The 72,089-nt window shown below is 43.6% G+C and overlaps 1 protein-coding gene across 2 annotated transcripts; it reads left to right on the top strand.

Moving 5' to 3' along the window:
* The first annotated feature begins 33,364 nt into the window (after positions 1-33,364).
* TRIM63 (tripartite motif containing 63) lies at positions 33,365-50,116 on the top strand. Of its 2 annotated transcripts, none has more exons than XM_073542573.1 (9): positions 33,365-33,802; positions 34,120-34,283; positions 34,394-34,562; positions 37,616-37,711; positions 40,342-40,575; positions 44,785-44,807; positions 48,709-48,833; positions 48,917-48,985; positions 49,754-50,116. In XM_073542573.1, exons 1-9 carry the CDS (start codon positions 33,644-33,646, stop codon positions 49,762-49,764), a joined length of 1,050 nt encoding a protein of 349 aa, XP_073398674.1. In that variant the 5' UTR covers positions 33,365-33,643; the 3' UTR covers positions 49,765-50,116. The 2 variants fall into 2 exon arrangements, with proteins under 2 accessions (XP_073398674.1, XP_073398673.1); XM_073542572.1 differs by having other exon boundaries at positions 34,391-34,562.
* Positions 50,117-72,089: the final 21,973 nt, after the last annotated feature.

Raw genomic sequence — 72,089 nt, 5'->3', positions numbered from 1 at the left:
CTGGCTACATAAGGCCTCGAACGCTTAGTTTTCTAGGAGTTGGCAAACCGCTTTTAAAGGCAGAGCATCAGGAAAAAGTTTTGTCTTACATTGCTGACTCAGCCTCCAGCTCTATCGCCTCCTCTTCTTCAGTTGTAAAAAGTAAAAGCACTGAGTCGTCATTGGAGGCTCATGTTCATGAACCACACCTTTCCTTGTGTCCTTCACCCCAACCAAGATTGAAGGATGACGCAGGCCATACTACTGATTACTCCATGGAGCTGTTTTCACATACCATGCCTGGATTATCAAGTGAAATGGTGAATTACCCAGGCCAAGATGAATCTGACATGGAGTGCACTGATGCACAGCCGCTGATGGATGATTCTGCTGGTACATTCACTCAGAGCACTACATTGTCCTCGCAGTGTACAGAGCCAGATTTTGACCCTGATGAGACTCAGGTGCCCCTTCCCGCACACTATACCACCATACACGGTGACACAGAGAAAGGTGCACATGACATAGAAGAGGAGGTGATGGATGACCCAGTTGTTGACCCAGATTGGCATCCATTGGGGGAAGAGGGTGCTGCTTCCAATAGCTCAGATGAGGAGCATCCACAGCAGACATCGACATCGCAACAGCTGTTATCTGGCAGGCCCGGAGCACTCCAAAGACAGGTTCCAAACATCAAAAGAGTTGCTGGACAGCTTGTCCAGAGGGTCAAAAGATCACAGCGTGCTAGGCCGCAAAATGTCTGCCAAAGTAGGAAGAGTGCAGTGTGGCACTTTTTTGAACAAAATCCTCATGATCAGGCCAAGGTTATCTGTAAGAAGTGCGCAAAGACCTTTAGCCGAGGGAAAAATCTGAAAAATTTGAATACCAGTTGCATGCTTAGACATTTAACCAGCATGCACTTGCAAGCGTGGACACAACACCAAACCTCAAGTGCCACATGTGCAACTGATCACAACGAAGGTAGTCAGCAACGCTACATTGTTTCCCCCACTGTAAGCCCACCGGTTAGCACAGCAGCAAATGTTGAGGTGTCGTTGCAAGGCCACAGCAGTCAGGGAATCCCACTGTTATATCAACGAAAGACTGATTCTAGGCCATCAGAAAGAACACCAACTCCATCACCATCGTCAACCCTCTCTCAGTCCGCCCTGTCCACCGCTACTTCCACCATATGCAGCTCTCAAGTCCAGCTCACCCTCCCAGACACTATGAGTAGGTCAAGAAAGTACTCAGTCTCTCATCCGCGTACACTGGGTTTGAACGCCCACATTGCCAAACTAATCTCGTTTGAGATGATGCCCTTTCGGTTGGTGGAAAGCACAGCTTTCTGCGAACTCATGGCCTATGCAGTACCATGCTATGACCTACCCAGTCACCACTTCTTCTCTCGCAAAGCCATCCCAGCCCTCCACCATCATGTGAAAGACCGCATTGTCCATGCACTCAAGCAGTCAGTGAGCGGAAAGGTGCACCTCACAACTGATGCATGGTCCAGTCGGCATGGCCAGGGCCGTTACGTGTCCATCACTGCGCACTGGGTTAATGTGGTGGATGCAGGGTCCACAGGGGACAGCAGTGGTGGGACAGTGCTGCCTAGCCCACGGTATAGGAAACGGTTGGCTGTAGGTGTTCGACCCTCCTCCTCCTCCTCCAGAAGCGACAGCTCGTCCACAGAGCGCAGTCGTACGAGCACTCCATCTGCAGCTGCCACTGTTGCACACGATGTGTCCCCCTATCGAGCAGCTAGTGGAAAGCGTCAGCAGGCTGTGTTGCAGATGATGTGTTTGGGCGACAGACACACCGCCGAGGTGCTGGCTGAGTACTTGAAGCGACAAACTGAGTCATGGCTGGGCAGTGTACATCTTGAGGCAGGCAAGGTAGTTAGTGATAACGGCCGTAATTTTGTGGCAGCCATAGCCCTTTCAAAACTCAGCCACATACCTTGCTTGGCTCACACCTTGAACCTGGTGGTGCAGTGCTTCCTCAAAAATTATCCGGAGTTAACAGCCCTGCTCCAGAAGGTGCGAAGACTGTGCGCGCACATCCGCCGGTCGCCTGTACACTCCGTTCGTATGCAGAAGCTGCAGCGATTGCTCCACCTTCCCAACCACCGCCTCATTATCGACATTGCAACAAGGTGGAACTCCACCCTGCACATGGTGGAGCGGCTGTGCGAGCAGAGGCAGGCCATAATGCATTTGTGGGAGGATACATGGCCAGGCACTTTGAGAGCAGACATGGAGTTGACAGGCGTGCAGTGGTCGAAGCTGAAAGACCTTTGTAAAGTCCTTCAGTGTTTTGAGGAATGCACACGGCTGGTAAGCGCAGACGACGCCATCCTAAGCATGAGCATCCCACTTATGCGTCTGCTCATGCAAACTTTGACGCACCTTAAGGAGCAGGCGTCTGCAGCCAATGTTGATGAGGAGGAAGAGGAGGAGGGAATCCTTGATGACATTCAGCCATTGTCTGCTCAGGGACCTCTCCTGGACGAGGTGGAGTTAGAAGAGGAGGAGGAGGATGATGGGGATGATTACTTAGGGGAGGAGGATGCATCTCGTGGGGCAAGTGAAAATGTTGGCGTGGCAAGGTCTGGTACAGGGTTTGTGCGTGACTGGAGGGATGTGGATTTGCCAGAAAGTGCTCCTCCACCCAGCACTCGCAGTGCATCATTGACACCGGGAACATTGGCCCACATGTCAGATTATGCCTTGCGGATCCTAAAAAGGGACCCCCGCATTGCCAAAATGATGAACGATGACGACTACTGGTTGGCCAGCATCCTGGATCCACGCTATAAAGGCAAATTACAAAACATCATGCCACAGGAGAACCTTGACCTAATATTCGCTAATAAACAAGCAACTCTGGTAAATCGGTTGCTTGAGGCATTCCCAGCACACAGCAGCGGTGATGGTTCTCACACGAGCCGTACGGGCCGGGGGCAGCTTGGCAGAGGTGTTCGTGGTGCACACAGCAGAAGTGGCGTTGGAGACAGGGGTTTCATGACAATGTTGTGGACTGATTCTTCAAATACCGCTCACACAACTGGTAATACTGCATCGATGGAAAGTGACAGGAGACAGCAGTTGTCAACTATGGTTACAAACTACTTTTCCTCCCATATCGATGTTCTCCCACACAGGTCATTCCCCTTTGACTATTGGGCCGCTAAACTGGACACCTGGCCTGAATTGGCCCAATATGCCTTACAGGAGCTCGCTTGCCCAGCTGCAAGTGTGCTATCGGAAAGAGTCTTCAGTGCAGCTGGATCAATCCTGACAGAAAAAAGGACTCGTCTGTCAACCCAAAATGTGGATGATCTAACCTTCATTAAAATGAACCACGCATGGGTTTCCAAGGATTTTGTCCCACCTTCCCCTGATGACACATAGGGTGACAGAAAAATGGCTTGCTTTGGTCCACCTCTTCCTGGTACTTCACCTATTTTGCCTTTTGCATCAGTTGAATGTCCAACATCAACATATGCCACTTTCTAAAACTCCCTAACTGTGCTGCCTCCCCCCCCATGGCTGGGGTCACCACCTAGCGCACGACACCGTGCGAGTGCCGTTGCCCTGGACAGGTGGGTAGGCCGACTCTTGGGCGCGGGCACTGGCACAGGGTCCCTCATAGTGCAATCAAGTGTCTCTGACGGTGGTGGTGCACACCCGCCGTCAGACACACCGCTGTACTATGAGGGGCCCAGTGCCAGTACCGACGCCCACGAGTGGGCCCCCCTTGCTTGGCCAGGGCCCCAGCATTTGCAATCTTTACCTCTCCCTGCTCCTCCGCTGTGTAATCTGGGCCGTCAAATCCATACTGTGCCTGACACCGTCTGAGCCTGCCTCCTGAGACATATATTTTGAATGTGTACGCTATCCATACATGTTATCCGGGGATACGGTACCCTTTCTAACCTTTGTGCAATGACGTGCAATCCATACTGGGCCTAACACCGTCTGAGCCTGCCTCATGCTGTATAGACATATATTTTGAATGTGTACGCTATCCATACATGTTATCCGGGGATACGGTACCCCTTCTAACCTTTGTGCAATCACGTGCAATCCATACTGGGCCTAACACCGTCTGAGCCTGCCTCATGCTGTATAGACATATATTTTGAATGTGTACGCTATCCATACATGTTATCCGGGGATACGGTACCCCTTCTAACCTTTGTGCAATGACGTGCAATCCATACTGGGCCTAACACCGTCTGAGCCTGCCTCATGCTGTATAGACATATATTTTGAATGTGTACGCTATCCATACATGTTATCCGGGGATACGGTACCCCTTCTAACCTTTGTGCAATGACGTGCAATCCATACTGGGCCTAACACCGTCTGAGCCTGCCTCATGCTGTATAGACATATATTTTGAATGTGTACGCTATCCATACATGTTATCCGGGGATACGGTACCCCTTCTAACCTTTGTGCAATGACGTGCAATCCATACTGGGCCTAACACCGTCTGAGCCTGCCTCATGCTGTATAGACATATATTTTGAATGTGTACGCTATCCATACATGTTATCCGGGGATACGGTACCCCTTCTAACCTTTGTGCAATGACGTGCAATCCATACTGGGCCTAACACCGTCTGAGCCTGCCTCATGCTGTATAGACAAATATTTTGAATGTGTACGCTATCCATACATGTTATCCGGGGATACGGTACCCCTTCTAACCTTTGTGCAATGACGTGCAATCCATACTGGGCCTAACACCGTCTGAGCCTGCCTCATGCTGTATAGACATATATTTTGAATGTGTACGCTATCCATACATGTTATCCGGGGATACGGTACCCCTTCTAACCTTTGTGCAATGACGTGCAATCCATACTGGGCCTAACACCGTCTGAGCCTGCCTCATGCTGTATAGACATATATTTTGAATGTGTACGCTATCCATACATGTTATCCGGGGATACGGTACCCCTTCTAACCTTTGTGCAATCACGTGCAATCCATACTGGGCCTAACACCGTCTGAGCCTGCCTCATGCTGTATAGACATATATTTTGAATGTGTACGCTATCCATACATGTTATCCGGGGATACGGTACCCCTTCTAACCTTTGTGCAATGACGTGCAATCCATACTGGGCCTAACACCGTCTGAGCCTGCCTCATGCTGTATAGACATATATTTTGAATGTGTACGCTATCCATACATGTTATCCGGGGATACGGTACCCCTTCTAACCTTTGTGCAATCACGTGCAATCCATACTGGGCCTAACACCGTCTGAGCCTGCCTCATGCTGTATAGACATATATTTTGAATGTGTACGCTATCCATACATGTTATCCGGGGATACGGTACCCCTTCTAACCTTTGTGCAATCACGTGCAATCCATTCTGGGCCTAACACCGTCTGAGCCTGCCTCATGCTGTATAGACATATATTTTGAATGTGTACGCTATCCATACATGTTATCCGGGGATACGGTACCCCTTCTAACCTTTGTGCAATGACGTGCAATCCATACTGGGCCTAACACCGTCTGAGCCTGCCTCATGCTGTATAGACATATATTTTGAATGTGTACGCTATCCATACATGTTATCCGGGGATACGGTACCCCTTCTAACCTTTGTGCAATGACGTGCAATCCATACTGGGCCTAACACCGTCTGAGCCTGCCTCATGCTGTATAGACATATATTTTGAATGTGTACGCTATCCATACATGTTATCCGGGGATACGGTACCCCTTCTAACCTTTGTGCAATCACGTGCAATCCATACTGGGCCTAACACCGTCTGAGCCTGCCTCATGCTGTATAGACATATATTTTGAATGTGTACGCTATCCATACATGTTATCCGGGGATACGGTACCCCTTCTAACCTTTGTGCAATCACGTGCAATCCATACTGGGCCTAACACCGTCTGAGCCTGCCTCATGCTGTATAGACATATATTTTGAATGTGTACGCTATCCATACATGTTATCCGGGGATACGGTACCCCTTCTAACCTTTGTGCAATGACGTGCAATCCATACTGGGCCTAACACCGTCTGAGCCTGCCTCATGCTGTATAGACATATATTTTGAATGTGTACGCTATCCATACATGTTATCCGGGGATACGGTACCCCTTCTAACCTTTGTGCAATGACGTGCAATCCATACTGGGCCTAACACCGTCTGAGCCTGCCTCATGCTGTATAGACATATATTTTGAATGTGTACGCTATCCATACATGTTATCCGGGGATACGGTACCCCTTCTAACCTTTGTGCAATGACGTGCAATCCATACTGGGCCTAACACCGTCTGAGCCTGCCTCATGCTGTATAGACATATATTTTGAATGTGTACGCTATCCATACATGTTATCCAGGGATACGGTACCCTTTCTAACCTTTGTGCAATCACGTGCAATCCATACTGGGCGTGACAACGGCTGGCGAGCTGTTAAGCAAGCTACAGCACCTGTCCAGACAAGTACAGGGATTCCCTAGCGAGGAGACTTATTTGATTGTTTTCTATTTTGGGACAGCAATTTTTGGGGAGCACTATACTCTGGAGAATGATAGATGGGGCCCACCATACACTGGAACATTCCAAAGGTGGACATCATACACTGGAGCAGCATTTACAGGGCCCATTATACACTAGAGCAGTAGAAATGGGGCCCATTATGTTTGGAGCATTATTTGGGCCCATAAGACAGTGGAGCTTCATCCATGGGGACCAACATATACTGTAGCATTATGTGGAGCTCATCATATACTGTTTCAAACATTATATGGGACCAATGATTTTGTATGGAGAAATAGATGGGCCTCGTCATGAGATGTAAAAAGTGAGGTATTTTTCATTGTACTATACCGCTATTTCTCTGCCGTATCGGAGCATGATGAGTTGTGGTATGTGTTAAAGGGGCGCTCTTTCGCCCAGAGCACATGAAAACCTGCAGCCAGCCCTCCCCCCCCACAAATTTAGCCAAATAACCCCCATTTTTCAGTGCGTGACTTGTATTATGAAGTTAATTAAGGTTGACAAGCTTAAGTAAGAAGAATTGATGCTTTTGGCATTCAAATGGGCACTGTAGGTGTGTTTCCTGTCCTCCTCTCACTGCCGACTTTTATTCCCCATTGACTTACATTGGGTTTCGTGTTTCGGGACGACCCCGACTTTTCCCTATAATCGGACGATCTTGCTCGACCCGACTTTTGGAAAAGTCGGGTTTCACGAAACGAAACGCGACCCTAAAAAAGCAAAAGTCGCTCAACTCTACTCCTGAGTACACCAATGCCCCATGTGTGGAGGAAGACCAATATTTAGGCGCACGGCAGTGCTCAGAAGGGAAGGAGCATCATTTGAGATTTTGAATGTCAAATTGGCTGGAATCGATAGCGGACGCCATGTCGGGTTTGGAGAGCCCCTGATGTACCTAAACAGTGGAAACCCCCCACAAGTGACCCCATTTTGGAAACTAGACCCCCAAGGAACTTATCTAAATGTGTGGTGAGCACTTTGAACCCCCAAGGGCTTAACAGAAGATTATAACGTAGAGACATAAAATTAAAAAAAATCATATTATTTCCACAAAAATGATCTTTTCACCCCATTTTTATTTTCCCATGGGTAACAGGACCCCAAAAGTTATTGTGCAATTTGCCCTGAGTACGCTGATACCCCATATGCGGGGGCAAACCACTATTTGGGCGCATGGCAGAGCTCGGAAGGGAAGTAGCGCCATGTGGCTTTTTTGGCTGGAATTGAGATTGGACGCCATGTTGCATTTGGAGAGCCCCTGATGTGCCTAAACAGTGCCTAAACAGTGCCTAAATCAGGGGATCACAGATGGTGAGGGAGATCCAGTTAGCCTGGAAGCAGTTCAGGATCCACTGAGCCAGATGGATATGGAGGCCTCCCTACTGCGCTATCCTCTGAGGTTGTTCTGTCTCCAACATCTGCTTTATTATCTGCTTGTTAATTTTTTCAGTGTTTTTGGCTCCATCTAGTGACCAGAGTCATAACCGCTTTGTTATTGTGTGTTTTATTTTCACTTTGCTATTTCCCTCCGTTTGCAGTGCATTCTGGTAATGTTGCAATGCATCCTGGCAGCCCTTGCAAAGGATTATGGTTAGTTCAGCTCCATTTTCTCTCCAGTTCTCCATTTTCATTCTGCCTGCATTCAGGAAGCATTTCATTTCTCTTCTCCCCTTGTGATAGCATCGCTGGTATGTATTTATGCTTCCCACATCTAATTCCTGTCTCATATTAGCCTGCTTTGTTAGTTCTCTCCTGGATAGCTATTAGTGCAGGGGATGTATTATGTATATATGAATCCCTGATGAACCCAGTATTGATTGTATGCATAGATGTTTTTGTTTGTAGTTTCACCGCGCCAATATACCATCACGTTCAATAAAGCACAGATTCAACCTACAGTCTCCTTATTGGACCCCAAAATAGCGGTTTAGCTGCCTGTATAAGCTACATGAATTCTGCTTCATTTAGTGAGGACAGAACAGTGAAACAGCAGCCATCCAGCTAGTGGGAATTCAAAGAGAAGAGTCTTCCATCGTGCAGGGGACAGTGAAACAGTGGCCATCCAGCTAATGGGAATTCAGAGAGAAGAGTCTTCCATCCTGCAGGGGCCAGTGAAACAGCAGCCATCCAGCTAGTGGGAATTCAGAGAAAGGACAGCCTTCCATCCTGCAGGGGCCAGGGAAACAGCAGCCATCCAGCTAATGGAATTCAGGGAAAAGATAGACTTCCATCCAGCTTGCAGGAACTAGTGAAACTGCACCCACACACCTAGTGAGATTCAAGTCATCGGCTACACAGAGACTAATACAGCTACAGCAATCTCTGCACAGCCAAGCATTCCTCCAAGACACCATGTCCCACAAATGACACAGGACAAAATCTGTTACATGTGTCTCCTCAAATACTATGTCCATCAGCAACACGGTCGCCATTGCCCGCGCAAAAGCTGAAGCCGCCAAAATACGAGCAAGCTATGCTGAAGAAGCGATGCAACTTAAATTAGAGAAAGCACGCCTAGAAGACCAAGAGAGAAGGTCATGCTTAAAGAGAGGTCACTCTTAGAAAGAGATGAGCAAGAGAGAAAGATGCAGTTAGAGAAGGCACATGTGGATGCCGCCTTAGAGAGCCTAGCAGTAAAAAGAGGAGCTGCTGCAGCCCTAGCAGAAGCAAAATCACTAGAAGCCGCGCACAACCCTGAGCTGCATAGCCGAAGCAGTACGTCAAGTCTGACGTTGCCACTGCAAAATTCGCCACAACGCACATCTCAGTATGTTAATAAACTTCCTGATCCAAACTATAACCAAGAACACGACACATCCAGTGAAGCGAGTGAGAGTCATCATGAGGTTCAGCTCCAGGAAAACGTGGAGCAAAACAATTCTACTAATGACTACCTTGCCCTTCACCAGGTAACCAACGTGAATCACCTTGCTGACACCCTGCACGTCAGACCGAAGCAATATGACACCGGCTGGCGTCACCCTGAGGATACTAACAGGTATGAACGCACCTCACATCACTATCAGGGTAACCCATCACCAGTATACTCTGCTGACAACCGGTTCACAAAAGAATTTGCGAAGTTCTTCACATGACATGATCTGGTTGCCAAGGGACTCATGAAATTCACTGACCACGCTGAAGGTTACAAGCTTGGAAAGCTTCCTCCCAAAATGTCACTAGAAACTTGGGGCTACAACAAAAGGGAAGAGATAGACCTCTTAGTCAAATACCTAGGAGAAGAATCAGTCAAACACGCAGTAAAGGTACTGTCACACTTAGCGATGTACCAGCGATCCCGACCAGCGATATGACGCGGTCAGGATCGCTGGTACATCGCTAAGTGGTCGCTAGTGAGCTGCCACATAGGCAGATCTCACTAGCGACATCGCTGGGGACGGGGATCGCTACTTACCTGTCACACCAGGCGATCCTGCGTCCTCCCGCCCGGCTCCATGCGTCGCTTGTCCTCACAGCAGGAAGCGCCACAGGAAGCTGACGACAAGAAACAGTCCAGCCTGTTCTCGCGCGATCAGCGATAACCAGCGGGGGAGCCGGTCGTAGGTAAGTATCAGACACAGCGATATCGCTAGCAATATCGCTATAACGTCACTAGTTATAGCGATATTGCTAGCGATATCTCTTAGTGTGACATGCCCTTAAGGATCAGAGACAGTAATATAAACCACCCTTAAATTGGCCTCAAAGAGATCGGGAAGAGGCTGGATGAGTGTTATGGCTCAGCAGAGGTAATAGAGAGAGCCTTGTTCAAAAGAAACGATGACTTTCCTAAAATATCTAACAAAGGTATCCAGAAACTTAGAGAACTAAGTGACCTACTAAAGGAAGTCCTACTTACCAAATCTGAAGGTGACCTGCAAGGACTTGCATTCCTTGACACAGCCAAAAGGTGTTAACCCTATAGTCCTAAAGTTTCCCTACACTCTACAGGAGAGGTGGCCCACACATGGTTCCACGTACAAATACAATCCATTCCCTCCCTTCTCCATTTTTGTAGACTTTATACACGAACAAGCGACAATCAGAAATGATTCCAGCTTTGATTTTGCAAAGTGATATGCCGCACCGTCACCAGCTGCAAACCCACGCAGAACATCTGTGGCAGTGCACAAGACTTATGTTTCTTCTCCAATTTCCAATTACAGGTCTGCTGGCCGCTCTCAATCAGAGACAAAGGTACAGGACCCTGAGAAGCAGTGCCCGCTCCATCAGAAGCCTCATCCTCACCTGAAATGCAGTCTTCAGTGGAAAATCTATGCCAGGTCACAGAAGCTTCCTGAAAGAGAATGGTATCTGCTACAAGTGCTACTCATCCACCACTCATCTCGCCAAGGATTGTAAGGTCAGTATAAAATGCACAGAATGTGGCACCACAGATCATAAAACTGCTCTACATCCTGGCCCAGCTCCATGGAGTGCACAAAACACGCCAGGTAACAGTGAGCATGGCAGGGAGGAAAGGAGCACTGATTCAGCTATGCCAGAGATCACTTCACAATGTACTGAGGTCGGTAAAGGGACAATAGACAGTAGGTCCTGTTCAAAAATATGCCTTGTCAGAGTTTACCAAAAGGGCCATAGAGACAAAGCTGTAAGACTGTATGCTATCTTGGATGATCAAAGTAATCGATCCTTGGCTAGATCAACATTCTTTGACCTATTCAACATCAAAGGGCCTAGCACCCCCTACTCATTAAAGACATGTGCAGGTACTGCGACAACAGCAGGTAGGAAAGCTACTGACTACCAAATTGAGTCCTTAGATGGACAATTCTGCCTACCACTACCTACAATCATCGAGTGTAATCAGATCCCAGACAACACATCTGAAATCCCTACACCAGAAGTGGCAATCCATCACGCTCACTTGAAAAGCATAGCACACCTTATACCTGAACTCGACAATCAGGCACAGATAATACTGCTGTTGGGAAGAGATATCCTACAGGTCCATAAAGTGAGATGTCGTATCAATGGACTCCACAATGCTCCCTATGCCCAAAGGCTAGACCTAGGATGGGTCAAGTATGCTAACAAATACATTGGAGAAAGGATGCCTATCTCTGTTTCAACCTTGCAACAATGAGTTCCATGTCAAGGAACTACCACACAGCATCCAACTGCCCAAGCATTCAATAGACTTTACTCATGACAGCGGTATGGTGTCAGAAAGCTATGAGGATCAGTTGGGGTGCACAGTCTTCCAGAGAACTAAGCAAGACAACCAAATAGCAATGTCGGTAGAGGACAAGTTGTTCTTAGAGGTAATGGACAAGGGACTTGTAAAAGATGAGACCAACAGCTGGGTCGCACCTCTTCCCTTCAGAACCCACACACCACGTCTACCTAACAACAGAAATCAAGCATTAAAATGTTTCTCCTCGCTCAAACATAATCTGCAAAAGAAACCAGAGATGAAATATCACTTTTTCTCCCTCATATCAAAGATTTTTGAGAACTGCCATGCAGAACTAGCTCCCACGCTCAAAGACTCTGAAGAATGCTGGTTCCTACCCATGTTTGGAGTATACCACCCTAAGAAACCGGGCCGGATTAGAGTGGTGTTTGACTCCAGTGCTAAGTTTGATGATGTCTCCCTGAATGATGTCCTACTGACAGGACCAGACCTCATTAACAAACTGCTGAGAGTACTTATGCGCTTCGTAAGGATTCCATTGCCTTCATCGCTGACATCCAGCAAATGTTCCATTGTGAGAGAGAGAGAGACAGGAGCTTCCTATGATTCTTCTGGTACAGAGACAATGATCCTACTTGTTAGGAGTCAGGTTTCTGCGTTTGCTCTGCAGGAATCCAGACCCTTACATTCTGCGGTGTCTTGCTGTTTATCTACCGCAGAGGAGATTGCCTTGCAGCAAATCTCTCCAGGGGCCAAGTCCCTCTGTCCACCTACTGAGCATGCTCATGAGGCGATTTCCCATTGGAGATCGGGAGTCATGTGCTCAGGTCCTGCTCCAGATCTCATTGGTCCATCTCGGAGATCTGGAAGCTTCCTGAAGGTCCCGGCTGCTATAAAAAGCACGCCTGGCCGTTCCACCATGCGCTAGTATAGTCTCTAGTTGCTACTGTGTGAATGATGATGGATGTATGATTCTGGTGAATGACTCCTTTGAAACCCCTTCCCTCTGATATTACGTATGTGGACAGGGACTAAGCTTAGAGTCAGCGCCAGCATGCCATTACTACATCATCCACAGTTGCTAGCGTCCAACATTGCGCTTGCGTACTAGCTTTGTCATCTAGCGGCAGTGTCCTACGCCGCGCTGCAGTTGCAGTCCTCCTTGGCGTTCGCAGTTGCGACGTCGCACGCACGGTAGGTCTAGACGGACGCAGTTCCACTGTCTTTGGCTCTGCTCCTGTGACCAGATACCGTGTGTGCATTTACTCTGAGTACTTTGACTCCAACAGGCTCAGCTTTATTGTATTTGTCTTTGTTGGCACCTCTGTGACTTAACAGAGATTGCTCTGTGCACCTGGGTGACGTTTAACCCATGTGCGCATTTCCGCCATATTGCTTGCCTGCCACCACTTAGCAGCAGTCATATCATCTACTGCACGGTGGACCCGGAGCGGCGAACGCACTTTATTATTATTTTTATTTAGTGCGTTCCGCTATTCCTAACACTACTAAAGAGGTCACAGAGTACTGCATGAGAGTGCACATCTTTGGCAATAGTCCTTCACCTGCAGTCACCATTTATGGACTCAAATGGTCTGCTCAAGAAAGGAGAAAAATAATACGGATCAGATTTCAGACAATTCGTAGAAAAAGACTTTTATGTTGATGACTGTCTGAGAGCCATGCCTTCAAATGAGACTGCCATCAGTCTTCTCAGGAGAGCCCAAGAGATGCTTGCTTTCTCTAACCTCAAGCTTCACAAAATAGCATCAAACAGCCAAGAACTCATTAAAGCAATCCCTTCACAAGACTTGTGTAATGGTCTCAGAGACCTGGACCTGGGGTCAGACCCCACACCAATGCAACGCAGCCTCGGGCTTCTCTGGAATCTACAGTCAGACACTTTCACCTTTCAGGTCAGCCAGGAAGAAAAGCTTTTTACACGTAGAGGTGTCCTGTCTACCATCAACAGCCTGTATAATCCCTTGGGTTTTGCAGCTCCTGTTACTATACAAGGCAAAGCCTTACTGAGAGACTTAACTAAGGAGACATCTGACTGGGATGCACCTCTACCAACTTATAAGAGAATCCAGTGGGAAGTATGGAAGAACTATTTAGCAGCCCTCTCCAACCCGAATGTTCCAAGACCATACACCCCTATGCTGTCTACAGAGATACAAAGCCAAAGACTGTATGTATTTGCAGATGCTTCTGTCAAAGCAATTGCTGCTGTTGCCTATCTCAAAACTGTGGACTCCAAATGTCAGAGCCACATTGGATTCGTTATTTGGAAGGCCAAACTTGCTCCACAACCAGAGCACACTATACCAAGGTTAGAGCATTGTGCTGCAGTCTTAGCTGTCGAATTAGCAGAGTTTATCGCATCCGAGATGGACATCGACCTGACGCAAGCCAAGTTCTACTCAGACAGCAAAGTAGTCCTTGGATACATCCAAAATGAATCTAGACGATTCTATGTTTATGTCAACAGCAGAGTGCCATGAATTAGGAGATCAGTTCATCCAAAACAGTGGCATTACATTCCCACGGACCAAAACCCTGCAGATCACGCAACTAGAGCAGCTGATGCAAGTCGACTAGGGAGCACAACACGGCTCTCAGGACCAAAACTATTGTACACTGAGGACCGTTTTCCAGACACCTTTAAACTAGTGAGAGAGGACTCTGATGCTGAATTCCTTCCTCAGTTGTCTACATTTCATACATCGGCTCCAGCTACTCTCCTCACCCAGAAAACAGGATTATCCTGGATTCGACGCTAAGGACCTCTACAAGCGCCAAAGGAGATGGGTATAAAGTCTTGCAAATACTTTCTGTGACAGGTGGCGCAAGCAATTTTTGTCTACCCTGCAGCCACCGACGAAGTGGCAATCTACCAGGCCTAATCTGAGGATTGGTGACATCGTCCTTGTGAAAGACTATCAAACCTATTGGAACGAGTGGCCACTTGGTCTAGTGACCGCAACATTCCCGAGTAAGGATGGCAATGTCCGCAAAGTTGAACTGAGGATGGCCAAAGGGAATGAACTTAAGACATTCTCCAGACCAGTAACTGAGCTGGTCCTATTGTTGTCTTCGAAGAAAAAGAATAGTGACATCCGTTTGATGCCAGACGGGGAGTGTTCTGTGTCCAACAACTGATTTATTATCTGCTTGTTAAAGTTTTCAGTGTTTTTGGCTCCATCTAGTGACCAGAGTCATAACTGCAGTGTTATTGTGTTTTTCTTTCACTTTGCTATTTCACTCAGTTTGCAGTGCATTCTGGTAAGGTTGCAATGCATCCTGGTAGCCCTTGCAAAGGATTATGGTTAGTTCAGCCCCCATTTTCCCTCCAGTTCTCGATTTTCCTTCTGCCTGCATTCAGGAAGCATCTCATTTCTCTACTCCCCTTGTGATAGCATCCCTGGTATGTATTTATGCTTCCCACATCTAATTCCTGTCTCATATAATTATAATAATAATAATTTTTATTTATATAGCGCCAACATATTCCACAGCACTTTACAATTAAGCGGGGACATGTACAGACAATAAATTCAATACAAGTTAAGACAATTCAAACAGTGACATTAGGAGTGAGGTCCCTGCTCGCAAGCTTACAATCTACAAGGAAATGGGGGGACACAGTAGGTGAGAAGTGCTTGTTAATTCAGGTCTGGCAATTATTATAAATAGGGATTTTCATATAAAGCTGCATGATCCGGTCATCAGCCCGTGTGTTTAAGTGCAATAGACAAGTATCAAGTGCAGTTATCGTGTGCATGGAGGGTGTGGAGACAGATGAATAGTAGGGAGCAGATTCAGAATAATATTTGGAAGGAGGGAACAGGGCAAAGTTAGTTTGCTGAGTAGTTGATGTGGTAGGCTTGTTTGAAGAGATGGGTTTTCAAGGCGCGCTTGAATAGGTCAGGGCTAGGTATCAGTCTGATCGTCTGGGGAAGTGCATTCCAGAGAGCTGGAGCAGCACGAGAGAAGTCTTGGAGACGGAGGTGCGAGGTTCGGATTACGGGGGATGTTAGTCTTAGGTCATTTGTAGAACGGAGGGCACGTGTAGGCCGATAGACAGAGATGAGAGAGGAGATATAAGGCGGTGCAGAACAGTGGAGAGCTTTGTGGGTGAGAGAGATGAGTTTATACTGGACCCTGTAGCGAATAGGTAGCCAGTGTAATGACTGGCACAAGATGGAGGCATCGGTGAAGCGGCTGGACAGAAATATGACCCTGGCTGCCGCGTTCAAGATGGATTGGAGAGGAGAAAGTTTGGTAAGAGGGAGACCGATCAGAAGAGAGTTGCAGTAGTCCAGACGAGAATGAATAAGAGCGACAGTAAGAGTCTTAGCAGTTTCAAAGGTGAGAAAAGGTCGGATTCTGGAGATGTTTTTAAGATGCAGGTGACAAGAGCGACTAAGTTATCGGATGTAGGGAGTAAAGGAAAGTTCAGTGTCGAATATGACCCCAAGACAGCGGGCATGCTGCTTGGGAATTATGGTTGAACCCTCCAGGGTTATTTCGATGTTAGGTAGAGTGAGGTTAGTAGAGGGGAGAAACACAAGAAGTTAAGTTTTGGAGAGATTTAGTTTCAGATAGAGGGAGGACATGATGCTAGAGACAGCAGACAGACAATCCTTGGTATTTTGAATTAGGGTAGGGGTGATGTCAGGGGAAGAAGTGTATAATTGGGTGTCATCGGCATAGAGATGATACTGGAACCCAAATCTGCTGATTGTTTGTCCAGTAGGGGCAGTGTATAAAGAGAAGAGGAGGGGGCCTAGGACTGAGCCCTGCGGGACCCCGATAGTAAGGGGACGAAGAGAGGAAGAGGAGCCGGAAAAAGATACAGTGAAGGAGCGGTCAGAGAGGTAGGAGGAGAACCAGGAGAGGGCTGTGTCCTTGAAGCCTATAGAGCGGGGCATAGTGAGGAGGAGCTGGTGATCCACAGTGTCAAATGCGGCAGAGAGATCCAGGAGAATCAGCAGGGAGCAATGACCTTTTGATTTAGCTGTTATTAGATCATTAGAAACTTTAGTGAGGGCAGTTTCAGTAGAGTGTAAAGAGCGGAAACCAGATTGTAAGGGGTCGAGAAGAGAGTTATCCGAGAGATAGCGGATTAGACGGGAGTGAACCAAGCGTTCCAGGAGTTTAGAGATGAAGGAAAGGTTAGAGACAGGTCTGTAGTTAGCAGTTAATATTAGCCTGCTTAGTTAGTTCTCTCCTGGTTAGCTATTAGTGCAGAATATGTATTATGTATATGAATCACTGATGAACCCAGTATTGATTGTATGCACATGTTTTTGTTTGTAGTTTCACTGTGCCAATATACCATCACGTTCAATAAAGCACAGATTCAACCTACAGTCTCCTTATTGGACCGTGGTATAGCAGTTTAGCTGCCTGTATAAGCTACATGAATTATGCTTCATTTAGTGAGGACAGAACAGAGGTCCTTGCTGCCTAAAGCTGTGCTGTGCTTGGGCCTCTATTCCTGCTTTTCTTTAAGCACTTGTTCGTATGGCAGGCAGCTTGAGCCTTTTCTACAGGTGTCGCTCCTTCGTGGCGGCTCCCGGGCTCTCTTATGCTGCTGTGCCGCCGAGTGTTTTACGGGGCCCAGAGGCCTGCAGTCCCCTGCCCTCCGGATTTAGCTGTCGGGCTCTCTTTACCCACGCAGGCACGGAATCTGGCGTCCACTTTCAAGTGCTCAGCTCTGGGGTGAGCTTACTCTCAGCTCCACTCCCCAGATTCCCCAAATTTCTCCTTTCCTCCCCAGCTCTCCTCAGCCTCTGTCAGCCCTCACTCCTTCTCTCACTCCCCTCTGACTGACTGACTGGCTCCTTCCAGAACAATCTCCTCAGCACTAACTCCTCCCACCAACTATCACTCCTTTAAGCTCCGCCTCTTTTGGTCTGGAGTTAGAACAAGTGTTGGATGCTGGTTCTACCTGGTCAGGGGATCTCTCATTGCTTCCAGGCATGATATTACCTCCTGTGAGGGAAGCAATGCCACTGTGGCAACCAGACTCCTGGGGTGCCACATTTTTCTATTGTATGAAATACTTATTTAATGCAATAAAATGCAAATTAATTATATAAAAATCATGCAATGTGATTTTCTGGATTTATTTTCAAGACTCTTTCTCACACAGTTAAAGTGTACCTGATAAAATTGCATGATAAAAATTAAAGACTTCTCCATTCTTTGTTGGTAGGAAAACTTGCAAAACAGCAGGGATTCAAATGCTTATTTTCCCCACTGTATATAGACAGCTCAAAAAAGTAAAGTGGTCACTTAAACAAGGGAATGTAACTTCAAGTCAATCCCACTTCTGTGAAATCAACCTGTCCAATTATGAAGCAGCACCAATTGTGAATTAATCTCTCCTCCTGTTGTGCAAATCCTTTTTGGCTGTTGTTTTGATCACTTTTGCATTTTGTTATTGCTCTCACCCCTAGAGGAACTGTACAGTAGTATGAGGTAGTGTCTACAACTCACAGAAGTTGCTTAGGTTGTACAACTCATTCAGGATGGCACATCAATGTAAGCTGTGGCAAGAAGGGTAGCAGTGTCTTTCAGCACATTGTCCAGTGCATAAGGCAGATACCAAGAGACAGGCCAGTACACCAGGAGATGTGGAGGGGACCGTAGGAGGGCAATAACTCAGCAGCAGTACTGCTGCATCCTCCTTTGTTGAAGGAGTAACACAAGGTGCAGTGCCAGAACCCTGTAAAATGACCTCCAACAGGCCACAAGCATAATAATAATAATACATTTTATTTCTATAGCGCCGACATGTTCTGCATTACTTTACATTTCAGAGGGGACTTGTACAGATGGTAGACATTACAGCATAACAATAATCACATAGATCATAACAGATATCAGGAGGAATGAGGGCCCTGCTCGCAAGCTTACAATCTATGAGGAAAAAGGTAGACACGAAAGTTGGGTGGTAACAATTGCCCTGATTGTATGGACCAGCCATAATGTATGGACCAGCCATAATGTTAAGTGTGTAACAGTACAGACACAGAGGGCTGATAGATGCATAAAGCATGTGGGAACATGATGCAGGGAACCTGGTTATGGTAAAACTTTTGACTGTGCCACACAGGGATAGATTAGGTTAATGTGTTGAGGCGGTAGGCCAGTCTGAATAAATGCGTTTTCAGGGCATGCTTAAAATTGTAGGGATTGGGGACTAATTGTATTGACCTGGGAAGTGCATTCCAAAGAATTGGCGCAGCACGTGTATAGTCTTGGAGACGGGAGTGGGAGGTTCTGCTCATCCATGTGTCTGGTCAAACTGCCAGAAAAACAGACTCCGTGAGAGTGGTATGAGGGCTCAACGTCCACAAGTAGGTGTTGTGCTTACAGCCCAACACTGTGCAAGGTGATTGGCAGATTTGACACTGGTGCCCTGTACTCTTCACGGATGCGCGCAGGTTCACACTGAGCACGTGACAGTCTTGATATACCGTGGAGAACATTTTGCTGCCCGCAATATATTTCAGCATGAGCGGTTTGGCAGTGGGTCAGTAATGGTGTGGGGAGGCATTTCTTTGGAGAGCCACACAGCCTTCCATGTGCTAGCCAGCGGTACCCTGCCTGCCATTAGGTACCGGGATGAGATCTTCATACCCATTGTGAAACCATATGCAGGTGCAGAGGCCCTGGGTTTCTTCTTATGCATGACAATGCTAGGCCTCATGTGGCTGAAGTGTGTCAGCAGTTCCTGAATTACGATGCATTGATGCTATTGACTGGCCTGCCCGTTCCCTAGTCTTGAATACAATCGAGCACATCATGTCTCGTTCCATCCACCAACATCACATTGCACTACAGACTGTCCAGGAGCTGACTGATGCTTGAATTCAGGTCTGGGAGGAGATCCTTCAGGAGAACATCCGCTGCCTCATCAGGAGCGTGCCCAGGCATAGTAGGGAGGTCATACAGGCATATGGAGGCCACACACCACTGAGAATCATTTCCTTGTCTTGAGGCATTTCCACTGAAGTTGGATCAGCCTATAATCTGATTTTACGCTTTGAATTTGAATATCATTACAAATCCACACCTCCATGGGATATCAATTTTGATTTACATTGGTCATTTTTATGATTTATTCTCAACATATTCTATTTAATGAATATTTAATAAATAAAGATTTGCAACTGGAATATTTCATTCAGTGATATCTTTGATGTGGTATTTTAGTGTTCCCTTTATTTCTTTGAGCAGTGTATATACCCTGGTACGATCACTGTATACTCCACAATTACAAAATGAACTACTAGCTGTCACCGCCAATCATTTATACAGACCGATTTGCCACTCGTACAAGTTGCATATGGATTCAGGGGTGCAGTTTACAGATCAAGAGGAAAGAGCTATGAAATTTTATATATTTAATCCAAAAAGTTAGGCAGTGTTTATAAAAAAATATACAAGGATGATATAAAATTATAACAATACAATACAGTATTTAGAGTAAAATTACATAGAATAAAAAGGAATAGCGAAAGAGAAGTACTAAACCTGATGGTGCAGTAGTGGCTTTTATCTTTATGGAGGGAAGCGCTTAGATTAGGAAAATGTAACACTCTCACAGTGATCTAGGTCTTCCAAAATGAACAATGACAGATACCCAAACTCTCATTAAATCCCAAACTTTCAGGATATATTTGCCCCGGGAGGTTTCAGGCGGTAGATGTTGTTATCATGTTTCCTATTGCAATTTTACCTTTCTAGGGAGATTAAACATGTGAGTGAATGTGTTATATTCGTACCTTCGCTGCGACATTGAAAATACTGTATATCTCCCATAAATATTGGATCGATGCCAACTCCTATATTCATCACTGACTCATGCTTTGGAACCCATGCTTTGATCAGAGGAAGCTCATGCCTTGGACGTGTACTTCCCTGCCCTTGGATAAATGAATCCCAAGCTTGTTGTCTGGCTCTCTGAGCAAATCTCTTCTTGTAATTACCTGGCAACTTCAGGTTTGGAGGTCCCTACTGCAATGCAAGTTGAATTGTCAGTTTTGTCTTACTTCCCTAGTCATTATTAATGTGAGGGTGATTCGTCACCTCTTTGGAGATGTATTTATGGGTTTTAATTTTTCTCTGACAATCCCTGTAAATAATAGATTGCATATCATCCCAATAAAAGCCTCTGTAATTGGAATCTTGAATATTTGCAACACTAAAGGTCACAAGTATGTATGTTATGTGAGAAACAGTATTTAATTTGAATAAGATTGTCAATAAATACAGTGCCTTAACCCCTTTCTGCCATATGACGTACTATCCCGTCCATGTACCCTGGGACTTAATTCCCAAAGATGGGATAGAACATCATACCGATCAGCCGCAATCACGGGGGGAGCGTGGCTGATCATGGCCGGGTGTCAGCTGATTATCCCAGCTGACACCTGCCACTATGTGCCAGGAGCAGTCACGGACCACTTCAGGCACATTAACTCCCGGCACACTGCGATCAAACATGATTGCAGTGTTCCAGTGGCATAGGGAAGCATCGCGCAGGGAGGGGGCTCCCTGCGTGCTTCCCTGAGACCCTCAGAACAACGCGATGTGATCGTGTTGTTCAGAGGGCTTCCTCCCTGCAGGCTGCTGGATCCAAGATGGCTGTGGGGTCCTTCCGAGTCCTGCAGGGAGTTGGCTTGTCAGTGCCTGCTGAAAGCAGGCGCTGAGAAGCCTCCTACACTGCCTGTCAGATCGCTGATCTGACACAGTGCTCTGCAAAGTGTAAGATCAGCAATCTGATTTTGAATAGTAATGTCCCATCCTGGGACACTGTAAAAAAGTAAAAAACAAAATTAACATGTGTAAAAATAATTTTTTAAAAATTCCTAAATAAAGAAAAAAAAAATATTCCCAATAAATTCATTTCTTTATGTAAATAACAAACAAAAAATAAAAGTGCACATATTTAGTATCGCCGCGTACGTAACGGCCCGCCCTATATAAGTGTCTCACTAGTTAACCCCTTTAGTGAACCCCTTATAAAAAGGCAAAAAACAATGCTTTAACATCATACCGCCAAACAAAAAGTGCAATAACACACAATCAAAAAGACGGATATAAATAACCACGGTACCGCTGAAAACGTCATCTTGTCCCGCAAAAAATGAGCCACCATACAGCATCATCAGTGAAAAAATAAAAAAGTTATAGCTCGCAGAATAAAGCGATGCAAAAATAATTATTTTTTATATAAAATTGTTTTTATTGTATAAAAGTGTCAAAACAAAAAATGATACAAAAGAGATATCGCTGTCATCGTACTAACCCAAAGAATAAAACTGCTTTATCAATTTTACCACATGCGGAACGGTATAAACGCCTCCTCCCAAAAGAAATTCATGTATTGCTGGTTTTTGTTCATTCTGCATCCTAAAAATCAAAATAAAAAGCGATAAAAAATGTCATGTGCCCGAAAATAGTACCAATAAAAATGTCAACTCGTCCTGCAAAAAATAAAATCTCACATAACTCTGTGGGCCAAAATATGGAAAAATTATACCTCTCAAAATGTGTTGATGCAAAAACTATTTTTTGTAATAAAAAGCGTCTTTTAGCGTGTGATAGCTGCCAAACATAAAAACCTGCTAAAAATAGTAAGTCAAACCCCCCTTTATCACCCCCTTATTTAGGAAAAAATAATAAAATAAAATAAATGTATTTACTTCCATTTTCCCATTAGGGATAGGGTTGGGGTGAAAGTTAGGGTTGGGGCTAAAGTTAGGGTAAGGGCTGGGGCTAGGGTAGGGGCCAAAGTTAGGGTTATGGTAGAGGCTAAATTTAGGGTTAGGGCTAAAGTTAGGGTTAGGGTTAGGGCTAGGGTTGGGGTTAGGGATAGGGTAGGGGCTAATGTTAGGGTTGAGATTAGGGTTAGAAATGTGTTAGGGTTAGGTTTGTGGTTAGGGTTTTGGTTAGGGTTGGGATTAGGGTTAGGGGTGTGTTTGGGTTAGGGTTGGAGTTAGATTTGGGGGGTTTCCACTGTTTAGGCACATCAACTGCTCTCTAAATGCAACATGGTGTCCGATCTCAATTCCAGCCAATTCTGTGTTGAAAAAGTCAAACAGTGCTCCTTCCCTTCGAAGCTCTGCCATGCGCCCAAACAGTGGTTTACCCCCACATATGGGATATCAGCCTACTCAGGACAAATTGCACAACAACTTTTGGGGTAGAATTTCTCCTGCTGCCCTTGGGAAAATAAAAAAATGGGTACAAAATGATCATGTTCGTGGAAAAAATGATTTTTTTATTTTCACGCCCGGGCGTTATAAACTTCTGTGAAGCACTTGGGGGTTCAAAGTGCTCACCACACATCTAGATAAATTCCTTGGGGGGTCTAGTTTCCAAAATGGGGTCACTTGTGGGGGGTTTCCACTGTATAGGCACATCAGGGGCTCTCCAAATGCGACATGACACCCGCAGACCATTCCATCAAAGTCTGCATTCCAAAACGTCACTACTTCCCTTCCGAGCCCCAAAATGTTCCCATACAGTAGTATTATCCCACATATGGCATATCAGCCTACTCAGGACTAATTGCACAACAACTTTTGGGGTCAAATTTCTCCTGTTACCATTAGGAAAATAAAAAAATTGGGGATTAAAAGATCATTTTTATGGAAAAATATGATTTTCAATTTTATGGCTGTAGGTTATAAACTTCTGGCTGACCACACAAAAAACTGAAATGACCAACAAGAGCAAGTGTGAACATTAGCAAAAAACAAACTTATCTTGGGAAGACTGGAACAGAGCTGAGTCCTAGACCTGAGAAGCAGACTGAATCACCAGCACTAGGATAGGGCGTCGGCTGTCTTATATCCATTCTGATCCTCCAGAGATCCAATCGTCATCCTCCTCACCAGATGGCAGATCACTACCACTTAAGCCAACCTCTCTACCTCCTGTCACCACCAGAGGGAGAATGGAAGGGGAACTCTCAACTGGTGGAGCAGAAAATGAGCTCATAACAGGCAACGGTTTCCAAAAACACATGGTGCAGTGCTGGCAATGCTGAGCCAGGAGGGCTGACGGTCGTGAAAGCCGTGTGATAGGCTGACCGGGGTTAGAGAAAGAGACTGTGGATTGCTATAGGGTGCCTCTGTGGATAAGAGGTACCCGAGGACCTGTGTGGCCGACACAGGTAATGGACAGGTGTTTGTGTTGTACTGACCTGGGTCAGTGAGAGACTGTGTATCTGGAGGGTTCAGTGAGCAAGGTCCTGGAGAGTCAGTGTGGGGAGGTTCTGGGAGAAGAATCAGATCTCTGAAGCACGTGGTATGACCTTGGACCTGGTGAGGCGTAAGTGTTGGACAGTCTCAGGCGGAGACGGATGTCCTGAATAGCACCCGCCGAGCCCCTGGAGCTGGTGAGGCCGGTGTGTTGGGAAACCCTGGGTGGAGGTTCGGCTCCCTGAATAGCACCCGGTGCGCCCTGTGTGTTGGACGGTCTCAGGAGAGGAGACGGACGTCCTGAAGAGCACACAGACAGGACACGTGAGTTTTGTGTGGTGTTTTTTTCTCTTTTCTCAACTCAGCTTGCGGTGGCTAAGGGGAGTCAAGAAGGTGACAAGTGGCTTGCTGTAACTTGGCGGGGTTATGAAGGTGACAAGCGGCTTCCTGTAACTCGGCGGGGTTACGAAGGTGACACCAGCAGCTGTGTGTGAACAGCATCCGGAGGTGTCGGAGATCGGTGACAGCAGGAGCTGTGGTGGTGCCAGCAAGGACTTGTGTGTTATCGTAAAAAAGACAAACTGTTTTGGTGTAAACTGTGGTCTAAGAAGACCTGTATAATAGACATGGGAAAATCCCAAAAGGGGGCGGTGGCCCAAACCAGGGTGGTAACCCAAAAAGGGGTGGCATCCAAGAGGAGGTGGTGACCCGAATTGGGGTGGTAACCAAAAAAGGGGTGGAGTCCCAGAGGGGGGCGGTGACCCAAATCAGGGTGGTTCAGGAAATGGCAGCACTGGTTGCCTCAGTGGGTACGTCTGGGGAACCGCAGTGTGTGTGTATGACTTTTGAAGAATCGGGGACAGTCTTTCCGGATAATGATGGACCACAGGTGTGTACCGTGATGTTGCACCGAAGAGTCTCTGGACGGTTGGACTCAAAGAGTCAGGTGACTCTGACAGGAACTCCTCTCGTTTTCTTTCTGACCAAGAAACACATCAGGATTCGCTGTAAACACGGGGTCATGGTGGACTATGCAGTAGACAGAGTAATGTTTGAGGGGACCAAAGGTGGTGAGTGCCAAGGGGGCGGAATACCACGGGACTTAGTGTATGCCTTGGAGAGGGGCCGGGACTTTGTTTTGTTTGATGATATATGGCAGGAGGTTGGAGACGCTCCTAATGTTGGGCTAACAGATATTAAAATGGTGATGGCTCTTGATGTGGAGAGGTCAGAGGTAGAAGTGACCGGAAGAAGGGGTAAGTCTGCCCAACAGACGGACCTGACGTCTCGTGACAGGACTGACATTGACCTGATTGATAAGACGGCTGAAGTATTCACACGGTTAGTGGGTAACTGGAAGGATTACTTGACAGATCGGGGTGACTGTGGCTCTGAGAGAGAAAGGGAGCACAGAATAGAAGAGCTAGAGAAAGAAGTCTCTGAGCTCAAAGGTCACCTGTCAACGTGGCAAAACATGAACAAGACCCTTAGGGAAGAGATGGAAGAGCTCAGAGGAGTAGTAAAAGGTCTGCGGGAGAAGAGCTTGAACGAAGATGTACAGCGGCGGGCCCGACTGATAATAAGACAGAACTGCCAGTGCCCATCTTGGCAAAGGGTCATGAAAAAGATAAAATCTCATGAAGTTTGTGAGCTAAGAACTGAAGAAGACAGTCACCCGGTTGGGTCCACTGTAGTAAGGGAAGTGTCCGTGGTAAAGCAAGAGCCTTCTGTCCAGGAAGAGAGCAAGACCACGACCTTTAAATCTGTAATCGAGGTACCCGAAGACATGCAAGAAGCCTGTGCTGAGGAAGGTGTGCATGAGGCTTTTAAAGAGGCAGACAAGGCGTGTGAGGTGCACTGGGCACCTGAGACTCGGCAGTTGGTGATAATATCAGCCAGGGAAGATACATCAAACTGGGTAGCTGTCCTAAAAGAGGTGCATTTGCAATGTCTCCACGTCAATCAGCTGGTCAGATGGAGTAATACGAAAGCTGCTCGATGCCTAGAGTTAGCAAGGGAGGGTATGGATCGGCTGGGTTTGTGGAAAGATGTGATTCCAGTACCCAAAGGTCTGATTGGGAGAATCATTGGAAGACTCGGGAAGGTAATGCAAGACCTTGTAAATATCTCCGGTGTGGTGAGGGTGAGGATCCCTCCTGATGATGAAGACCAGGTATCCAGTGAAGAGGGTAGGATTCCCATCATGGTGGTTGGCTCCGTGGAAAGCCTGAGAAACTTTCGGATGCTCTTGGGGTATTGAATGGGGTACCTGCAAGAGATTGAACAGTTGAGGCTGGACCATCGGTCGATCAATAAAGAGGTACGGAACACCAGGTAGCGGCCGCCTTCAACCCAAGATTTAAGGACCCGAAGGGTTCCTCCAAGTAGTGACATGGCAGGTGGCCGAAGAATGTCAGCAAGTGGCAGTTCAACGGGCCGTACGAGGCTGAGAGACCTTAGTTCCTGTGAGACGCTGAATGGGTCAGACTCAGGCCAGACAGTAGGCTCGATTAAGACTTATGACCGCACCAACCGTGAGAGCCGGTCAGTGAGAGAAAGGAGTGTGGTGACTAAACAGTGTCTGATGACGCAGACAGGCTGTGACTGGAGAACCAAAGATCAGGGCCGATATTCTGACCGCTGGGGGCGGGGGAGGCCTAACGTAGAGATGAGGCCGTATGACAGACGGAGACGGTCCTCTCGACCTGTGGGGCAAGGTGTAATGAGTGCCCGGTTGCGAGATCCTGGGGTAATGTTGTGTGTTCAACCCCACAAGTTTGAACAGAGGGGGGAGGTATGTGGTGTAGTGACCACTGTGTCCACTAGGGGGTGCTGTGTGGGTGTCCCAGGACAGGCGTATAAACTTTTCCAGTATCCTGAACATCTGTGCTGAGAAGCAGCCATGAAGTAAACCCTGACGGGGTGAGATATCTGTGAGGCTGAAGAGCCTGAGTACTGGACATTGCATAACCTGTGTGACCACAGGCTTAACAGAGGGAAGCTCTGCTATGAACGTTATGCTATGGATATGAACTTTATGTTGCTGCTGTGGGTTTATGATGCCTGAATAAACCGCATGGACTGTTAATGTTTTATGGAAAACCCGTGCCGGACGTGATTATTTGGCTGCCAAGCGAGTATCCCCTACCCGAATGACACCTTACACCTTGGTAAAATAAAAAAAATTTGACCTGAAGTAATTTTTTTTGTAAAAGAGTTAAATGTTAATTTTTTTAAAACATTCAAAAATTCCTGTGAAGCACCTCAAGGATTAATAAACTTCTTGAATGTGGTTTTGAGCACCTTGAGGGGTGCAGTTTTTAGAACGGTGTCACTTTTGGGTATTTTCTATAATTTAGATCCCACAAAATGACTTCAAATGTGATGTGATCCCTGAAAAAAGGTGTAAAAATGAGAAATCCTTGGTCAACTTTTAACCATTATAACTTCCTAACAAAAAAAAATTTTGGTTCAAAATTGTGCTAATGTAAAGTAAACATGTGGGAAATGTTACTTATTAAGTATTTTTTGTGCCATATCTCTGTGACATGAAAATTCAAAGTTGGAAAATTGTGAAAATTTTCTACGTTTATGCGAAATTTCCCTTTTTTTCACAAATAGATGCAAGTTATATCAAATAAATTTTACCACTAACATGAAGTACAATATGTCATGAGAAAACATTGTCAGAATCACCAGGATCTATGGAAGCGTTCCATAGTTATTACCTCATAAAGGGACAGTGGTCAGAATTGTAAAAATTAGCCCGGTCATTAATGTGGAAACAACCCCAGGGGTGAAGGGATTAAAAAAGTATTCCATAACTTGTGATTTTTCCCTCATTTTTTCATGTTACACCCACATATGTGAATGTATTTTATACAAAATAGCAAGTATTTGTGAAGTGTAAAGGAAATGATACATGGTTTTCTAAATATTTTACATTCAGCCCTCCTGAGTCAATACTTTGTAGAACCACCTTTTGCTGCCATTATGGTTGCAAGTCTTTTGGGGTATGTCTAATAGCTTTGCACATCTTGAAAAACACAAAAATTGAGCTTGATTTGAGTTGGTATATATGCAGCACATAATTGCATGTTCACATTGGCCATAAAGCATACAAAAGCTACAAGAGACAAAATTGTTTGATACAGCAGTATAATGTCATCATTAGTTTGTGTGTTGCATGTATACCACCTCAAACCAAGCTCAAATTTGTGTTTTATCTAAGTAGTTCTGCATTCTGTGCAAGCCGGGGTGTGGCCTCCCTCTTCTGAGCGGGAAATTGTATTTAAAGGCTTCCCCTGACTGGTGTCCACTGGTAGGGACCCGATCCTTTTGTCTGCCCTTATTCTCACACTGAGGTCAACTTTGACACATGGTAAGGTTTTTAATATTAGACAGTGTAGGACCGCCCCGATGAGAGTCACCTTGTCGACGGTGGGACGGTTTTTATGCTATTTTTGATCAAAGACAGTATTACTAAGAACTCTGTATTATTTAAATGCACTTTTGCTTTTTATTTATTTAGTTACAGCAGGGTTTTTGCTCATTTTGTCTCTTGTAGGTTTTGTAGCTTTGCACCTCCCTAGGCTGAAATATTTGCCCATTCTTCTTTGCAAACTAGTTCTAGCTCACTGAGATTGGACGGTGAATAGCAATTGTCAAGTTTTGCCACAGATTCTCAATAGGATTTAGGTCTGGACATTGAATGGACCATTCAAACACATGATATGGTTTGAACTAAACCAGTGTTTCCCAAACTCCAGTTCTCACGACTGTTTTCAGGAATTCCTTAGTATTGCACAGGTGATGGAATTATTATCAAGGCATCAGAAATTGCCACAGGTTCTCTCACCTGTGCAATACTAGAGAAATCCTGAAAACATGATCTCCTGGGGGGTTGCAAGGACCGGAATTTGGGAATCACTGATCTAAACCATTCAATGGTAGCTTTGGTAGTATGTTTACGGTTGTTGTTCTGCTGGAGGGTGAACCTATGCCCCAGTGTCAAATCTTGTTCTGCCTCTAACAGGTTTTCCTTAAGGATTGCCCTGTATTTAGCTCCATCGTCTTCTCATCAACTGTGACCAACTCATGGTCGCTGCTGAAGAAAGTTTCCCCACAGCATGATGCTGCAAAATAAAGAGTTAGTTTTCCACCACACATGGCCTTTTGCATTTAGCCCAAAAAGTTCTACTATGGTCTCATTTGACCAGAGCACCTTCTTCCACATGCTAGCCGTGTCCCCTACATTGCTTTTTGTAAACTGAAAATGGAACGTCTTATGGCTTGCTTTCAAAAAAGTCTTTCTTCTTGTCAACCTTTCATAAAGGTCAGTTTTGTGGTGTATACGACTAATAGTTGTCCTGTAGGCAGAATTTCCCCTTTGAGCGCCTCCAGAGTAACCATGGCTGCTTCGCTAATTAGTGCTCTTCTTGTTTGGGATGTCAGTTTAGGTGTACAGCCATGTCTTGATAGGATTACGGTTGTGCAATACACCTTCCATTTTTGGATGATGTATTCAACAGTGCTCTGTGAGATGTTATTTAGTTTTTATAACCTAACCCTACTTTACTCTTCTCCACAACTTTATTTCTGACCTGTCTGGTGTGATCCTTGGTTTTCATGATGATATTTGATCCATAATGTTTGCAAACAAACCTCTGAGTAAAGATTGGCGAACCCGATCGGTAAAGTTCAGGGTCCGTGCACAGACCCCGAACATGGACCTCTCCCAGAAGTTTGGGTTTGGCAACCCGAACAAAGCTTGTTGAAAGTCTGCAGTTTTTATTTCAAATATAGGACTCTATACACACTCTGTGTGTGTTTTTTATCTTAAAATTATGGAGTTAAAGAAACATATGATAGACTTCTCTCTATTACTATTCCCCAAGCTTGATGCCAGCTGACGGTACAATACTGACATCAACCCCAATACTATTACCCCACTTGCCACCCTAAGTGGTAAGAACTGGGCAAAACGCCAGAATTGGTGCATCTAATAGATGCACCTTTTCTGGGTGCCTGCAGGCTGCTATTTTTTGCCTGGGGAGGGTCAATATACATAGCCACTTCCTAGTCTGAGAATACCAGCCCCCAGCTGTCTGCTTTAGATTGGCTGGTCAGTAAAAATAGGGGGGCAAACATGCCATTTAGTTATTTATTTACATAAATTAAAAAGATGGCATGAGGACCCCTCTATTTTTGATAATCTGCCAAGATAAAGCTGACAGCTGAGGGCTGCAGCCCAGAGCTGTCAGCTTTACCTGTGCTGGTTATCAACAATAGAGGGGACCACAGGTGCTGGCAGGTGAATACTCTCATCAGTGTATTTCTGCTCTTGCTGCTATCAGCAAGACCATGCATACGATGATCAGAGTAGTACTCTCATCAGCTGAAGCTTTTTACCGCTGGTCACAGCTGATTGCTCACACATCCTCTGTGTGAAAGCACGGGAACCGCAGCGCTATGACATGCTGTAACAAACTTAATGATCAGAGCTGATGTTTCCCGCGCTGTCATACAGATGACTGTGTGTAAAATGCTGAATTTTAGGGTCCCCCATTTACTTGAATGGGGTCCATATTCAAGTACAGGTATCGTTCTGATACCCGAACCAAACTTTTTTTTAAACCCTTCAACCCAAAGCCTATTTTCACCTTCCTGACCAGGCAAAATAGTTAATAACATTTCCCACATGTCTACTTTACACATCAGCACAATTTTGGAAATAGAATTTATTTTTGTTAGGATGTTATAAGGGATAAAAGTTGACCATCGATTTCTCATTTTTACAACAAAATTTGCGAAACCATATTTTTTAGGGACCACCTCACATTTGAAGTGACTTTGAGGGGCCTATATGACAGAAAATACCCAAAAATGACACGATCCTAAAAATTGCACCCCTCAAAGCACTCAAAACCACATTCAAGAAGTTTATTAACCTTCAGGTGCTTCACAGGAATTTTTGGAATAAGGAAGGCAAAAATAAACATTTAATTTTAAATAAATAATTAAAATTTGCGCTTAATAATGAACCCCTTTATCTTGTAGTGAACTATAAAATACACACAAATAAATTGAATTGCTCCTATTTAGGTAGTTATTACCTTAAGGTGTAATCTGAGTAGATGTCTGGACTCCAGAGGACCAGTAAAGTAGTGAGAGCTATATATCTTGATGTGAAGTCATATTAAATATTTGCTAGATAAACGTGGGTTAATACCACGGCTCTTCAGTAGTGCTGTCCCGGCCAGTGACAGACATTCCACGCTCCCCTCTTCCAGCGGTGCCCCGATGTGCAGTGTGCACGATGTGAAGCTGTGGCGTGAGATGAGCCAACAGGAACTTCATAACATCATCAGTCACGTGATAGATTACAGGGAGCTCAGTGGACCAATTCTTCTCCGACTAGTTTTGGAAGAAACACAGTTTCCTTCATCAGGGATGGTCCAATGGAGGAATTGGTCACCTTAAATATCTTCTGGTACAACCCTAAATTGAATCCAAATAATTCAACCTCACAGTTTAACCCCTTAGGTGCAAGACTGTCCATATTAAAATTCCACTGACTCTCCATGCAGAACATTTGCTTAATACAGTCTCCTTTTCCCTAACTTTTGTGCACAACTTGGAGACCTGTGATTGTCGTTCCCATAGGGGATCCCCCATCATATTCGCAATAGTGTGTAAACAAGGCATGTCCTAGGAATAGGAACTGTTCAGCGAAATATAATTATTAGAGTCAGTCGGTTTATGATATGTTTTAGTGTGGATAGTTCCATTGTCTTTAAAAATATTAAGATCTAAAAAATTTATTGACACCCTACTTGTCACCGCATTAAAATTTAAAAAATATTGATTTTTATTTATGGCCGTTAAAAACAGTGTCAATGTATCTGGACCCCCTGACCAAATAAAAAGAACATCATCGCCAGCAACGCCAGAGGACCAGGTTCTCACCCAGCACGCCATCGAGGTACATGGCTTCAGATTCCCATCTACCCACATAGAGATTTGTGTAGCAGGGCGCGAACCTGGTCCCCGTAGCTGTGACCCACTGCTGGGAGTAGTAGTTCATCCCGTAATAACAATAATTATGAGTTAAAATAAAGTTAATACATTCAATAATGAAGGAAATTTGCTGCTCTGGCCATAAATCTGATTCAGTTTAAAAATGTTTTGTTGCTTGACATCCTTTATCGTGTTGGATCACAGTGTATAAAGAAGAAATATCCAGTGTGCCTAAAATATAATGATTCTGCCATTGAATATATCTTAAAATATTTAGAACACGTGAACTGTCTTTTAAATGGGAGGGAAGTGTAGATTCTACTTTTTGTAAATGGCAGTCCATGTACTTAGACATATTAGCAGTAAGGCACTGGATTCCCAAGATAATTGGTCTTCCCGGGGGGTTAATAAGCTCTTTGTGGACATTTGGCAAGTAATAAAAAATGCTATCCTTGCTATCAATGCTAGCACCGATCGTGGGCATTGCTGCGGAGTGTCAGCTGTCACGTACAGCTGACACCTGCACGCAACCGCTGCGGCGCTAAGTCTGAGGCCGCACGATTGTGCAGCCATACATATACTGCTCTTTGTGGGAACGCACCTCCGGCAGAGCAGTATATGTACGGCGCATGTCGGGAAGGGGTTAAAGTTTGGCTGAATCCAAGGGACCTGAACATCCACGGGTCCACCCATCACTTCCTCTGAGGCCTTCACGGAGCAGCTCTCTTTATAGTGAGAATAAATTACACACAGTTGAACTCAATGTACTAATTATGAGACTTATGGAGGCATTTAGTCACTCAGGATTTTATTTAGGACTATAAAACTACAAGGGGCTGAATACCAATGCACGTCACAATTTTCAGATTTTATTTATGCTTACATAGAGCGCCACCATATTCCACAGCACTTTACAGATATTGTCATTGTTGTCTCACTGGGGCTTACATTCTAAATTCCCTATTATTATTTGGAGTGTGGGAGGAAACCGAAGTACCTGGTGGAAACCCATGCAAAAATGTGGATACAATAGAAACTCCTTGCAAACGTTGTCCTTTGTATGACATATATTTTTTAAATAATTAGAAAATGATGGATCATCTCGTTTACGCTTCACAAATACTTGCTACTTTGCGTTGGTGTATCACAAATGAAATACATTAAAATTTGTGGGTATAACATGAAATGTGGAAAAGTTCACTGTGGATGAATACTATTTTAAGGCACTGTAGTGTAAGCATAAGGTGCATTTGATAATATAAGTTATTGTTGCTGTGTATCGATGCTTTTCTGGAACTGTTTGTTTGGATGCCTGTCAAATAAAAACAAGATCACATAATGCAGAGCTACCCTGTTTACAGAGTGTGCTCCCACAGATTACTCATTGCTCCATGTGACAGCTCAAAGATCTGTCAGGGACCACAAGAAACCTGAAGCTACAGAACAGACAAAGGAATGTGTGACATGTCCGTCCCCACCATATGCATGTGACCAGCACACAAGTTATAAATAGGATGGTCAGAGTGGGGACAGAGAAATCACAAGCTAACCCTGGAGTATAAGACTTGCACAAAAGAGACACTCATAGGAAGGACTTCTGGGACAAAAGCCACGTACAGGAAAGAAGAGCAAAGAGGCAAGAAAAGACAAAGCGGGAGAAAAAAATTTCAAGGTTGAAGACCTTGGACAAAAAAGATTTGTTAAAGACTATGGATTACAATGCTGACATTATCCGGGACAATAATCCTATGGACAGCTTGGAGAAACAGCTAATTTGTCCTATTTGCCTTGAAATGTTCAATAAACCAGTGGTGATCCTGCCATGCCAACACAACTTGTGTCGGAAATGTGCTAATGATGTATTTCAGGTAAGGAGATACAAGATCTATTAATATACCAATGCAAAAATTATCTGCAATTCATGTTCGGCGTGTATGTGCTATATAGTATCTGATTTACAGACTTGTCATGTCGACCATACAATTTTTTTCGTTTTACTTTTATCCATAGAACCTTTGCCGCCAATTGTGTGGCTTCTTTTTTTTCGATGCAGACGTACCTATTGCTATCTGAGGAATGGTATCCTAAAAGAGCAAGAATGATTTATACTGATGTTTCAGTAATGATCATTATAATATATAGAGATTTTTTATTATTGAACACATTTATTTTTTAATAATTGTAGGCTGGAAATCCATATTGGCCCACACGAACTTCTGTGTCTGGTGGGAAGTTTCGATGCCCAACATGTCGTCACGAGGTCATTTTAGACCGCCATGGAGTTTATGGGCTTCAAAGGAACCTGCTTGTAGAGAACATAATAGACATCTACAAACAGGACTGCACCAGGTAAGCAGCCCAAAAATCAGATACAAAAGATGTCATTTCAGTAGGCCTTTTTTATTCTATTTCCATATCTCTTTACAATGTATCTGCTTCCTTTTATTAATGGCTAGTAGACCTGAGAAAAAAAATGAAAATCATCCTATGTGTGAGAAGCATGAAGATGAGAGGATAAACATCTATTGCATGACCTGCCAAGTGCCAACTTGCTCCATGTGTAAAGTATTTGGAGCTCATAAAGACTGTGAAGTTTCTCCCCTCCAGAACGTGTACCAGACTCAGAAGGTGGGTGGCACACAATGGCCTTGCATGCGGCATCACATACAAATAAATCTGCTCTATCTAATTTTACTGAAGCACTCAACACGCCACAGAGGGCTCGCTCAGTGTATCAATACCGCACACAAGTAGCGCCCAGCCAAGTCACCTGTTATATTTAGAAAGCGTTGAGACTGCAGCCAGGTCTCACAGGGGACACAGCTGTGTGGGGGTGTGAAGCTCAACAGGTTGGAAGGGGACATCTGAGATAAAAGCTATTAATTGTTGTGCAGGGTTAATATTTATTTAGTCATTTAAAGATCTTTTTTATCATCTTAGAAATAATCCAGAAAAAAAATAATGCTTTTTAAAATCAATTTAAATAAATACAAAGGGCTTCTATCTATTTTGGGTTATTTTCAATCTATATTTTGGGGAGTATTCTGTCCTGTTGTACACAGTACATATTGAAGGCTGGCATGTTCTAAAGCAGGATCTGGTGAGCTAGGCCATTTAATGTTTTGTAGAAAAATATTCAGTATAATGTGTAGTTTATTATGAGTTTAAAGAGTAAGAAACCTTTTTTCTATTAAATATTGAACAGTATTTGTAAGGTTATACATTTTTGTAATATATTTCATTATATTACTATCACTATGCTGAAAGTGATGATTTCTTTGCCCAATTAACATTGTGTATGATGCTTTCACCTTGCGTTCTGGCACCCGTTCCTTGACCCCATTGAGGGTTGCGTCTGGACCTCCCGCAAAACAAGATTCGGATGTATGTGCCAATCGGGCCGTAGACTATAATGGTACCAGCAAAGCAAAAATGTGCTCTGTCATGCATCAAGTTCAGGAGTGTATGTCTCCTGGAAGCGGACACTCAGACAGTAGACTGCGAAAATGGTGCAAGTCAGAGAGCGCGTTCACTCTGTCGACACCTTTGCCGTCTATGGCCTAGTCGGCGCATACGTCCGAATCACGGTTTGTGGGAGGTTCGGGCGTAAAACCCTATGAGTCCACTGAACGGGTACCTGAATGCAATGTGATAGCACCCTAAGAAGCCAATTTGAATTGGAGGTCTACCAAAGATTTGTATTCCCGTATGAGCTTCTCCTCCATTCTCAGACCCTAATTACAAACACTTTCCATATCTGAGCATGGAGGAGGGGAACAGAGAAGCTCATACAGGAATACAGATCTATGTTAGACCTGCCCTTCAAATTGGCTGCTTAAATAACATGAACTATGCAGATAAGCCAGCACTTTCAGCATGGTGTTAAAGATAGAAGGAAGCTAAATTAGGTAATGCAGTATATTAAAAAGATTCATAAATTTACATTGGCAATAATTAAATAAAAGAAAAAGTTTAGTTACCTTGTAAATTCCTAGTAATTCTGGCTTTAGGTTCCCGTTGAGCCCTCTTACAGTTATTGCGTTGGTATGCCAACCTGTCCCCATAACCCAGAATCAACAGGGTATAAAATAAAATCCAAACAACACAGTATCTTTTCCACAGCACAATATATAAATAAAATATAAACCTCATTAGAGCATATAGGTTTATAGTAACTGATGGCAGATAGTGATGAGCGATTGTGCTCGGATAAGGCGATATCCGAGCAGGCTCGTGTGCTAACCGTCTAATATCTTCGGCATGCTCGAAAAATATACTCGAGTCTCTGCAGATGCACGTCTCCTGGCTGCTCACTGCAGAGACTTGAACATATTTTTCGAGCACACCAAAGACACATGAGCATGCTCGGATATCACCTTACACAAGCACATTCGCTCATCACTACTGGCAGATAATCCTCCAACAGCTGGAGGAACCTTTCCTTGCAACCAGAAAAAATGTAAAAGCTGTCCATCTATAATGACCACGGACAAGATAAAGATCCCCAATTCACATCAGGACTACAAGATCCCAGGTACGTTCAGCTGCATCACATCTAATGTGGTGTACTTAATTATTTGTACTAAATGTCCAACTGGGGGTCTATATGTGGGGGAGACAGGGCAAAAGCTTAGAACAAGTTTGAATGCTCATCATCACACAATAAGAGAAAAAAGAATCGATCTACCTGTGGCAAAACATTTTTGTATGATGGACCACAACACCAGGGATATTAAATTACTGGCATTGAAAGGTAACTTCACATCTCAGAGAGAGAGAAGAGTCTGTGAATATAAATTTATGACGACCTTTGACACTCTCAATGCTGGAATGAATGTGTCGCATGGATTTATGTCTTTTTACATCAATTAAGGAATTTGCTCCTAAGACCTTGTGGGGGCATCACAACACATTATGAGACCCCAATCAGAGGACAATAAAACATCCAGACTCCTTATCTATGAACTGGTCCAATATTTATGTTTCTCCCTCTCCCATAATCATAATTCTGCTTCACGTCACTTGTCTCATCTATTGCATTTTTTCTGTGCTGTATTGTGCATAAATATGTGACTCTTCAGATTTGTATTAGTCTATGCCTGATGAAGAGACCTGAGTAGTCTCGAAAGCTTGCAATGTGTTACCATCTTTTCAGTTAGCCATTAAAAGGTAACAACCACTGAGGACTCTCAATTCTGAATATTTTTCTACTGGCAGATAAAACATTTAGCCAACAGTTATATATCATGTATCTATATTAAGTTGCTTTTTGTCTTTGTGGGGATTACAGACCCTGATACATTATAGGTTAGCCTCAGCTGACCTCACCAATTTCAACAGGATTGGCCTACAGTCTAGTGTATTAGGGGTCTCCCAAGAGAAGAATCAATTCAGATTGCCATTTCTATTGTTCTCTTAGCGCTGCTGCCTGATTAGTCTGCAGTGACTCTCTCATAGAGAAAACAGGAGAGCTCTGCTCTCTCTATTAAGACATGTCCACATGTTGCATTTTACAGCATATTTTTGCCGCAACCAATGTGTTGGCAGGAAAAACACTGCATTCAATATGTGGGTTATTCTCCCATTAATTCATTTGCCCTGACCTTTTCAGGCACACATTGTACGTGTTATGATTCTCTTACAAGTAAATAATACATTTCTTACTTTTCTTCTTTTCACAGACAGAACTCAATGGCTGTATATCAATGCTGGTCGCTGGTAATGATAGAATTCAGACTATAATTAACCAACTGGAAGAGTCCTCTAAGACAATAAAGGTAGAAACAGAAAACATGGCCGTGCAAAGTACAATAATTGTGCACGCTATACTATGCATGCAGATCCATCAGTGGTGCAAAAGTCTTCAGAAATGTGAAAAATGTGTACAGTGCACCCCTGTCCCTAGCTTTATGGCTGTCATTCATTCTAATTGAAAAAAAACAAGTTCCCTTTAGCGAACACCTATAAACAGTTAACTCTGCATTTTAACAGTTGATATAATGGTATACCAGCCATCCATAGGCCAAAAGGCACGTTTGCTAATAACTGTCTTTGGGCATTTTAGATCTATGCAGTCAGAAATATGTTTGAATTCATTTAATGTATGTTGACTCTCCAGGAATACAGCCAAAATGATTATTAAACTCTGAGCAGATGTATACATAAAAAAAAAAGGGGAAATAAATACTTAGCAGCAGTTATACGTACTTACTTAAAAATGAAGTTGATGTAGAATATTCTGTGTAAGTTGAGATGTCTACGTGGTAAGTAGTTTGCAGGTTATCTGATGGTAGAGATCTCGTTTTTGATAGCTGCTGATGCTATTGGAACAATGATATATTAAGGTACCAATAAAACATACAAAAGGTAACACCACTCCTTGCATGTCCACCATACTCACTGGTTGTATCTTAACGTTTATATTCTCTTCGGGGTGTTCCCTTTATGGTGGATCAATTGATACAATACTAAATATGAAGAGAATTTCAATTACTAACAGTGACCACAACCTTGATATTCAGTCCCAGTTCCTGGGGTACATATGCACTTACTTGTGCTAGATTTGTTATACTACCCAGGTGTAAATCCTGATAGACTCTCTATAATGGTCTTTGTTGGCTTTATTTAGAGCCGGTGCAGGGACGATATCCACTGTTGAAAAAAATGACAAAGTGCTTGGTAAGGAGGGATCCACTAAACCCACAAATAGTGCTAGCGTTCCAGTAGCCAGTTAGTCCTGGTAGGACTTCTATGCACTTACTTCTGGTAATTGCTCTGTCGCAGTCTGGCTGAGGCAGCGGCTGCTGATAGAGTGATAAGCGATGCAGTGTAAGGAGGGATCCACTAGACACCCTAATTATGCTAGCGTTCCAATAATCAGTTAGTTCTAATAGGACTTCTATGCACTTACTTCTGGTGATTGCTCTGGCGCAATCTGGCTGAGGCAGCGGCTCTGGCTGAGGCAGCGATAAGCTATGCAGCGTGTAGTAGGGGAGCGGGTAGACGCCAGCACCTCGTGTACTCCGGCCGGAAGTATTGACGAGGACGCGGCGAGAGTGGGGGGGGCGGAGCTACTGTGACGTCACAGGCAGGGAGGAGGACAGGTGCACGAGAGGCACAAACCAACCAACATGTTTCGAGGGGGGCTTCCCTCTTCCTCCTCCCTGCCTGTGACGTCACAGTAGCTCCGCCCTCCCCACTCTCGCCGCGTCCTCGTCAATACTTCCGGCCGGAGTACACGAGGTGCTGGCGTCTACCCGCTCCCCTACTACATGCTGCATAGCTTATCGCTGCCTCAGCCAGAGCCGCTGCCTCAGCCGCTGCCTCAGCCAGATTGCGCCAGAGCAATCACCAGAAGTGCATAGAAGTCCTATTAGAACTAACTGATTATTGGAACGCTAGCATAATTAGGGTGTCTAGTGGATCCCTCCTAACACTGCATCGCTTATCACTCTATCAGCAGCTGCAGCCTCAGCCAGACTGCGACAGACCAATTACCAGAAGTAAGTGCATAGAAGTCCTACCAGGACTAACTGGCTGCTGGAACGCTAGCACTATTTGTGGGTTTAGTGGATCCCTCCTTACCAAGCACTTTGTCATTTTTTTCAACAGTGGATATCGTCCCTGCACCGGCTCTAAATAAAGCAAACAAAGACCATTATAGAGAGTCTATCAGGATTTACACCTGGGTAGCATAACAAATCTAGCACAAGTAAGTGCATATGTACCCCAGGAACTGGGACTGAATATCAAGGTTGTGGTCACTGTTAGTAATTGAAATTCTCTTCATATTTAGTATTGTATCAATTGATCCACCATAAAGGGAACACCCCGAAGAGAATATAAACGTTAAGATACAACCAGTGAGTATGGTGGACATGCAAGGAGTGGTGTGACCTTTTGTATGTTTTATTGGTACCTTAATATATCATTGTTCCAATAGCATCAGCAGCTATCAAAAACGAGATCTCTACCATCAGATAACCTGCAAACTACTTGCCACGTAGACATCTCAACTTACACAGAATATGCTACATCAACTTCATTTTTAAGTAAGTATAACTGCTGTTAAGTATTTATTTCCCTTTTTTTTTTTTTGTATACATCTGCTCAGCATAGCGCGGTGAATCACACAAATATACGGTTCGCTCAGACTTTATAACAGGAGCCGACACAGTCCTGTCTCTTCACCAGCTGCATCTGAGTTTTTTGGATAGGTAGCGCCCGTGTTACTTTACCGTGATTATTAAACTCTAGTGATAAGCATTAAGAATAAAAATTGGCAGATGGTGCTCGGAGCATTGGTCCATTTTTCACATTGCAATAACGGGTACAAGGAGCTTTCCAGGAAGAGCAGAAAAGGCTCGAACTTTTGAGACCTCACCATTTTTCTTTACCCAATACATAGGAGAGCAGTCAGAAGAAGAGGGAATCTGTCAATGAATTATTTGAGGAACTAAACAGAGTGATTGAGCAGAAGAAGACAGATCTTGTGGAGAGGATATCTCATGCTGAGGAAGAAAAGCTGGATTTTGCTAGGTCCCTCATTGTTAAATATCAGGAACAACTTCAATCCTCATCTGACCTCTTACAAAGTGCGCTTCAGGCGGTGGAGCAGACTGGTCATGCCACTTTCCTTCTGGTGAGTCAGTACAGAGAATAAGGTCAACAGACTTTTTGATGCCCATAATAGTACAACAACCTAACGGTCTAGAAAACTGGACATGAGTTTATCTAAGGCTGTGGGCAGACGTTGCATTTTGTTGCAGAAAATACGCAGTGTTTACAGACCCAGCAAAGTGAATGAGATTTCTGAGCGCCTATGCACACGCTGCTTATTTGTGCAGATTTTCAGCACATTCACATCTGCAGCATATCAATTCTTTCAGCGTATTTCACCCATATTAATGAGTTGGGAAAAATATGCAACAAAAGGACCAAAAGGGCTTGTGAAAAATATGGCTACAATTCTTGTATTTTACACAGTGTTTTTCCTGTCAACATATCAGAATTTAAAAATAAAGCAGAAATTTGCGCTAGTGATACCCACATAGAACCACTCTCTCTAAAGAAAGTAAAATAAATGCCAAGAAGTTTATATACACGTCTATATGCAATAATAATAATACCCCTTAATAGCTGTGGGGGTATATTATAAATATATATCTCGCTATAAAAACTGTATAACAATTTAAAAAATACAATCAATCTCAATGTCCAATATACATAAATGCGTCTATCACCAAGGAAAAGACATCATACTGACCATCCAGGTTACTGTTCATACCATGGGCGATAATGGCGGTCTTGGATTCAGCACATAGCAACTCCTCTCCTAATAAGTTTTGATGAATTCCAGTGGTGGTATATTTCTCAGTCCAAAAAATGCACGGTCCGAAAGAATGCAGGCTAGTGCTAGGTAAAATCCAAAAAGGGTCACCTCTATTGTAATACCAGGCGATGCTCCGGCCGGTAGCAATCGCCTAATTCCCCCGTTGTTGCGCTACCCGTTAGTAGTGGGACATGCAGCGGACGCATTGGACGGATACCCGCATTGGACGGATAGTTCTTCCGATATATAATTTCCCACATGGGCAAGTTACCCCATAGATAACCCCTTTTGTGTTGCAATCAATAGTCAGTTATATTATTCTCAATACCTTTATTAGTGATCATTTTTTGTTTCTTAGTGTTTAATTTTTTACATGGTCCACATTTCTTACATGGGAAAAAGCCACTTAGAAGGTTTCGTTCACCATTAGTTATACCATTTGGAGCCCTTGGGATTGAAGGTGCTATCAAATTCCCAAGATTATTTGCCTTCCGAAAAACAAATCTGGGGTGCGTGGGCAATAATTCCCCAATAATTTTGTCATTTTGTAAGATATTCCAATGTCTACTAACAATATTCCTAATAATCCTGACATTGGAATTGTATTGTAAAATAATCGGAATTTCATTTTTAGCAAAAAAATCATTAGGATTGCGTTTTATTATAGGGTCCAGTAGTTGGTCTCTTGGTATTTTTCTAACCATTTCTGTAGTTTTTTCCAATGATTTTACATCATAACCCTTATATTTAAACTTGATATTCATGGACTCGGCTTCTTTTTCAAAATCTTGCTGTTTAGAGCAATTTCTATGTGCTCTAATAAGCTGACTCTTAGGAACATTAAGGAGCCATTTGGGAAGGTGGCAACTATCTAGAGAAATAAAATTTTTTGAATCCGTGGGTTTGTGATATACTTTAGTCTGAATAGTGTTCTCCTCAATAAAGATCCTCAAGTCTAAAAAATTTAGCTCTTTATGACTAATATTTGCAGTAAAATTTAAAAAATAACAATTTTTATTTAAATCACTTAAAAATTCATTTAATAAAATATCACCCCCTGACCAAATGAAAAAAATATCGTCAATAAAACGACGCCAGAGCACCAGATTCGCCCGTAATTCACCATCCATATAAATGGTCTCAAGTTCCCATTTTCCCACATAAAGGTTAGCATAGCTAGGGGTGAATCTTGTGCCCATAGCTGTGCCCCATTTCTGGGAGTAGTAGTTCACCCCAAATTTAAAATAATTGTGCGTTAGGATGAATTCGATGCAATCCAGAATAAATTCTCTCTGTTCCTTGGGTATTGCTAAGAAGAACTCGGCTGATTCACACCCTTTTTTGTTTTGTATCACAGTGTATAATGAAGTGATATCCAGGGTCCCCATAATGTAGTGGTCCTGCCACACCACATTTTTTAAAAGTTTCATAATATGGGTACTGTCCTTTAAATACATGGGGAGAGTGGGAATCAATTTTTGTAAATGACAGTCCACATATTTCGATAAATTGGATGTGAGACCCCCTATAGCCGATATGATAGGTCTTCCCGGTGGGTTAGTTGGGTTCTTATGCACCTTTGGTAAGTAATAGAAATATGGGACCCTTGGAAATGGGGTGTTAATAAAGTCCCTCTCCTGTTTATTTAGAAAGCCTTTTTCAATGCCCCTTCTTACAAGCTCACCCATTTCTTTAATGTAGGAGTCTGAAGGGACATTTCCCATTAGTTGATATGTACGTGTATCTCCTAAAATACGCAAGGCCTCATTTTGATAATCTGTCGTGTTCAAAATCACGATACCACCCCCCTTATCGGCAGGCCTAATAGTGATGTTTTTATTGTTCTGTATTTATCTAATGGCCTTCTCTTCTTCCTTTGACAGATTGTGCTTGAATTTGTTGCACCTCCTGTCTGAAACCTTCCTAATGTCTTGTATAACATTATTCTGAAAGGCATCAAATGCCTCAGAGTATTCCTGAATAGGATTAAAATAGGATTTTTTTCTTAATCCAGTATGTGTGTATGCATTTGCTGTAGTTGGTTGATCTACCAAATCGGTACCAGATAGTCTTTTTTTAATGTAGTATTTTTTTATAGCCAATTTTCTCAAATATTTTAATACCAACAAATGCCTGAAATTTATTAAATCCTACACTAGGAGCATACTTTAGGCCTTTATTTAATAGACAAATTTCATTATCCCCAAGTGTATGATCACTGAGATTAAAAAATTTTTTGCGGGTACGAATTGCTGAACATCTTCGCAATATTATTAATAAATTTACTGGTCATCCTCTCTCTAACCACTTTTTTACACATCATGGAGGCTCTATTAGGGGAATTACGGTAACCGGTATTAAAACGGTTAAGAAAAGCTGGAGAAAAGGTAACTTCATTGAACAAATGTCAAAAGTAGAAAGTGAGTGGATATTTACAATGAACACGCTCAGACCAAATGGCTTGAATAGCGAAATTGAATTATTTGCTTTTAATAAATAGGACAAATACATTATACGGACTGGGTATATATATGTGTCACCTCTATGACAGGAATCATCCCTGAGGAAGGAAGCAGCAAGCCTCCAAAACGCGTAGGATTGGTTGTTGGCTTTGTCAGTCTTTCTAAGCCGGTCACGTGACTCAACACGTGACTGTGATGTCACGCAAGGTCCTGTACCTTGCCGGCATTTACCACATCCCCCGCTGCATGTCCCACTACTAACGGGTAGCGCAACAACGGGGGAATTAGGCGATTGCTACCGGCCGGAGCATCGCCTGGTATTACAATAGAGGTGACCCTTTTTGGATTTTACCTAGCACTAGCCTGCATTCTTTCGGACCGTGCATTTTTTGGACTGAGAAATATACCACCACTGGAATTCATCAAAACTTATTAGGAGAGGAGTTGCTATGTGCTGAATCCAAGACCGCCATTATCGCCCATGGTATGAACAGTAACCTGGACGGTCAGTATGATGTCTTTTCCTTGGTGATAGACGCATTTATGTATATTGGCCATTGAGATTGATTGTATTTTTTAAATTGTTATACAGTTTTTATAGCGAGATATATATTTATAATATACCCCCACAGCTATTAAGGGGTATTATTATTATTGCATATAGACGTGTATATAAACTTCTTGGCATTTATTTTACTTTCTTTAGAGAGAGTGGTTCTATGTGGGTATCACTAGCGCAAATTTCTGCTTTATTTTTAATTGTTTTAATATTCAGACAAATAGGTGGCATAGTCTGTTAATTTGCAGCTGTCATACCCCCACTCAGCGCCGTTGTCTGTTAAAAAATATTTTTTCATGTATGATAATTTGCCAACATATCAGAATTTGCAGCAAAATTTTCAGCTGAAATTTCTGAATGTGTGCAGGTACCCTAACATTACATTCAGTAAAACAAGTTTACAGCCGTATACTGCAGGTCCGTTGTTGTAGCTGTTAGTGTGAAAGTGCTATCATTTACTTTAATTTTCTTTTAATGCCAGTGTTTCTTTTTTTGCAGAAATCCAAGCAGCTTATGAAAAGGTGAGTGTGAATTTCATACACAATATAGGAAAGATATATATCTTTGTACGTGATAGCCAGTACTGGGCGTCTGTATGTGGGGGAGACTGGACAAAACCTGAGAACAAGGATGATTTCTCATCGCCACACAATAAGAGAAAAAAGAATGGATCTACCTGTGGCAAAACATTTTTGTATCCCCGTCCATAGCATGATGGACATTAAAATACTTGTATTAAACGGTAACTTCAAGTCTCAGAGTGACAGAAAAGTCTGAGAGTATAAACTGATGACAACTTTTGACACACTCAGTGCAGGAATGAATGTGTCACATGGATTTATGTCTTTTTACATCAATTAAGGAATTTGCCCTTCAGATCTTCTGAGGGCATCACACAACACAGGACTAGACCACAATCAGAGGGCTATAAAACTTTCACACTCCTTATCTATGAACTGTTCTAATATTTATGTTTATCCCTTTCCCATGACAATTCTGCTTCACGGCACTTGTCTTATCTATTGCGTTATCTCTGTGCTGTTTTGTGCATAAATATATGATTCTTCAGATGTTGTGTTAGTCTATGCCTGATGAAGAGACCTGAGTAGTCTGGAAAGCTTGCAATGTGTTACCATCTTTTCAGTTAGCCACTAAAAAGGTATCAACCACTGAGGACTCTCAATTCTAAATATTTTTCATACACAATAGTCATATGATCATACAGATGTTTGAATTGATAAAGACGTAATAATGAAAAATTTAAAATTGAATTAACCCCTTTCACTACCTTTGACGTCAAAGGTGGCGTCCCTGCCTTTGATCTGGGCTTGCACACTGAGCCCACATCTTTCCCCGCACTTGATGGCCGATTTGATCTGCCATCAACTGCCATCATCAGCTGCATGTGGAGCAGTGTTCTTCTTGTTGCTGTTAACCAGTTAAATCCCACTGTCATCCCGCTAATCGGCACCCCTGTCATGTGAGATCTGCTAATGACCCCCGTGCCTGTTATTACGATCATACTGTGAATGCTGGCCTATGGCTGGTGTTCATAGGAAATTTTGATTTCTGATATACATAGCAGTGTTTTAATACCAGCAAACTATTATTTATTCAATAGGGCAGTCAGAGATACTGATATCTTATTTTTTTTATTACAATTTACAGTCAGTAATAGTGAATTTGGATGGTTCCATTAGTCACTTACTACCTAACAGCTGAGGTTGAACTCTACCTGCTTTTTGCCACATGAAGCATGTCAGCATGGAGTCTTCACAGGTGACCAGCCTTCACTAGTTTCCCTTGAACTGACTTGGCTATGTGCCGCATACAGGTGGCAGTTCTCAAGTCCATACTACAAGTGACCAGAATTAATAGAAAGGACAACAGAGTCATACCAAACAATGGTGCAGACCTTGTATAGACACTGACAAAGACTAGATATCTATGAAGAAAATAAAATGTGGCCTCATGGAGCCAGATATGATCAAAATAGAAGAATTCAAGGGCGAACATATGGAATAAAATAAAGAGTCAAATAAAGAAATGCAGAAATACTATTGCTGACGCAAATATTCAGAATTTAGAGTCTTCAATCCTTGTAATGGCTAACTGAAAAGATGGTAACACATTGCAAGCTTTCGAGACTACTCAGGTCTTTTCATCAGGCACTGACTAATACAAAATCTGAAGAATCACATATTTATGCACAACACAGCACAGAAAAAATGCAATAGATAAGACAAATGACGAGAAGCAGAACTATCATTGTGGGAGAGGGAGAAACATAAATATTGGACCAGTTCATAGATAAGGAGTCTGGATGTTTTATTGTCCTCTGATTGGGGTCTCCTAATGTGTTGTGATGCTCCCACAAGGTCTTAGGAGCAAATTCCTTAATTGATATAAAAAGACATAAATCCATGCAACCTGTCCATTTATGACCACGGACAAGATAAAGATCCCCAATTCACATCAGGACTACAAGATCCCTGGTACTTTCAGCTGCATCACATCTAATGTGGTGTACTTAATTATTTGTACTAAATGTCCAACTGGGGGTCTGTATGTGGGGGAGACAGGGCTAAAGCTTAGACCAAGGATGAAATCTCATCATCACACAATAAGAGCAAAAAGAATGGATCTACCTGTGGCAAAACATTTTTGTGTGCCTGATCATAACACCAATATTGTAAAAGCTAAGGAAAAAAGAGGGCGCAATAGGGTCTTATCCGGGTGGTGAATCAAATAAATGTAAGAAATCCACTCACCTGATTTAGGAGAAATAAAGGCATAGGAACCAAATGTCAGTCTGCTGCACGTCCGAAGGTCCACTCTGTGACCGCCAATATGAATCCTTATGGATAAAAAAACTTTCTCGGACTTACTGTGCGCTACTGGACAAAGTTCAAATCAACGCTGCATGTAAAGTTTAACTGTTTAATTCCCAACGCGTTTCAAAGTATAAAACTTCTTCTTCAGGGGATGACATGAATTCCCCTGAAGAAGTTTTATACTTTGAAACGCGTTGGGAATTAAACAGTTAAACTTTACATGCAGCGTTGATCTGATCATAACACCATGGATATGAAGTTACTGGTATAGAAAAGTAACTTCACATCCCAGAGAGAGAGAAGAGTCAAGCTCATGATGACCCTTGAGACTCTCAATGCTGGAATGAATGTGTCGCATGGATTTATGTCTTTCTACATCAATTAAGGAATTTGCTCCTAAGACCTTGTGGGGGCATCACAACACATTCAGAGACCCCAATCAGAGGACAATAAAACATCCAGACTCCTTATCTATGAACTGGTCCAATATTTATGTTTCTCCCTCTCCCACAATGATAGTTCTGCTTTGCGTCACTTGTCTTATCTATTGCATTTTTTCTGTGCTGTGTTGTGCATAAATATGTGATTCTTCAGATTTTGTATTAGTCAATGCCTGAAGAAGAGACCTGAGTAGTCTCGAAAGCTTGCAATGTGTTACCATCTTTTCAGTTAGCCATTAAAAAGTATCAACCACTGAGGACTCTCAAGTCTGAATATTTTTCTATCTACCTGCTAACACGGTACAAAGATATACATCTTTCCTGTATTGCTGAGGCAGAAATACAGAGAGGGGCAACAAAGTGTGTCTGTCATTTTAATATACTGCTCGAAAAAATAAAGGGAACACAAACAGCCTATTGCAAATGGAAGAGTGTTCCCTTTATCTTTTTGAGCAGTATATTTATTACATAAATCAATAGTACACATGAAAATAAACATCTTTGTAATATATTATCAGAGAAATCTGCTTATTTCTCCTCCTGGACTGATCATTCTCAAAGGTCCCAATTGAGAGGTAAGATCTGTATTCTGTGAAGACATATTACATTACTGAGATAGGAGAGGCCAGTTGGTGATCATAAAGACCTGATGGGAGGATGGAGGTGCTATAGGAAGAGCTGCTTTCTCCTCTTCTCCCTCTTAGCTACATAGAATCTTATCAGCAGCAACTGTCATCCTTGTCAGTAATGGGAAAGTGTCTTCACTGAATACAGATTTTACCTCTGACTTGAGATTTTTGATAATGACTGATCAGTTTCTTATTTCACGGTTTATGAAAGAAAAACTAAAACAATGGTTACTCTTTAAAGTGGTTCTCAGAAGAGTGAAAAAATGAGCACTACTTAACTTACCAATCCCTCATCACTTCTGTCCTGATGCTGCCCTATCCCACATCGGTCTTTACTATGTGGTGCAGGGATAAGTGACGGCTATAGCCAATAACTCTCCAGACAAACTCTTTAGGTTACATCAGATATTGCATATTGACTGGCATTTATCATAAATATTATTTAAGCCAAATTACACAACATACACTAAATTGAAGCGTGACAAGGATTATTCTGATCATTCATTTTTCTTCTTGTAGAATCACTGAGGCCTCTAAAGGTTCCCAGCTTGAGAAGACAGAATCTGATTTTGAGAATATGGACCAATTTAATTTGGACATCGAGCATATTACTGAATGTTTAAGAAGCCTTGACTTCAGTACATGTAAGTTTAGCAAAAGAAGAATTTGAAGGTGTTGGAAATACTGTGATATGGTTCTATTTGGCTTATTAATCCATCTAATGCAGGTTGTGAAAATGAGGAGGAAGAGGAGGACATAGAGGAATATGAAGAGCCAGAAGAAGAAAGACTCGAAGGTAAGAAAATGCACCACTTCGATATATTTGCAGGATATAAAGCAACAATTACGCTATGGGTTCTACTTGGTTATAACCATATATTTAATCATACTGTGATTATGATCACTACTTGGTTATGTACAGGGCCGTAGCTGTGGGTGAGGTGCTCATCTTCACGCCCCAACATGCTATATGAAAGTGGAAGTCCTGGCTGGGTGTGTGGACTTGTGCTGAAAGGGCAATACACATGTGCAGGTCGCTTGTAACCATTATTGCTGGTTTGCCAGGACCAGATGTTTCACAGTTCAAGACCACCATTGAAGAAAAACTTTGAACTGAACGGCAGCTTGATAAGGGTACACAGTCTTATGAACATTTCCTGAACAACTGGAAGCCTTTTCATTGCTCACCCTGGATCTTTTGATCCGCTCACTATGCACACCAGGCCCAATCTGACTCTCACAGGAAATTGCCACTTTCCCTGGAACTCCGACCCTGACACTCTAGGCTAGTCCCAAATATTAACTCTAACTGTCCCTATGGTCGAACTACACACATTACTAAGGCACATCACAAGTCACACCATATCATATCGCATAATATATGATATTTCACATTACACCTCATACCAGAGCTTTTCTTCTGAGGGACACATGGACAGCATGCTCATATCCTTACAGTTGTAATTACATACTTGTAGTTAACCTACATAAAGCTTTTCAGATTGAATTTATCATTATTAAAAAAAGCATAATTGACATTTGTACAATTCCTGTCTATTTGCAGGGCAGCAATAACTTGAAAGAATGTGAAAAAAATCATCAAATGGAGAAAGAAAAAAGCATGGGGCAATCCTCAGGATGAAACCAGGACATCACATGAGTCAGGAGGATGGAGATCCTGCGGGCTAATTTACTCAGGACTGCTGCTAGAAATCAGAGGACCTTTCTTGTTGGTCATCTGATCAGGGTGTATATAATTGTTCGGCTGTCATTTTTAAGTATGTTGGGTGCCATGACTCTGCATGTGGGTTGATCTGCACACGGTCAGGAATCCTGCTGTAGGATTTGGGTCACACAATCAATTCTTCCACGCATGTTCTAAATGTAATGACTTAAACTTGAATAAATGTTTTCTCTTGTTGTGATACATTCCTGAGATGTAGCGTGTGTCGCCATGCTATATGACTGCAAACGTCTACAATGACACAATGATTGTCTAAAAGATATAAACGATTTGGCAAAAATGTAAATCTAGTTATATTCCTTCAGATTATTTACTGATTGAAAGCTGTACTTTGTAATGCATCATGCACATTGATGAGCCTGAGCAATGGCACATGGATTTCTAGTTACTACATAGTGTGAAGTAAGGGTGGGACTTACATTACTATGCTAAAGATTTGGGCAGGAATGGAATAAATGCTGCAAAGCGAGAAGGCGTTCAAAAATAGAAGTGTTAATAGTTTTACATTTATCAACAACAAAAAAATTAAAAAGGAGTGAAAAAAGAGAATTAAAAAATTTCGTGATACCGCCCTTTGCCTTCAAGAAACAAGATGTAACAGGCACAGCCTGACATAGTAACAGTATCCGCTAAATCACAAAAACTTGACCCCTTACTGACATATGACATAATGGTACATCATATGCCAGCTCCGCCTTTTATGTGAGTTCGCATGCTGAGCCCACATCTTTCCCTGCACATGACAGCTGATTTGATCAGCCATCAACTGCCTCTAACAGGCCACTGATGATCTCTAAAATCCAACTGTCAGTCTCTGACAGCGCCATTTAACACAAGCTGGCAGGGGGAGCGTCATTCCACCCACCCATTGGTGCACCCATGACATGATTGTGGGGTGCCGGCGAGCTGTCATGACTGCGGAAGACCCCTGTTCCTGTCCTTAAGATCCTCTTGTGAACGCCAGCATTTATTTAGCTGGCATTCATAGGAGACTGTGATTTTAGCTATGCATCACAGTGCTGATGCACTGTTCTATATAGCGCTAGCGACGAGCTTTGTTAGGGGACTAACAAACACAGTAAAAATTTTTTTAAAAAATCTGAAAAAAAATAAAGAACACAAAAGTTCAAATCACCCCTCTTTTACCACATTGAAAAGAAAAAAATATATACATATTTATTTATTTGGTATCGATGCATTTGTAAAAGTCTGATCTATGAAAATATAAAATAAATTAATCTGATCATTAAAGGACATAAAGAGAAAAAAAAATCAAGACACCAGAGTTACTTTTTTTGGCTGTCGCAACATTGCAATAAAAGCGATATGAACCAGGGCACAAAAAATAAGCCCTCATACATACCCATATCCCGAAAATTGAAAGTGTTACAGGTCTCAGAAAATGGAGACTCAAGAAATATTTTTTTATGAATTGATGAATTTTTTTTCTCATCACTTTAATAAAAAAACAAAACTATGTCTGGTATCTGTGTACTCGTACTGACCGGGAGAATCATATTATTAACATGGTGCATAAAAAACACTAAATTGTTTGCAGTTTACAATTTCAAAGCACTTGGAATTTTTTCCAGCTTTCTAGTAGATCACATGATAAAGTGAATGATGTAACTCAAAAACTACAACTTGTCGCTCTAAAAATAAGTCCTCACATGGCTACAATGGCACAAAAATAAAAAAAAAGTTATAGATTTTGGAAGAAAAGGAGGAAAAAATTAAAACAAAAAATGGCCACGCCTTGACGGGGTTAAAGAAGTACCCAAGAGGACAAAAAGAGGCATATAAAGCAAGAGGATACCAAAAATATTCATTTTTGTTAACTTATCATTAAAGACTAGTGATGAGCAAGTATACTCGTTGCTCGGGTTTTCCCGAACATGCTCGGGTGTCCTCTGAGTATTTTGGGGTGCAAGGAGATTTAGTTTGTGTCATCTCAGCTACATGATTTGTGGCTGCTGGACAGCTTGAATACATGTAGGAATTCCCTAACAAACAGGCAATCTCCACATGTATTCAGCCTGTCTAGTAGTCGCAAATCATGCAGCTACTCTGACAGAAACTAAATCTCCGAGCACGCTAAAATACTTGGAGGTCACCCGAGCATGCTTGGGAAAATCCGAGCAACGAGTACACTCACTCATCACTATTAAAGACATATAGGAAACACCTTAAAAGTGACAGTGCCACCAGGAAACATGAGAATACGACTAGGAGCAGCCCAGAATTCTCCAATACATGAAGTTAAATAAACAAATGACATTACATACACAACCCCTTTACCCCCAATGTTAATGACCGGGCCAATTTTTACAATTCTGACCACTGTCCCTTTATGAGGTAATAGCGCTGGAACACTTCCATGGATCCCGGTGATTCTGACACTGTTTTTCTCGTGACATATTGTACTTCATGTTAGTGGTAAAATTTCATTCATATAACTTGCGTTTATTTGAGAAAAACAGAAATTTGGCGAAAACTATGAAAATTTCGCAATTTTCCAACTTTGAATTTTTATGCCCTTAAATCACAGAGATACGGCACTCAAAAAACTTAATAAGTAACATTTACCACATGTTTACTTTACATCAGCACAGTTTTGGAACTAACATTTTTTTTTGTTAGGAAGTTATAAGGGTTAAAAGTTGACCAGCGATTTCTCATTTTTGCAACACCATTTTATTTTGGGACCACATCACATTTGAAGTCACTTTGAGGGGTCTATATGATAGAAAATACCCAAAAGTGACACCATTCTAAAAACTGCACCCCTGATGGTGCTCAAAACCACATTCAAGAAGTTCATTAACCCTTCAGGTGCATCACAGGAATTTTTTGAATGTTTAAAAAAAAAAAGAAAAAAGAAAAATGAACATTGAACTTTTTTCACAAAAAAATTACTTCCAGGTCCAATTTCATTAATTTTACCAATGGTAACAGGAGAAATTGGACTGCAAAAGTTATTGTGCAATTTATCCTGAGTACGCTGATACCTGATATGTGGGGGGGGGACCACCATTTCGGCGCATGGCAGAGTTCAAAAGGGAAGGAGCGCCGTTTCACTTTTTCATCTCAAAATTGGCAGGAATTGAGATCGGACACCACATCACATTTGCAGAGCCCCTGATGTGCCTGAAAAGTGGAAACCCCCCACAAGTGACCCCATTTTGGAAACTAGACCCCCCAAGGAGCTTCTCTAGATGTGTGGTGAGCTCTTTGAACCCCCAAGTGCTTCACAGAGGTTTATAAAGTCCGGGCGTGAAAATAAAAAAAATCATATTTTTTCCACAAACATGATCATTTAGTCCCCAATTTTTTTATTTTCCCAAGAATAACAGGAGAAAATGGACCCCAAAAGTTGTTGTGCAATTTGTCCTGAGTAGGCTGATACCCCATATGTGGGGGTAAACCACTGTTTGGGCACATGGCAGAGCTTGGAAGGGAAGGAGCACCATTTGACTTTTTGAATGCAGAATTAGCTGGAATTGAGATCAGGCGCCATGTTGCGTTTGGAGAGCCCCTGATGTGCGCAAATAGTGGAAACCCCCCAATTCTAGCTCCAACTCTAACCCCAACACACCCCTAACCCTAATTTCAGCCCTAACCCTAATGGGAAAATGGAAATACTTTTTTTAATTTTATTATTTTTCTCTAACTAAGGCCTCTTTCACACATCAGGTTTTCGCCGTCAGGCGCGATCCGGCGCTTTTGACAAAAACCGGATCCGGCGAAATGCAATGCCGGATCCGGTTTCCCCCCATTGACTTGCATTAGAGCCGGATCGAGCCGGATGGCCATGCGTTTCATCCGGTTTTCGCCGGATCCGGCAATGTGTCGCGATCCGGCGTCTGGAAAAAACGGCTACTGTAACGTTTTTTGTCTCCGGCGAAAAAGCCGGACACGCCGGATCCGGCGTGTCCGGCTTTTTCACAAAATGAAAGCCTATGAGCGCCGCAATGCGCCAGATCCGGATCCGTTTTTTTGGTCTGAGCATGCTCAGTAGCTCTGCCCACAAGACACATATATAAAAGCATGACAGTGGGACCCACAGCCACACCCAACATGCCACCCAAGACAGCAACCAGGCGCAGGAGAAGGCAGGAGACCACTGCAGCAGCACCATCAGCACCACCACCACCCCAAATGGAGCAGCATGCTGAACAACAGGAGGGGAGTCCAGCAGCAGATGAGAGATGGTAATTATCAAATCCCCCATTCCTCCAAACTAGGGCCATGGAATATCAAGATATTCATTGGCCCTTTGTTTTTCTTTATTCAACAGCCGCCCAAGAGATGCAGCAGCAGCAACAGTGGCAGCACTGGCAGCAGCAGTAACACCACCCACAGGCATGGAGTCTGGCCAGCAGGAAGACAGCATATCATCTTCTGGGAGCCCTCCCTCGCATCGTCAGCGTTTGACGGTAAGTTTTTATTTCCAAAATCCATCATCTCTGTAATATATGTCTATTCATTGCCTTTTATTTCAAAACAGGAATCACAAGATGAAGCGGAGCTCCCAGAAGAAGAAGGAAGGGGTGGACAGACACCTGGAGCGGGCTCACAATTGGTAATTTTTTTGCATCAAACGCAGAAACACAACATCACACTACACACAACACATAGAAAACAATGTTCTGCAGACCACACACAGCAAACAAATGCCTACATCCAAAGACATAACTTTTTTTGTTTTCTTCTCTAGTCTTCCCAATCTGGTGCTCGGCCAAGAGGTCCTCGCAGTGCCTCCCAGGGTCGTCGGCGACAGCAACGCGGCGGTCACCAGCGTGTAAGTATAAATATTTTTGCTTTGTTTTTTTGCACTTTTTATTTCATTTCTTTTGTGGAGGCTAATTATGTTATTTTTGTCTTTTTCTTTAACAGCCTTCACAGCGTGCTCCCGACTCTGACGGTGAGGATGGAGGGATTGATGTGGACCACCTCATCGATCTCGTCAGAGAAAGGGAGCCGCTATGGAATATGGCTGACCGCCGCCATGCTGACCTGATCGTTACCCGACAACTCTGGGAGGAAATCTGTTCGCTCCTTGTGGACCGCTGGGAGGACCTCGATGCTCGGGCCCAGATTAAAGAGCGCAAGTATATACAGTACCGGTTGCTTGATGTAAACCAGTGTTTCCCGAACTCCAGTCCTCGTGGTCCCCACGGATCATGTGTTCAGGATTTCCATTTACTATGGAAATCCTGAAAACATGACCCCTGGGGACCATGAGGACTGGAGTTTGGGAAACACTGATGTTGTATACTAACCACTCCTTTATCGTTTCAGGGGACAGAATTGTGAAGCGGTGGCGGTCTGTGAGGGATCGTTTCAAGAAGGAGTTCAATAAAGAGATGCGGGCCCCGAGTGGATCTGGAGGACGCAGGAGCAAGTACAAGTACGCACAAGCCCTGTCGTTCCTCCGGGAAACAATGGTCACCAGAAGGTAAATATTACACAGAACATGTGAAAAAAAATGTTTCTATGTACCTTTTTTTTTTCAGCCAGGGCCATACCATGTCACTATTTTAATTTTTTTTTTTCTCTTTATTCCACAGCACGGTGAGCAGCACTCAGGAGCCTGCACGATTGGACCCTTCTGAGGCGATCCCTGAGGAGACCAGCACCGAGGGACACTTCAACCGCCCCGGTACATCTGCACCTTCCCAGCCTTCCCACACATTCGACCCATCTGTCCCATCCACCAGCACAGGAGCATCGTGGCCGCCTACATTACATGAAGCTGCTGGTGAGGAGATCGCTTTCCCTTTACCGAACCCTTCTGCCCCTGCCACCTCTAGTACACCTGCGGGTACTGGGCGGCAGCGGCAGAGGGGTCAGGAAAAGACTTATGCGCCAGAGTTCTTGCATCTGAATGCATCTTTCCAGAACTGTCTAAAAGTCTTGTCAGAGCAAATCTCCGCAGGCTTTCAGCAGATCAACTCCAGCATTCTGGAGGTGAAGACACTTCTGCAAACCATGCATTCAGAAGCAAGATCTTCGCCAAACCACACCTTTTTCAGGTCTGTTGTGGAGCGCATGGAAACGCTCTCTCCTACCCAGCAGATGCATGTAATGCATTCATGCCACGGTGCTCTCCAGCACGTTACCTCCCAACCTCCTCCTCCCACCACAGTAGTTCCTCCACCTGCACCCCCTCCAGCCACTTTCCATCCTCCCCCTCCTATTACATACCATCCACCTCCCCAGCACCAGCCACCTCCCCAGTACCAGCAACCTCCCCAGTACTAGCAACCTCCCCAGTACCAGCAACCTCCCCAGTACCAGACATCTCCCCACTTCCAGCAACCTGCCCTGTACCAAACTCCTTCCCCATACAACTTGCCATCAACATCATCTGCTCCTACAGTCCCTGCCCAACCCTCCACTCCACCGCCCACCACCTCTTCTGCCTCCCACATGTCCACCCATTCTGTAGCTTTTTCCACACCTTCACCTCTAACTGTTCCTTCCCCACCACGATCCCAGTCCTCTCTCCACACTCCCAGTGTTGAAGTGTCCCGCAGCCCCTCCAGCAGTATTTCCACCCCACACTACACAGATTTGTAATGTGTTTTTTAATAAAAATGCCTATTGGTTTTAAAACCTTTATTAAAAAAGTTTTTTGCACATTAAAAACATTTTACAAAAAAAAAATATTTTAAATGAAAGTTAAATTATCGTTTCACAATGGTTGTCTGTCATTTCTTTCTGCGGCGAACTATGTTTAAAAAAAAAGGTTAAATACAGGGTATTTCAAAGGTAAAAAGGTATTCAAAACCAGGTATATAACTGTGGGTACATTTTACCTACTTGCCACAGTTGTGTTCCTGGTTGTGTTTGAAGCAAAGTATTTCACCTAAAAAGTTGTGTTTATTGTTTGTGATTTCCTAACAATGTACACAACTTTTGTTACAAGGTGAAATACTTTGCATAAAACACAACCAGGTACACACCTGTTGCCTAAAGGTAAAAATAGTAAGACCATGACAAGATAGCGAACTTTGGTTGGCAAAGGAATATACTGTTGGTACAGAAGGTACACAAGTTAGGTTAAGGGCACAAATCTTTCACACTCTGTCATCCTGCCAGTGTACTCTGCCTTGAGGTGACATAAAGTATAGTGCAAAATTGTCCCTCATTACTGAAACCGTCACAGAACTTCTAGTGGTAATGTCATGGTAATCTTGCAAGGTGGTTTCTTCAGAGGTGTCCTCAATGGAAATGGGTTCCTTGCAGATAACAAAATTGTGGAGTACCACGCAAGCTTTGATCACCTCGTCCACAGTTTCTGTCTTGAGGTTGATTGCAGTCAATAGGACCCGCCATTTGGCTGTCAGAATACCAAAGGTACATTCAACCATTCTTCTTGCTCTTGTGAGGCGGTAATTAAAAATGCGTTTTGTTCTTGTCAATCCTCTGCTAGAGTACGGTTTCAAAAGGTGTTCTGACAGCTGGAAGGCTTCATCCCCTACACAGACAAATGGCATAGGTGGACCAGATGTTTGCGGCAGCGGTCTAGGGGATGGGAACTGGAAGGTGTTTCCATACAGTTTACGCCCCATGGCAGACAGTTTGAAAACTTGAGAGTCATTGGAGCGGCCACAGGCCCCAATATCAACAGCAATACATTTGTATTCCGCGTCAGCGATGGCCATGAGGACAATTGAAAAATATTTCTTGTAATTGAAATATTCCGATCCCGATCCGGCTGGCTTTACAATGCGGATATGTTTCCCGTCCACAGCGCCCAAGCAGTTCGGAAACTGACATATCTGTTGAAACTTTTCTGAAATTTCAATCCACCTCTCTGTTGTGGGCTCTGGTAAAAACTCTTCAGCTAAGGAGTCCCACAGTGCACGGCATGTGTACTTCACTATTCCAGATATGGTGGAAATTCCGAGTCTGTACTGGAAATGCAGTGACGAAAGGGATTCTCCAGTTGCAAGAAATCTGTGGGGAATTAAAAAACAATCAATTAGTTTAAAATCACAGCATTACATACCAAAACTCAGCTATAACACTTGGAGATACAAACTACCACCAACAAGATTGCAGTGAATGTGTGCTCTGATGCGAGCATATCCAATAAATGTGGCTTACCTTAAAGTCACCATCAGACGCTCTGCGAGTGAAACAGAGAAGCGGCAATAGGTGTCTGCTTTTCTTATGAGGTGTGCAATGCGCTCCACCAAGTAATCAAGATTCTCCATTTTCATCCGAACATATCCAAAAAATTTATCCGGGTTTCGTCGAAGGTCCATGCAGAGTGTAGAATAGACCCCACGCGTCATTCTCTTGGCTGTGATGGGGTGGATCCACAAACGTCGTCTACGATGCCTGATGCGCTGCTGTCTCGCTCTCTCCTTCTCCAGAACAATCACCCTCAAACGATTCGCCTCCGCTGTAAAATCCGCCAAATTCTTCAAAATATTTCCAATCACAACATCCATCTTCGCCAGCAACTTGCTCTTCTCTCCAACCTGCACTTTCTCCTCTACAACCTGTCAAAGAAGGGCTGTAGGAACACGCTATATATAGTTTTTCAGTAGCCAATCCCGTTCGGAAGGCCACAAGGGTCAATTTTAAAAACCGGATCCGGCGTAATCCGTCAAAAAACGGAACAAAAACCGGATTAACCAGATGAGACGGATCCGGTTTTGTCTGTCAAGAACAAGACGGATCCGGCAGAAAAACGGATCAGTCACATCCGGTTTTACGAAATATTTGCCGGATCCGGCGCTCCGGCACGATGCCGGATCGCGCCTGACGCCGAAAACCTGATGTGTGAAAGTAGCCTAAGGGGGTGATAAAGGGGGTTTGATTTACTATTTATGGCGGTTTTTATGTTTGGCAGCTGTCATATGCTAAAAGACGCTTTTATTCTAAAAATAGTTTTTGCATCACCACATTTTCAGAGCAATAATATTTCCGTATTTTAACCCACAGAGTCATGTGAGGTCTTATTTTTTGCGGGATGAGTTGACATTTTTATTGGTACCATTTTCGGGCATGTGACATTTTTTGATCGCTTTTTATTCCAATTTTTGGGACGCAGAATGAACAAAAACCAGCATTTCATGAATTTTTTTGGGGGGGCGTTTACACTGTTCCACAAGTGGTAAAATTGATAAAGCGATGTCATTCTTCGGGTCAGTACTATTACAATGATACTTCATTTATTTTTTTTTATGTTTTGGCACTTTTATACAATAAAAACAATTTTATACAAAAAAAATATTTTTGCATCGCCTTATTCTGCGAGCTATAACTTTTTTATTTTTTCGCTGATGAAGCAGTATGGTGGCTCGTTGTTTGCGGGACAAGATGACGTTTTCAGTGGTACCATGGTTATTTATATAAGTCTTTTTGATCGCGTGTTATTGCACTTTTTGTTCGGTGGTATGATAAAGCATTGTTTTTTGCTTTTTTTTTTTATTTTTTTAAGGGGTTTGCTAAAGGGATTAACTAGTGGAACAGTTTTATAGGGCGGGTTGTTACGGACGTGGCAATACTAAATATGTGTACTTTTATTGCTTTTTTCAATCTACAAAAAAAAGAATTTATTAGGGATTATACAGTTGTGGCCAAAAGTATTGACACCCCTGCAATTCAGTCAGATAATACTCAGTTTCTTCCTGAAAATGATTGCAAACACAAATTCTTTGGTATTATTATCTTCATTTAATTTGTCTTAAATGAAAAAACACAAAAGAGAATGAAGCAAAAAGCAAAACATTGATCATTTCACACAAAACTCCAAAAATGGGCCAGACAAAAGCATTGGCACCCTCAGCCTAATACTTGGTTGCACAACCTTTAGCCAAAATAACTGCGACCAAGCGCTTCCGGTAACCATCAATGAGCTTCTTACAATGCTCTGCTGGAATTTTAGACCATTCTACTTTGGCAAACTGCTCCAGGTCCCTGATATTTGATGGGTGCCTTCTCCAAACTGCCATTTTTAGATCTCTCCACAGGTGTTCTATGGGATTCAGGTCTGGACTCATTGCTGGCCACCTTAGAAGTCTCCAGTGCTTTCTCTCAAACCATTTTCTAGTGTTTTTTGAAGTGTGTTTTGGGTCATTGTCCTGCTGGAAGACCCATGACCTCTGAGGGAGACCCAGCTTTCTCACACTGGGCCCTACATTATGCTGCAAAATTTGTTGGAAGTCTTCTGACTTCATAATGCCATGCACACGGTCAAGTGGTCCAGTGCCAGAGGCAGCAAAGCAACCACAAAACATCAGGGAACCTCCGCCATGTTTGACTGTAGGGACCGTGTTCTTTTCTTTGAATGCCTCTTTTTTTCTCCTGTAAACTCTATGTTGATGCCTTTGCCCAAAAAGCTCTACTTTTGTCTCATCTGACCAGAGAACATTCTTCCAAAACGTTTTAGGCTTTTTCAGGTAAGTTTTGGCAAACTCCAGCCTGGCTTTTTTATGTCTCGGGGTAAGAAGTGGGGTCTTCCTTGGTCTCCAACCATACATTCCCTTCTTATTCAGACGCCGACGGATAGTACAGGTTGACACTGTTGTACCCTCGGACTGCAGGGCAGCTTGAACTTGTTTGGATGTTAGTCGAGGTTCTTTATCCAACATCCGCACAATCTTGCGTTGAAATCTCTTGTAAATTTTTCTTTTCCGTCCACATCTAGGGAGGTTAGCCACAGTGCCATGGGCTTTAAACTTCTTGATGACACTGCAAACGGTAGACACAGGAACATTCAGGTCTTTGGAGATGGACTTGTAGCCTTGAGATTGCTCCTGCTTCCTCACAATTTGGCTTCTCAAGTCCTCAGACAGTTCTTTGGTCTTCTTTCTTTTCTCCATGCTCAATGTGGTACACACAAGGACACAGGACAGAGGTTGAGTAAACTTTAATCCATGTCAACTGGCTGCAAATGTGATTTAGTTATTGCCAACACCTGTTAGGTGCCACAGCTAAGTTACAGGTGCTGTTAATTACACAAAATAGAGAAGCATCACATGATTTTTCGAACAGTGCCAATACTTTTGTCCACCCTCTTTTTTATGTTTGGTGTGGAATTATATCCAATTTGGCTTTAGGACAATTCTTTTTGTGTTTTTTCATTTAAGACAAATTAAATGAAGAGAATAATACCAAAGAATTTGTGTTTGCAATCATTTTCAGGAAGAAACTGAGTATTATCTGACAGAATTGCAGGGGTGTCAATACTTTTGGCCACAACTGTATATATTTTTTTATTTAGGAATTTTTTTTAAATTGTTTTTATACATTATTTTTACTTTTTTTTTTTACACTTTATTATTCTGTCCCAGGGTGAACATCATTGTAAAGTGTCAGATCACTGATCCGACACTTTGCAGTGCACTGTGTCAGATGAGCGATCTGACAGGCACTGAGGACGCTTTCTCAGCGCCTGCTCTCAGCAGGCGCTGAGAAAGCCCCCTCCCTGCAGGACTCGGAAGGCCCACGCAGCCATCTTGGATCCGGGGGCCTGCAGGGAGGAGACCCTCGGAACAGCGAGTTAACATTGCGCTGTTCCGAGGGTCTCAGGGAAGCACGCAGGGTGCCACCTCCCTGCCCAATGCTTTCATGTGCCCCCAGTACACTGCGATCATGTTTGATCGCTGTGTGCCAGGGGTTAATGTGCTGAGGGCGGTCCATGACCGCACCTGGCACATAGTGCCGGGTGTCAGCTGTGATAATCAGCTGACACCCGTCCGTGAGAGCCGCTGATCGCGGTGACGTACTATCCTGTCCCCGGTCATAGGGGCCCGGGTACAGTGGACGGGATAGTACATCAGATGTCAGAAAGGGGTTAAAGGGAATTTCAAAGAGAGTGGAGGGCACCACTACATTATAATGAAAAAGGGGTTCTCCAAGAGCATGCTAGTGAAAACTTGCATAGAAAAAAGGAAAAAAAGAAGCATGCCCACAGGAATTGGGAACACCGAAGTAATTCAATAAAAGATATCAGCTTTATTAGTGAAACACTCACAAGTGAAAAGACAGAACACAGCAAAAGCAGAATAAAAACATTAAAAACAAACAATAGAAAATGTTCCAGTCATATGGTTTGGCAATGGCTGACCCACACTGGATCCCACATAGAAAATAATATTTTGATATTAGTGTTCTGTCCTCACTAAATGAAGCAGAATTCATGTAGCTTATACAGACAGCTAAACCACTGTACCGGGGACCAATAAGGAGGCTGTAGGTTTCATCTGTGCTTTATTGAACGTGATGGTATATTGACGTGGTGAAACTACAAACAAAAACATATGCATACAATCAATACTGGGTTCATCAGGGATTCATATATACATAATACATCATCTGCACTAATGGCTAACCAGGGGAGAACTAACTAAGCAGGCTAATATGAGACAGGAAAAAGGCTGTGTGCACACGCTGCGGATCCGCAGCGGATTTGGCCCTGCGGATCCGCAGCAGTTTCTGCTGAGGTGTACAGTACCATTATTCCCTATGGCAATTAAAAACCGCTGTGCAGACGCTGCGGAATTTTCCGCACGGACTTTGCTGCGGTTTCAAATCTGCAGAAAGAATTGCATGTCAATTCTTTCTGCGGATTCCGCAGCGGTTTACCATCTCCTCCATTGTGAGATGATAAACCGCAGGCTAATCCACAGATAAACCGCAGGTTTTTTGACCTGCGGATTTATCTGCGGATTTTGCAAAATCTGCGCGGATGAATCCGCAGCAGATTCCGCAGTGTGTGCGCATAGCCTTAGATGTGGGAAGCATAAATACATACCAGCGATGCTATCACAAGGGGAGAAGAGAAATGAGATGCTTCCTGAATGCAGGCTGAAGGAAAATGGTGGACTGGAGGGAAATAGCATAATACTTTGCAAAAGGCTACCAGGATGCATTGCAACCTTACCAGAATGCACTGCAAAAGCTTACCAGAATGTATTACAACGGAGGGAAAAAACAAAAGCAAAGTGAATGTAAAATAACACTGCGGTTATGACTCTGGTCCCTAGATGTGGCCAAAAAAACACTGTAAACATGAACAAGCAGATAATCAGGATTATGAATCAGATGTCGGAGACAGAACACTCCCGATATGGCATCAAACGGATGTCACTATTCTTTTTCTCTGAAGACAATAGGACCAGCTCAGTTACTGGTCTGGAGAATGTCTTAAGTTCATTCCCTTTGGCCATCCTCAGTTCGACTTTTCGGACGTTGCCATCCTTACTCGTGAATGTTGCGGTCACTAGACCAAGTGGCCACTGGTTCCGATGGGCTTGACAGTCTTTCACATGGATGAAGTCACCAATCCTCAGATTAGGCCTGGTAGATTGCCAATTCGTCTGTGGCTGCAGGGTAGACAAATATTGTTTGCACCACCTGTCCCAGAATGTGTTTGCAAGACTTTGTACCTGTCTCCATTGGTGCTTGTAGAGGTCCTTAATGTCGAATCCTCCTGGAGGGGCACTGGATAGCCCTGTTTTCTCGGTGAGGAGAGTAGCTGGAGTCATTGTATGAAGTGTAAAAAATGAGGATGAATGAACTCATGGAGATTAACATCGAACACTGCGGAGACACCATCATGTTTCTCAACGCAGTGATTCTAGAGCAATGCCCTCATCCCTTATGGGAAATATGCAAAAACATGCAAAACACAAGCCGTGGAGACACCATCACATGTTTCTCAATGCAAGCAATGACTAGCCAGGTCTTTTAAAAGATTTTGAAAAATTTTACTAGGCATTGCTCCTATTAGCCAGTTTCCTACTCCACACTGATGAGGGGCAATACCCCGAAACAGCTGTCTGTGGATGGATGCCATGTTTTGGCATAGGTGGTTTCCTTCATTGGAGACTGCCCTTCCCGTGGTTGTTCCTTCCCGGGGAAAGACCTGGCTAGTCATTGCTTGCGTTGAGAAACATGTGATGGTGTCTCCGCGGCTTGTGTTTTGCATGTTATTGTATGAAGTGTAGACACCTGCGGGCGGATTTCAACATCTGATTCCTCTCCCACTAGTTCAAAGGTGTCTGGAAAACGTTCCTCAGTGTACATTAATTTTGGTCCTGAGACCATGTTCTGCTCCCTAGTCGACTTGCGTCAACTACTCTAGTTGCGTGATCTGCAGGGTTTTGGTCCGTGGGAATGTAATGCCAGTGTTTTGGATGAACTGAACTCCTAATTCGTAGGATTCTGTTGTTGACATAAACATAGAATTGTCTAGTTTCATTGTGAATGTATCCCAGGACTACTTTGCTGTCTGAATAGAACTTGGCTTGTGTCAGGTCAAAATCCATCTCGGATGCGATGAACTCTGCCAATTCAATGGCTAAGACTGCAGCACAAAGCTTTAACCGTGGTATAGTGTGCTCTGGCTGTGGAGCAAGTTTGGCCTTCCCCATAACGAATCCAATGTGGCTCTGACATTTGGAGTCCACAGTTTTGAGATAGGCAACAGCAGCAATTGCTTTGACAGAAGCATCTGCAAATACATACAGTCTTTGGCTTTGTATTTCTGTAGACAGCACAGGGGTGTATGGTCTTGGAACATTCAGTTTGGAGAGGGCTGCTAAAGAGTTCTTCCATACTTCCCACTGGATTCTCTTATCAAGCAGTAAAGGTGCATCCCAGTCAGATGTCTCCTTAGTTAAGTCTCTTAGTAAGACTTTGCCTTTTATAGTAACAGGAACTGAAAAACCCAAGGGATCGTACAGGCTGTTGATGGTAGACAGGACCCCTCTACGTGTGAAAAGCTTTTCTTCCTGGCTGACTTGAAAGGTGAAAGTGTCTGACTGTAGATTCCAGAGAAGCCCGAGGCTGCGTTGCATTGGTGTGGGGTCTGGCCCCAGGTCCACATCTCTGAGACCTTTACACAAGTCTTGTGAAGGGAATGCTTTCATGAGTTCTTGGCTGTTTGAGGCTATTTTGTGAAGCCTGAGGTTAGAGCAAGCAAGCATTTCTTGGACTCTCCTGAGAAGACTGATGTCAGTCTCATTTGAAGGCATGGCTTTCAGACAGTCATCAACATAAAAGTCCTTTTCTATGAATTGTCTGTCATTTGATCTGTATTCTGATTCTCCTTCTTGAGCAGACGTTTTGAGTCCATAAATCGCAACTGCAGGTGAAGGACTATTGCCAAAGATGTGTACTCTCATGCGATACTCTGTGACCTCTTTAGTAGGATCATTGTCTCTGTACCAGAAGAATCTTAGGAAGTTCCTGTCTCTCTCTCTCACAAGGAAACAATGGAACATTTGCTGGATGTCAGCGATGAAGGCAAAGGAATTCTTACGGAAGCGCATAAGTACTCCCAGTAGTTTGTTATTAAGGACTGGTCCTGCCAGTAGAACATCATTCAGGGAGACATCATCAAACTAAGCACTGGAGTCAAACACCACTCTAATCTGGCCCGGTTTCTTAGGGTGGTATATTCCAAACATGGGTAGGAGCCAGCATTCTTCAGAGTCTTTGAGAGTGGAAGCTAGTTCTGCATGGCAGTTCTCAAAAATCTTTGACATGAAGGAGAAAAAGTGATCTTTCACCTTTGGTTTCTTTTGCAGATAATGTTTTAGAGATGAGAAACGTTTTAATGCTTGATTTCTGTTGTTCGGTAGACGTGGTCTGTGGGTTCTGAAGGGAAGAGGTGCGACCCAGCTGTTGGTATCATCTTTTACAAATCCCTTGTCCATTACCTCTAAGAACAACTTATCCTCTACCGACATTGCTACTTTGTTGTCTTGCTAATTTCTCTGGAAGACTGTTCACCCCAACTGATCCTCATAGCTTCCTGACACTATACTGCTGACAAAAGTAAAGTCTATTAAATGATTGGGTAGTTGGATGTGCTGTGTGGTTGTTCCTTAACATGGAACTCGTTGCAAGGTTGAAACAGAGATGGGCATCCTTTCTCCAATGTATTTGTTAGCATACTTATCACAGAAGATGGGGCATGCATATGTCCCAAGCATATGTTTCCTATTATGACACATCCTAGGTCTAACTTTTGGGCATAGGGAGCATTGTGGAATCCATTGATATGACATCTCACTTTATGGACCTGTGGGATATCTTTTCCCAACAGCAGTATTATCTGAGCCTGATGGTTGAGTTCTGGTATAAGGTGTGCTATGCGCTTCAAGTGAGCGTGATGGATTGCCACATCTGGCATAGGTATTTCAGATCTATTGTCTGGGATCTGGTTACATGCGATGATTGTAGATAGTGGTAGGCAGAATTGTTCAAGAGCTCAATTTGGTAGTCAGTAGCTTTCCTGCCTGCTGTTGTCACAGTACCTACACGTCTTTAATGAGTAGGGGGTGCTTGGCCCTTTGATGTTGAATAGGCCAAAGAATGTTGATCTAGCCAAGGATTGATTACTCTGATCATCCAAGATTGCATACAGTCTTACAGCTTTGTCTCTATGACCCTTTGGGTACACTCTGACGAGGCATACTTTTGAACAGGACCTACTGTCTATTGTCCCTTTACAGACTTCAGTACAGGGGCGGACCTACCGCCCGTGCATTGCACGGGGGCCCTGGGAGAAAAGAGGGGGCTCCTCCAGCACCGCATGGCTAATTATTCAAATTAGCCATGTGGAGCGCCAGGCGCAAGGAGGAGAGGAACCAGCCCTGAGGTGAGATGATATCAGCGTCAGTCACGCTGTGCTGCTGCTGTGGGGGAGGAGAGGAGACAGACTGTCACACTCACTGTGCCTGTGGCGCCGGCCGGATGGTGGCTGCAGCCGCAGGTCAGTCAGTCACTTGTGTGTGTATGTATGTGTGTGTCTGTGTGTATGTCTGTGTGTGTATGTTTGTATGTGTGTGTATGTATGTATGTGTATGTCTGTGTCTGTATGTATGTCTGTGTGTGTATGTGATGTATGTGTTTATGTCTGTGTATGTGTGTACGTATGTATGCGTGTACATGTCTGTGTGTGTGTATGTGTATGTTTGTGTGTATGTTTGTTTATGTCTGTGTGTATGCCTGTGTGTGAATGTATGTCTGTGTATGTGTATGCTTGTGTATGTGTGTGTATGTCTGTGTGTGTATGTCTGTGTATGTCTGTTTTTTGTGTATGTGTGTTTATGTTTGTATGTGTGTATGTCTGTGTGTCTGTATGTATGTGTGTCTGTGTGTATGTATGTATGTCTGTCTGTGTATGTATGTGTGAATGTCTGTGTGTGTGTGTATGTATGTGTGTATGTCTGTGCATGTGTGTGTATGTACAGTTGTGGCCAAAAGTATTGACACCCCTGCAATTCTGTCAGATAATACTCAGATTTCTTCCTGAAAATGATTGCAAACACAAATTCTTTGGTATTATTATCTTCATTCAATTTGTCTTAAATGAAAAAACACAAAAGAATATGAAGCAAAATGCAAAACATTGATCATTTCACACAAAACTCCAAAAATGGGCCAGACAAAAGTATTCGCACCCTCAGCCTAATACTTGGTTGCACAACCTTTAGCCAAAATAACTGTGACCAACCACGTCCGGTAACTATCAATGAGTTTCTTACAATGCTCTGCTGGAATTTTAGACCATTCTTCTTTGGCAAACTGCTCCAGGTCCCTGATATTTGAAGGGTGCCTTCTCCAAACTGCCATTTTTAGATCTCTCCACAGGTGTTCTATGGGATTCAGGTCTGGACTCATTGCTGGCCACCTTAGAAGTCTCCAGTGCTTTCTCTCAAACCATTTTCTAGTGCTTTTTGAAGTGTGTTTTGGGTCATTGTCCTGCTGGAAGACCCATGACCTCTGAGGGAGACCCAGCTTTCTCACACTGGGCCCTACATTATGCTGCAAAATTTGTTGGTAGTCTTCTGACTTCCTAATGCCATGCACACGGTCAAGCAGTCCAGTGCCAGAGGCAGCAAAGCAACCCCAAAACATCAGGGAACCTCCGCCATGTTTGACTGTAGGGACCGTGTTCTTTTCTTTGAATGCCTCTTTTTTCTCCTGTAAACTCTATGTTGATGCCTTTGCCCAAAAAGCTCTACTTTTGTCTCATCTGACCAGAGAACATTCTTCCAAAACGTTTTAGGCTTTTTCAGGTAAGTTTTGGTAAACTCCAGCCTGGCTTTTTTATGTCTCGGGGTAAGAAGTGGGGTCTTCCTGGGTCTCCTACCATACAATCCCTTTTCATTCAGGCGCTGACGGATAGTACGGGTTGACACTGTTGTACCCTCGGACTGCAGGGCAACTTGAACTTGTTTGGATGTTAGTCGAGGTTCTTTATCCAACATACGCACAAACAAGCGTTTAAATCTCTTGTCAATTTTTCCTTTCCGTCCACATCTAGGGAGGTTAGCCACAGTGCCATGGGCTTTAAACTTCTTGATGACACTGCGCACGGTAGACACAGGAACATTCAGGTCTTTGAAGATGGACTTGTAGCCTTGAAGTTGCTTATGCTTCCTCACAATTTGGTTTCTCAAGTCCTCAGACAGTTCTTTGGTCTTCTTTCTTTTCTCCATGCTCAATGTGATACACACAAGGACACAGGACAGAGGTTGCGTAAACTTTAATCCATGTCAACTGGCTGCAAATGTGATTTAGTTATTGCCAACACCTGTTAGGTGCCACAGGTAAGTTACAGGTGCTGTTAATTACACAAATTAGAGAAGCATCACATGATTTTTCGAACAGTGCCAATACTTTTGTCCACCCTCTTTTTTATGTTTGGTGTGGAATTATATCCAATTTGGCTTTAGGACAATTCTTTTTGTGTTTTTTTTCATTTAAGACACAAATTAAATGAAGATAATAATAGCAAAGAATTTGTGTTTACAATCATTTTCAGGAAGAAACTGAGTATTATCTGACAGAATTGCAGGGGTGTCAATACTTTTGGCCACAACTGTATATAATTCCACATGTGTTAATTCATAGTTTTGATGCCTTCATAGTGAATCTACAATTTTCATAGTCAGCTGGCATGTTTTCTGCACCCCATGGAGCTGGGCCAGGGTGTAGAGCAGTGTTATGATCTGTGGTGCCACACTCTGTGCATTTTACACTGACGTTACAATCCTTGGCGAGATGAGTGCTGGATGAGCAGCACTTGTAGCAGATACTGTTCTCTTTCAGGAAGCTTCTGCAATCTGGCATAGATTTTCCCCTGAAAGCTCTGCATTTCAGGAGAGGATGAGGCATCTGATGGAGCTGGCACTGCTTGTCAGGTTCTTGTACCTTTGTCTCTGATTGGGAGCAGCCAGCAGATCTGTAATTGGAACTTGGAGAAGAAACATAATGTCATGCTCTCAGTGCGGGTTTGACTCGCACACGTGGGGTTAATGTCTGGAACCAGTGATGACTGGCATTTCTGGGGTTAAAGGTTGTGATCCCAGTGCAGGCTTACCTGCACACCTGGGGCTATGATTGTGGCCTCTCCCTGGTTCTGGGAGAGGCTTCTTATAGCCTCAGGACGCTCCCATCCCCGTCAGTTATACTTTCACCCTTGGCATTGTGTGGTGACCCCTGAGTGTGTTTGTGCTGTGTTCTGATTGCTTGATTCTCTGTATATGACTCGGTCTGTTCTCTGGATATTGCTTTGGATTCTGCTTGGTACCTTCTATGTCTGTTCAGTTTTGACTTCTGCTTGGCCCTGACTATCCATTCTGTCTCATCCCTGGTACTTTACTGATATCTCTGTGTATGACCTCCATTTTGCCTGTGAGTATTTCTGTATAGTGTCCTGCCATCTCTGAAAGCAGGACGCTAAGCCCCGCCTCCTTGCAGTCACATGACTGTAGGTCCTGTGATTGCTTGCTAAACTTCAGCGTCCACAGGTCCTGTGTATCTGTACTTTCTGGCTGTACCTGACCCCGGGCCCACTACAGTGCGGGTGAGTCCTGAGGCTGCACGCCGGCGCTGACAGGATCCTAACATTATAACTGACCATTAAGTTAATGGGTTTTTTTTTTCTTTCTTTGCTGAGAAATATGGATCCCATACAATCTCTTGCTGAGCAAATGAAAAATCTGAGTCAGATGTTTCAGGGTTTCTCTCTGGAGCAACAAGCTCTGGCTCGTTCTCAGCAGCAGGTTTCTGAGACAGTGCGGGGGGCTTTATCTGCTGGGTCTCTGGGGGGCTGGGGCGAGTGATGTTGTTTTGGTGTCCCCAGAACCACCTGTTAAACTGCCTGATTTATTTTTGGGAACAAAAAGGAGTTCAGGGTCTTCATGGAGGGGTGCAAACTCTTCTTTAGTTTGAGGCCACGTTCCTCTGGGGATGAAAGTCAGAAGGTAGGGGTCATTATGTCTCTGTTAAGAGGGTCCCCACAAGCTTGGGCTTTCTCCCTTCCCCCCACTGCCCCTGAGTGTCTGTGAATGCGTTTTTTGAGGCCCCCGGGCACATATATGATGAGCCGGCCCGAGTGCGATTTGTAGAGGACATGGTGATGAGTGTCTGTCAGGGGAAACACTCGGCTGAGTGGTTTTGTACAGAATTCTGCCGCTGGACTGCAGAGGTCTCTTGGGACGATGCCGCACTCCGAGGACTATTTCACAGAGGCTTGTCCGAGCGGTTACAGGATGCCTTGGCATTACATCCCCCACCTAACTCACTCGAGGATGCCATGACCCAGGCCGTCCGGATGGACCGCAAGCTGCGGGCCAGGGGGGTGATGCAGGTGGAGACTCCATTGTTTCCTAGTGGGAAAGAGACTGTTTCTGTGCCCATGGACGTAGGGGCTCTCTCCCTGAAGGAAAAGGAGAGACAAGGCCAGAGCGAAAAGCAGTTATACTTCTACTGTGGTAAAATGGGACATTGGGAGTGTCCCGATTGTCCATCCTCAACCCGGTCGACGGGAAACGACTAGGTCTGGGTAGTCAGCGGGGAGACTACTCAGACCCTCAGGTACCCTTTTCCTCGTTATCTAAGGTGTTGTTTCATGTGGAACTGTTAGTGGACGATTGTTGTTTTCCCTCTACAGCTTTCGTGGACTGCGGATCATCCATCAATCTCATTGACTCCCAATTGGTCACACGCTGTAAGATAGGGACAGTTAGACTTAAGGTTCCGATCAAAGTGGTGGCCATTGACTCCTCCCCCCTCATTAAAGAGGGAATTCTCTTTATGCCTGACTTGCTTTCGCTCAAAGTGGGCGCTACCCATGTGGAGAAATTAAGTTGTTTGGTTCTGGACAATCTACCAGCAGGATTGGTGTTGGGCATGCCCTGGTTACAATGCCATAAGCCAGTCATTAACTGGAAAACGGGGGATTGTTCAGTGGGGGTTTAATGATTCGATGTTATGTGATAAGTCTGCACTATTGGTTGAACCTGTTAAATCTGTATCTCTGTCATCTGTCGAGCTGGAAGGTGTTCCGGAGTACCTGAAAGAATTCGAAGATGTGTTCTCTGAAAGCGAGGCCGAGACGTTGCCGCCACATAGACCCTTTGACTGCGCTGTCGAGTTAGTACCAGGGGCTAAATTGCCTAAAGCCCGTCTGTTTAATTTATCTGGCCCTGAGCCCTTGGCCATGAAGGATTACATTGCTGAGAGTCTTCACAAAGGACACATACGTCCCTCAGTCTCACCTGTGGTGGCAGGGTTTTTTTGTAAAGAAAAAAGATGGTGGTTTACATCCGTGCCTCTATTTTCGTGAGCTCAACAAGATTACTGTATGAAATACGTACCCCCTTCCATTGATTCCCGATTTGTGTAACCAACTTTCAGGGGCAAAATAGTTCTCCAAATTGGATTTTCGGGGGGGCATATAATTTGATAAGGGTCCGGGAGGGGGATGAATGGAAAACCGCGTTCCTCACGACCGAGGGACTGTTTGAAAATTTAGTCATGCCGTTTGGTCTTACCAATGCCCCAGCCATATTTCAGAATTTCATCAACGTGGTATTCTCGGATCTCATTAGTCGTTTTGATATTTACTTAGACGATATTCTGATATACTCTCCCGACAGTCAATCTCATCAGAATCATGTACGAACCGTTCTCCAAAGACTGAGGGAAAATCATCTGTATGCCAAATTGGAGAAATGTGTTTTTTGTTCAAGAATTGTGTCCTGTGAGGGTTTTCGCATGGACCTCAAGAAGGTGCAGGCCATTGCGGAATGGGTGCAACCTTGAGACCTTAAGGGTCTTCAGCGGTTCTTGGGGTTCGCCAATTATTACCGAATATTTATTTGGGGGT

Source organism: Dendrobates tinctorius, unplaced genomic scaffold, assembly GCF_039654945.1.
Source record: "Dendrobates tinctorius isolate UK_male_01 unplaced genomic scaffold, ASM3965494v1 ptg000127l, whole genome shotgun sequence".
Taxonomy (NCBI): Eukaryota; Metazoa; Chordata; class Amphibia; order Anura; family Dendrobatidae; genus Dendrobates; species Dendrobates tinctorius.
The sequence above is the reverse complement of the archived record's forward strand: the minus strand, read 5'-3'. Positions and strand labels throughout refer to the sequence as shown.

Excerpts from the sequence above, each read along its gene's own strand:
- TRIM63 (XM_073542572.1), top strand. The coding sequence starts at position 33,644 with ATGGATTACAATGCTGACATTATCCGGGACAATAATCCTATGGACAGC. Across the intron at positions 34,284-34,390 it reads TACAAACAGGACTGCACCAG|TAGACCTGAGAAAAAAAATG; the intron begins GTAAGCAGCCCA and ends ATTAATGGCTAG. Across the intron at positions 34,563-37,615 it reads ACGTGTACCAGACTCAGAAG|ACAGAACTCAATGGCTGTAT; the intron begins GTGGGTGGCACA and ends TTCTTTTCACAG.